Source organism: Gossypium raimondii, chromosome 7 (assembly GCF_025698545.1).
Source record: "Gossypium raimondii isolate GPD5lz chromosome 7, ASM2569854v1, whole genome shotgun sequence".
NCBI lineage: Eukaryota > Viridiplantae > Streptophyta > Magnoliopsida > Malvales > Malvaceae > Gossypium > Gossypium raimondii.
The window spans coordinates 9,779,642-9,851,730 of NC_068571.1; the positions used below are offsets into that span (position 1 = coordinate 9,779,642).

At 32.6% G+C, this 72,089-nt stretch overlaps 3 protein-coding genes, 1 non-coding gene and 4 pseudogenes across 4 annotated transcripts in view; 2 read left to right on the top strand and 6 right to left on the bottom strand.

The window, feature by feature from the left end:
- The window catches only part of LOC128042592 (receptor-like protein kinase FERONIA), a 2,736-nt gene extending 860 nt beyond the window's left edge, over nucleotides 1–1,876 (bottom strand). Inside the window, exon 1 of the mRNA XM_052633990.1 lies at nucleotides 1–1,876. This exon is cut by the window's left edge and continues 860 nt beyond it. Within this exon, the coding sequence (XP_052489950.1) occupies nucleotides 1–1,745 (1,745 nt within the window). The 5' untranslated portion in view covers nucleotides 1,746–1,876.
- LOC128042486 (photosystem I P700 chlorophyll a apoprotein A2-like) lies at nucleotides 1,821–5,562 on the top strand (annotated as a pseudogene).
- A 3,806-nt stretch (nucleotides 5,563–9,368) lies between these two features.
- On the bottom strand, nucleotides 9,369–10,181 carry LOC128042487 (receptor-like protein kinase FERONIA; annotated as a pseudogene).
- Nucleotides 10,182–12,058: 1,877 nt separating this feature from the next.
- Nucleotides 12,059–12,940, top strand: LOC128042488 (uncharacterized). The gene has a single exon (XM_052633835.1). The coding sequence runs from the start codon at nucleotides 12,059–12,061 to the stop codon at nucleotides 12,938–12,940; it is 882 nt and encodes a 293-aa protein (XP_052489795.1).
- Nucleotides 12,107–12,213, bottom strand: LOC128042641 (small nucleolar RNA R71). The gene has a single exon (XR_008198156.1). It is a non-coding gene; the product is annotated as a small nucleolar RNA R71 (small nucleolar RNA).
- A 3,919-nt stretch (nucleotides 12,941–16,859) lies between the features above and the next one.
- LOC105764249 (receptor-like protein kinase FERONIA) lies at nucleotides 16,860–44,351 on the bottom strand (annotated as a pseudogene).
- Nucleotides 44,352–45,375: 1,024 nt separating this feature from the next.
- On the bottom strand, nucleotides 45,376–48,140 carry LOC105802013 (receptor-like protein kinase FERONIA; annotated as a pseudogene).
- A 23,223-nt stretch (nucleotides 48,141–71,363) lies between these two features.
- LOC105801985 (cytochrome b561 domain-containing protein At2g30890) overlaps nucleotides 71,364–72,089 on the bottom strand; it is a 1,828-nt gene continuing 1,102 nt past the window's right edge. Inside the window, exons 3-4 of the mRNA XM_012633384.2 lie at nucleotides 71,805–71,953; nucleotides 71,364–71,727 (exon numbers count right to left, since the gene is read on the bottom strand). Of these exons, the coding sequence (XP_012488838.1) occupies nucleotides 71,418–71,727; nucleotides 71,805–71,953 (459 nt within the window). The 3' untranslated portion in view covers nucleotides 71,364–71,417. The remainder of the gene's footprint in view (nucleotides 71,728–71,804; nucleotides 71,954–72,089) is intronic.

Genomic DNA, 72,089 nt, shown 5'->3' on the forward strand with positions numbered 1-72,089 from the left:
TGGTGTCTAAGTTTGGAAAGCATCTCGATTTCAGTCCTAAACTCAAGCACCCCTTGTTGTGAGCTTGGATTCAAACGTTTGATCGCAACTGGGGAGGAGCTGGCATTATTAAATCCTTTGTAAACGTTGCCAAATCCTCCTCTTCCGATGATGAAACTTTCATCGAAGTTGTTGGTAGCTGTTTTGATCTCCCTTAGTGAGAAGCGGGGACAAATATCTGAAGGTGGAGTAGGGCTTCTGCTGTTGGCAAATTTATTGGAATGTATCCGGCAAATTAGAAAAAGTAAAAGAGAGACGGTAATAAAGCCTGAGATAGGAGAAACAACAGCAACAATTATTGTTCTCTTCTTTGTTATTTGCACAACCGGCGACTTCCTAGGATGGATGTTAGGTCCAGATGTATGATCAAAGCTAGGTCCGGAGAGAGAAAAACCGTTGTTCAATTTGAAGATTTCAAGCCCATTCAAGATGGCATCAGAATAAAGAGTTCTCGGAGCTCGCGAAGGATGCAAAGCAATAGTGAGATTTCGCTGCTTTTGATTTCCTTTCTTTCCTATTGACACCACATAATCCCAATATACTGGAATCCCATATCCTCTACTCCAGGATATAACATCTGCTGCAGTTTCTGCAATTGAATTAGCCAATAAGATCTCAAACACTCTATCACCTCCTTTGGTTATCTCTCTCTGGAACTCACAAAAATGTAACCTTACGAAGTAATTGAACCCAGAATCAACAGGAAACTCCCATGTCAATTGGTAGTTCTCATTCTGGGTCTTGTTCGTCCCCATGGTCCTTGCAGTCACATAAACCTCCCTTGGAGCAGAGTACGATGGTGCATCACTGCTGAAGGTGAGATTAATAGTTGTATTAACAGAAATAGCGCTTGGTTTGGCTATTGTCAAATAGGCGTCATCTTTTAACCAGCTCCGGAACATTTGAGTTTCGTCTTCTGGCGAGATTTCCCTCCCACCAACGTTGATTCGATACATCATCTCAAGGGCAGTGTTGTTTTTTAGGGTGTACAAGCTTCCTGGGGCCTGGCCAACAAAAGGTACGCCGTGATCATCAATCTTTGGTGTATAATATAGATTGATCGGCATAGAAACAACTTCGATGGCATTGATGAAAGCATAAGAATCAGTGATATCAAGACTAGGAGTGAAGGTTAAGTTTAACCTTTGACCTTCATCTACATTTATACAAAATTCTTTGATGATAAGTGGAACTTCGGGTACAACATGGAGTGAAGCACTGAAATTCCTGAGAAGGGTAAAACCCCCACCTTCAACAGAGAAGAAAGCTTTCTTAGAAGGGTCGTCAAAGTCTGGATATGAAGTTGGATAGAAGTGCAAGCGGATGAACTTTGGGCCAGAAGTGAGGGGAATAGAATAGGTGAACTGTGAGTAAGAAAGACGAGCTGTGGAGTAGGGGACATTATCAACTGGTGAGGGCGGTGGAGATACAGCTTTAGTCGCTGAGGATTTGTACTTGTTGTTTTGTGGCTCTATGGGGCTGAATTTTCCATTGCCATCTCCAACCCAAGAACGGCTATCGAGAGACGAGGCATTGGTGGAAGGAGAACCGCAGTCAATTGCGATGTTTTCTATGGGGTGGTAAGGGGTAACATTGAAATCTGCTGTAACAGGAACCACAATGTATTGACTGGAGAAGAAGAAGAAGAAGAGACAGGGGAACGAGTTTTGAAGGGAAAAAGTTGGTGTTTTGGTTGGAATCTCCATTGCAAGGGAAAAACAGAGAGGCAGAGAGAGAAGATAGATATGGAGAAAGGGATAAGAAATGAAGAAAGGTAGGAAATGAATAGTGAAGTGGAGATGGAGTGCAGGACAAGGTCAGTTACTGTACAATTGAATTTTCAAATTCTCATTTTCGTAATTTGATTAGTCAAAGTTAGTAGAGTTTAACATTTGTTTCTTATGTGTATTCCATAGAATGTCACTAAAAACCATTTGTTATTATCATCCGTCTCCTCTACTGCATATGGGTAACGGTGAACTTAGTCAAACAAGAATTGACTTTTTGGCAGTACCTTTTTGGTGCTATTTTTCAGCTATCCAAATATTAAGATGCACTGAGATTTTTTTTTTTTGTTCTTTAGCATTAAATTTCTGTTTGTTTTGGAAGAAAGTGGAAGAAAAGAGAGGAAGAAAACAGAAGTGGAATTGTATTGGTAGAATAATCAAATAGAGGGGACTATTCTCACCAATGACGAATTTGGAATTTTGGGAGTTTTAATTGAATGTTCATTCATGTCTTTATCTAAAGTATAGGAAACTATAGTGTTTGTTTCGATTGAGCCCCACTAAATATGAAAAGTAAAAAGAAAGAAAAAAATTGAAAACTATAAATATTCTTTTCATATGATGTTTAGTATAAAATATTAAAAAAAATGGAAATATACATTTTACTATTTGGTATTGTTCAGATTTCACTTGCAAATATGTCCATCTTCTTACGAATATAGGTGAATTAAAATTTGCAACTCAAGTTTATTTGAACTGATATTTGTAATTATATTTTAAGAATATAGGTAAACTTATAACTCAAGTTTTATGTGATTTGAACTTTGAATTTTGTTAAATTTTAGCCATCATCTTTGATTTTTAATTTAAATTTATAATTTAATTTTGATGGTTTAAAAGCAAGGTTTACCGAAAATTTATTTTTAGATATTTTATTTTAATAATTAATAATAAATTAATGAGTTAATATTCACTCCATTAATTTTAGTCCATTAATATATAATCAAACCATCATCACCTTAAAATGTGTAGGACCATGTGAGACTCATCTATTAAATGTGAAAATTAAGTTGTGAATGGTGATTAAAAATGAAAACAGCAAAATTACTTTCTTTTTTATAAATAAAAGTTTTATTAATACTTAACATTATATTAATTAATTCATTATTTTAATTTTAAAATAAAATATTAAAAATATTTTTATTAATTTTGTCTTGAATTATTTAAATTAAATCAAAAACCAATCAAGCAAAAGTGAACTTGTAAAATTCAATATAGAGTTAAAAGTTGAATGGTAAGTTTATCTTTAGTTCAAATGTACAAGGACAAAGATCAATAAAATTAAAATATGGTGACAAATTTCATTTTTACATAAAGTATAATGACAAATTTCAGAACTTTATAATTTGTAAGTAAGGTAAAAAGATTTGAATAATTAGATTACTTTTCATTCACTATTTTAGTGAAAATTAAATAAAAACATATAAAACCAATATTGTTACCCTCATTTCGAACCTTCTTGCCAAATCATCAAAACAGTATAAAGAACTTGTCAAAGCTCAATTTTGTGCACCACAAAGCTTGACCTCATAGGCTCGTTAGAGGAGCAATATCATTCACCCAAATACCTTGTCACACCGAGCGGGCTCACATAATCTTCAAAAGATAAATGATGAAGGGTTCTTAATGGCATTCGTTAATCCATCACATTTTAGTCTTACGAGAACCTTGCCCAGTCCATTTAACTCAACTCTAACAATACTCTAAATTGACATCTGTAACTCTACATGACACCCATAGAGTAGGAGACTCAGTAGCTAAGACCTATGCCCAACCACCCTCCTTCAATAAGTACCTATTTAGCAATGAGACAAAGACACATGTAAACCATATAGTCCACACACTACATAAACATAACCTCAAACCCTTTAGAAATTAATTTATTTAAGCCACTGAGTTGTTAAAATTGATGCTATATGGCTTTCTCTATTCACACTGATTGCACCAATTGAAAGCTCTCTTTCTCCTTATCATCTACAATTACGTTTTTTTTTAAACAGCCTTGGACGTCATGAATCTACAAACCAAATTCAAACAGTTTTTTTCTCCAATCTTTGACACTGATTGCCAAATTGATTTGGACCTAAGGTATGTTCTTCTACTTGCCGATGGATACTGACCCAACATACTGATCACCGAATCGTCGCTTGGAGATCGTTGGCGGAACTTTTAAAAAATAAAAACCTTAACAACCCAATGAATTAAATAAAAACTTTTGAATAGTTTAGTGACCAAATTGTAATTTTTTTTAGTTGAGTGACCAAAATGAAAATTTGTTCATAATTTAGTAACTAATGATATAGTTAAAAACAAGAAAAAAAAAAGGGAAAATTTGAAACTATGTGTGGCGTGGGTGTATATTATAATTAGTTTAATTAGATTAGGAGTTTTAATGTTTTTATTGTTTTCATTTAAATAAATTAAGATAAATTAAGAATTTATTTTTATTTTTCATGTTCGTTTTATAATCTATATTTGGAGTTGGTGCCTACCCCTTCTAATAACATAATCGCCAAATCTCGTCTCAATCATTATTTGTCAGGACTATTTGGAGTAATTTCCTTAGCTTGGGCAGGGCACTTAGTTCATGTTGCTATTCCTAGATCCCAGGGGTAATATGTTTGATGGAATAATTTCTTAGATGTATTATCGCATTCCCAAGGGTTAGGCCCATTTTTTTGGGTCAGTGGAATCTTTATGCTCAAAACCCCGATTCAAGTAGTCATTTATTTGGTACCTCCAAAGGATCAGGAATTGCCATTCTAATTCTCGGGGGATTCCATCCACAAATGCAAAGTTTATGGCTAATTGATATTGCACACCATCATTTAACTATTGCAATTTTTTTTTCCTAATAGCGGGTCACATGTATAGAACTAACTTTGGAATTGGTCATAGTATAAAAGATCTTTTAGAAGCACATATTCCTCTAGGAGGATGATTGGGGCAGGATTATAAGGGTCTTTATGGCACAATCAATAATTTGATTCATTTTCAATTAGGCCTTACTCTAGCTTCTTTAAGGATTATTACATCCTTGGTAGCTCAACACACTCCCGCTTATGCGTTCATAGCATAAGACTTTACTACTCAAGCTGTGTTATATACCCATCACCGATAAATCGCATGATTCATCATGACAGGAGCTTTTGCCCATAGAGCTATATTTTTTATTAGAGATTACAATCCGAAAAAAAATGAGGATAATGTATTGACAAGAATGTTAGACCATAAAAAAGCTAACGTATCCTATTTAAGTTAGGCCATCCTCTTTTTGGGATTCCATACTTTGGGACTTTATGTCCATAATGATGTCATGCTTGCTTTTGGGACTCCAGAGAAACAAATCTTGATCAAACCCATATTTGCCCAATGGATCCAATCTGTTCATGGTAAAACTTCATACGGGTTTGATGTGCTTTTATCTTCAATGAATGGCCCATCATTCAATGCGGGTCGAAGCATATGGTTGTCTGGCTGGTTAAATGTTGTTAATGAAAATAGTAATTCAGTATTCTTAAAAATAGGTCCTGGAGACTTCTTGGTTCAACGTGCTATTGCTCTAGGTTTACATACAACTATATTGATCTTAGTAAAGGGCACTTTAGATACGCGTAGTTCCAAGTTAATGCTGGATAAAAAGGATTTTGGTTATAGTTTTCCTTGTGATGGTCCAGGGTGAGGTGGTACTTGAGATATTTCGGCGTGGGACACATTTTATTTGGCAGTTTTCTAAATGTTAAATACCATTGGATGGGTTACTTTTTGTTGACATTGGAAACACATCACAGTATGGCAGGGTAACGTTTCACAGTTTAATGAATCTTCCACTTATTTGATGGGACGGTTAAGAGATTATCTATGGTTAAACTCTTCACAACTTATCAATGGGTATAACCCATTTGGTATGAATAGTTTATCAATCTGGGCATGGATATTCTTATTTAGACATCTTGTTTGGGTTACCGAATTTATGTGCTTAATTTCTTGGCGTGGATATTGGCAAGAATTGGTTGAAATTTTAGCATTGGCTCATGAACGCATACCTTTAGCTAATTTGATTCGATGGAGAGATAAACTAATGGCTCTTTCTATTGTGTAGGCAAGATTGGTTAGATGAGCCCGCTATTCTGTAGGTTATAGTTTACTTATGCGGCTTTCTTGATTGCCTCTACATTGGAAAAAAATTGGTTAACTCCTTATGTAATGTGTTGTATCTGCAATAATATCATCTCTTTTGATGGAGAAAGGGGGTATGCCCCTTTCTATTTCTACATCCAGGATTCAACTTGTATCATTGATAATATTAAGATTTATCTAAGATTCAATTAATTTTTAATTGATGAATTATTATTTTGTACCTATCATTTTCTATTTTTGGGCGGGAATAAGAGTGATAGGATTTGAATATGTGGCTATTTTTATACATGTATACCTATACGCAAGGATTGATTCTATTAATTTATTTAATTCAGTTCTAAATAGTATTTTTCTTTTTTACTTGAGTCACCATGAAATTTTTAAAATTTGTTCTAAAGCTGTTATAAAATTTTAAAATATAGTAAAATCAAATATTAAAAATATGAACAATTTTATTTTTAAGTCACAACTTTAAATTTCTAATCAATAGTTTTTAATATATATTTACAATTTTAAGCATCATTAAAAATTTAAACAAAAATTTACAATTAATTTTTTAACATTATATTTATTCTTTTAAAGTTTTCTTTTAAACTTTATTTAAAATTTTAACAATAAAAATAAAACAAACATCTGCTTGAAATAAACAAAAATTAATCACAACTAAAATTAAAAATAAAAGAAAATTAAATAAAAATAAGACTCAAGCTAACATCAAAATTAAATTAAAAACTATAATTATAATTACAAAATTTTAAAATATAAAATGAATAAAAATAGAAAAATGGCATAAATAAAAAGATTTAATTATAAAGAAAAGAAAACCTAAATGTAAAAACTTCAAATGTAAAAGGACTCAAAGGTTATTAAACCACAACATGGAATTGGGCAACTCCGTGAGAATCCAAAATTGAAATGAGTAGTCCCTTAAACATTTTATTTAAAAGAAAAATCATTTCTCCGATGCTCTAGAAAATTATTTTTTCTTCAAAACACCATTTATAATCTACCTTTCAAATAAAATGTCTCAAAACTTTGTTTTTTTTTTTAATTTCTCATATTTCCATATCCATTCTTCTAAACTTATATATCAATATCTGCACCCAGAACTTCATGCACCTTTGGATTTCAATCTCTCTCTATCTACTTTATTTTTGCGAAAATTCAAAAAATAAGTTTATTTTTCCTTTCAAAATAAATTAAACCAAAAATATTTTAAATAAAACCATTAACCTTTTCTGGTTTCTATGTCGTGGATATTTTGGACAGAAGGAATGATGAATTTAGATTTTGGGAAAAAATTGGATAAAGCTTTGTGTTTTGTTTAGGATTTTATGTGTTGTGATTCATGGGCTTATGGACACACTCGGTTAAATTCTGAATTAGGAAAACATCAACCTTAATCTAGACATTACCTCAATTTGAAGAAAATAACATGTTGTTGATCTAATTTGAAGTTGAACATGAGAAGAATAATTACGAATTTGATGAGGATTTAATGATTTTTCTTTAAAATTCGGAGGTGTTGAGGTGTTTGGATGGCTAGGAAATCAGGATGAGTTAATTTTAAGAGAAAATATGATATTTGAATTTAGAAAATTTTTTGAATGTGAAACTAAACATGAGGGAATGGGACGTGGGGGGATTTTAAAGAGGAAGAATATGAGCAATTTTTTAAATTAAGGGAAAATTGTCTTTTAAAACTCTCAATTTTCCCTTATTTTTCAAATTAGTCCTTAGTTTAATTAAAACACAATTTTCTCAATTACTTTCAAACCCGATTTTATTTTTAAATTTTTAAGTTATTTAATAACCAATCACCTAATCTAAATTTTCACCACCTAATTTTAGATCCAATAATCATTTTAATATTTTATTATTACCATTATTATTTAGTTAATTATTTTATCCTATTTTAATTTCTATGATATTAGACCCAATTTTTCCCTCGAGCCCACAATCTAATATTCAATTCTACTAATCCGATTTTTGCAATGTGACATTTGAGCTATATATTAACACACTTTTCTCACAACTAATCAAATTTTGAATTTTAGTTAGATTTAAGTTCCAGTTCAACAAATCATTTCTATTGTCAATTTATCCATCAAAATATATTAACTTAATAAAAGAAGACTTTGAATTATTAGATACCATTTACTTGTTTAAGTTGATTCTTAATATGAAAAAAATTATATTTTTATTAATGTATATATTTTTATTTATTTTTAATTATGTCTATCACATGTCATCATGTAATTGATAGTCAATGTTACGTTAACATAAAATAACGATATTAGTACGAAGGTATCAAAATATGTGATAGAATACAAGTTTAAATAACAATTAGATTCAAAAAAATTAAATACCAATTAATTACTTTTGAACAAATTTAGGTATAAATGATTATTTTATTAAGCCAACAACCAAGAGTGTCATTATAAAAAAAATTCCCTCCACAAATTTTCTTTACAAGACTTATCTGACCATGACAACTAATGAATATTAGAAATATAAATGATAAAATATTTTACTTGTGATAGATATTAAAATTTTAAAATACATTAAACTTGCTATTTAATGCACATTAAAAATGTAAATGATATAAAATTTATTAATATTAAAGTTTCAAAATATATTAAACTTTTTATTTTAATGAATATCTACTTTATAAAAATAAAATATTCATAACATTCATAACATTATCTAATTTAATATTTTCAAAATAAATAAAGTAGTCAACTTTTAGTAAGAAATGATTATATTGTTGAGTATACAGCCAAGAGCATCATTGTGCACAAACTCCACGAAATTTCTATGCAAGACTTGTCTACCCACGCCAACGATCCTGTGAAATATGTTAAGTTCACAAGTCAAGGTATTAACTCTAATCCTTGGAAGAAAGTTATGAAACTCTTTATATAAGTTGAAATAAAGTCTTTTTTTTTAAAACCGCTCAAGTGGTAATTAACTTAATATATTTTGATGCATAAGTTCGTAATATGAAATATTAATTCAAGAGAAATTAAAACTAAAAAATTTTTAATGGTGAGAAAAGTGTGTTAATATAAAAGTTTTTATTGGATTCGTTTGACTTATCAATGGACTCTAACTCACTTGTTTAATATTTCAACAGAAAAATTATTTGAATTTTATATATATTTCTAATAGCAATATTTATTACTTGTTTTACCCATAATCTAGTATTTTTTTTAAATAGGTAAAATATGAAAGAGTTGTTCATAGAAAGCTGGAATCAATATTACAATGGGCCAAAAGAAAATCTATTCTAGCGGCCAACTTTCATTGATTCACCGCTACTAAACAACACATGATAACCAACGGTGGATGAGTCATTTGCATGATTCTTATCGTTTCCATTCCTTTCACTTCCTTGCAGCTTCAATGTAAGCTCAAAGTCCATACACCACTTCGCTCATTGTCGGCCTTTTCATCCCTTGAAGCCAAACAAATTATAGCCACTTCACCAAATTTTAACAGACTTGCAAGCTTGATTCTACTCTGTAGATGAGTATCAATTACCTGATCGAGAGTTCCATTGTTGTAGCAATGTTGTGTCCACTCTGTTAAACTTATTCGCATATGATCCTCGGCAGTTCGATCTATCAGTGCTCTTGTGCATTGTACTTCACACAACACCACACCAAAAGAGTAGACATCAGATTTTTTAGTTATTTTCTGAAGACAGTAGCATTTGGGATCCAAGTGCCTGATGCTACCCTTGACGACAGTGCTAATATGAGTGTTGGATAAGTCATTCATTTTTAACAATCAAAAATCAAATACTTTGGCTATCCATTTTTCATTTATCAAAATATTTGTGGACTTCACATCTCGGTGAACGATGGTGTGACTGGGACCCCTATGGAGATAATGCAACTCTTGTGCAACACCAATACACATCTTGAGCCTTTGATCCCATTGTAAAGGGGGATTATTAGTGTTGTAGAGCCGATCTCTTAAGGCCCCGTGAACCATGTAGTCATACACATGGATCATTTCCTTCTTGTCTTCACAATATTCGATCAGAGAAACTAAATTTTGGTGTCTAAGATTGGTAAGCAGCTCAATTTCGGTCCTAAACTCAAGCACCCCTTGTTGTGAGCTTGGATTCAAGCATTTGATCACAACTGGGTTAGAGCTGGCATTAGTGAATCCTTTGTAGACGTCTTTGAATCCTCCTCTTCCGATGATGAAATTTTATCGAAGTTGTTGGTAGTTGTTTTGATCTCCTTCATAAACTATAAAGTAACATATTTTAATTTAATGTGTTTTTGGATGATTAATTATGAAATTTGGTGAATTTGATGCTACTAATCCTTTAAATTCATGTTTCTATACTTAGGAGAGAATTTAGGAGTGGAGGGAGCAAAAAACGAGCCAAAATCAAACAAACAAAGTTATTTTTAGGATCCACACAGCCTGGGCATTTCCACACAGGCTGGCCACATGCCCATGTGCCATCCCGTGTCGATTTCGCAACCTACTTTCTAGATATGCGAAAAAAAAACCCAATTTTTAGGCTTTCTGAGCATTCTATAGTCTATAAATACCAATTAGAAGAAGACCTAAGGGGGCAATCAGAAAAGACAAAAGAAAACACTCGAAAAACACCATCAGAATCAACTCGGAAGTGGATCTCCCTCAAGATCGAAGATCTCCATTTAATTTCTTTTGAAGTTTATTGAGTTTCTTTATGTCTTGTGGTTATCCTAACTTTGAGATGTTTCTATTTAGGATTATGAACTAAATTCCCTAGATATCTAGGGAGGATGAAACCTATGATGAATTTTATTATTTAATTTCTGTTTTTACGCGATAAATACCTGATTCTTATTCTCAATTATGTATGCTTATTTTGTGTTTTAATATTTTTGGGATATTAATTCATGTTTAATGCGATTATTTCAGTAGAGCAAAAGTCCCTGTTTAAGGGTAGATCTAGCATAATTGAGTGGAGTTGTATGCAATCCTAAAAATAGGACAACTTAAATCTACCGGATTAGAGTCAAATCTAATAGGGGAATCCATAGATCAAGTTAATGCGACGATAGGGTTTTAATTAGAAAAATATTTCAATTAATCAACCTAGAGTCAGTTGCTCTTACTCTCGAAAGAGATATTAACATAATTTAGGGATTTCTACAGATCAAGACACAAGTAAATAAATTGTTTAATTCAGATTCAGAATAATAGGTGAAGTCTAGGTGGATTCTTTCCTGGGTATTATCTTTCTCATTGGTTATCTTTGATTATTTTCCTATTTCATTCTCTGTTACGTTCTTAGTTAACTTAGATTAGTAAATTTAGATTAAAAACAATCATTTCAATTTTTCGACTAAATAATATAAAAACGATAATTACTAGTACTTTTAGTCCTCGTGGATACGACATTCCCTACTCAGCATAACTATACTATTGTTCGATAGGTGCGCTTACCTTAGTCATATTTATAGTTAGTTTAGTGACCATCAAGTTTTTGGCATCATTGCTGGAGACTAAAATATTAGAAACACTCAATTTTTATTAATTTAGCCATTTATTTTTATTGCATTTTATTTTTGTTAACCCATGAGGACCATTATTATTTGATAGTGAAATTGAAAGTACTGCTCATAGAAACCGTAGATAAGCAAGGCAAAGTCGACTGAATATAGTAGATGAACAAGACATTATCATTACTGAGGGGATGGGTAATAATCAGAATAATCAGCTACAACCTTGTAGTTGTTGCAAATCCAGATCCTGTTTCTTGTACTATGTACAATTATGCCAAGCCCACTCTAACTGGGGCTAAATCGAGTATTGTGTGACCCACCATTGTTGCAAATAATTTCGAACTGAAGCTGAACACTATTGAGATGGCACAACAATTTGTTTAGTTCGATGGTTTGCAAGATGAAGATCCAACTACTCATTTGGCTAATTTTCAGGAAGTCTGTGATACTTTCAAGATTAGTAGCGTTTCTGACAACACTATTCGCCTACGGTTATTCCCTTTCTCGCTGAGGAACAAAGCTAAATAGTGGTTGAATTCTTTACCACGAGGTTTTATCACTACATGAGATCAAATGATTGAGAAATTCCTACTGAAGTACTTCCCAACAGCTAAGACAGCCAAGTTAAGGAATGATATCTCTTCCTTTCTTCAGATTGATTTAAAGACCCTACATAATGCATGGGAGAGGTATAAAGACTTATTGAGACGGTGCCCTCACCATGGGTTACCTCTATGGCTACAGGTTCAAACCTTCTACAACGGTTTGAATCTCTCAACTAGGAAATTGATCGATGCAGCAGTCGATAGTACACTTAACAATAAAACACCCGAAGTGGCTTATGAGTTTATAGAGGAGATGGCACTGAATAATTATCAATGGCAAGTCATGATGATGAAGCCGATGAAAGCAGCCGGTGTTTTCAATTTAGATGCAGTCACCATGTTATCAAATCAGGTAGAACAATTAAATAAGAAAATTGATGGTTTATATGTTTCTACGCAGGTACATCCGATGATGCAATGCGATACGAATGAAAGAGTAATGAACAATCCAAAAAGTTTACCCTATGGTCCTATCACAGAGAATGAACAAATCGATTATATGAGAAATAATTTTAGGCCTCAAAATAACCCTTATAGTAACACATATAATGCAGGTTGGAGGAACCATCACAATTTCTATTGGGGTGGTCAAGGAAATCAGAGAGCACAACCCCCTCCAAGCTTCCAACAACAACCTTACCTGCAAGAGAAAAAGTCGAATCTCAAAGAGATGTTGATGAAGTTTATCTCGGTGTCAGAAACCCGCTTTCAAAACACTGAAGCAGCACTTAAAAATCAGCAAGCATCAACTCAAGGACTCGAGAATCAAATCGGTCAACTTGTTAAATTGATTTCGAAAAGACCACAAGGTAGTTTGCCTAGCAATACTGAAACTAACCCTAAGGAGTAGCTTCATGCAATTACTGTGCAAGATGAAGAAGGGTTAGTTGAATCTAAACTAGAACCAAGGCAGAAAATTGTGAGTGAGTAACGGTAAGGTCAAGGTAAGCCAGAATGAACAAAAACTGGTTGGTAAAGAATATAAACGTCGAGTGTTATATCCTAACGCGACGAAGAGAGACCACACGAACGAACAATTTGGTAAATTTATTAAACTTCTGAAAAAATTGCATCTCGTCCAAACATTCTACTAACACAATCTTCACTAAAATAGTCATACCTCGAGCTCTTGAAGTAGAAATCGAGTTCAAAGTGCATTGCGAAGTTAAAAGATAGACCTTCGAACACTATGTAGATATATCAACCTAGAAATGCATGAGTCCTATCCAAAAAGTTGTTGCAAGTTGGCTGATTTTCCAAACTTAAAAATTGGTATCTGCAGTGGATGGAATTTAATAAATTTCACCCCTCCTAAGCATGTATCAGGGGTGAATCCATAAAATTTTTTAGCAGGAGTTGGAGTTTAATTATAATTTTCCTATATATCAAAATATAACTTTATTATGTTTTAATTTATAATTTCATCAGTTTTGAAGGGGCTAAACATAATTTTTTTTCATTTTTAGTTGCTAAAGGGAAATTTTACTATATATTAATTTATAATTTCATTATTTACAAGAGGACTTAATTGCTTTTTTTTTCATTTTGGGAGGCAAAGTGCAATTTCACTATATATTAATTTATAGTTTATCTATTTATAAGAGGACTCAATTGAAATATAATTATTGGTTTTTTTTGGAGGGGCAAGGCCGTGTCCGCCCTCGTCAAATTTGTCCTTGGTCACAAGAACTAAAGATTGATGACAACACTAGGATAAATAATTATAGTGCAATTAGTGTTTTTAGTATAATGTATTTACGTATTTAAATTTTATTTTACTCACAATTTAATATATTCTTTTCAGTTTAATGTCAGATATATTTATGTGTTATTATTAATTAGTTTCAAACTATAAATTTTATTATTTAATATGTCATTTTTAAACAGGACTATTAGTCCATGTACTTTTACGGAAGTTGTGAATTTTGTTCCTATACTTTTCGATTTTTTAAATTTTAGTCCTGACTCAAACAATAGCAGTTAAATTGTTTTGGTTAAATTCAATTACTAGTCATATACTATGCGTATAGTTGTAGGTTTAATTCATATTCTCCAATTGAATCGTTCTAAAAGGCTAGTTCTCCATTGTTGTTGCAATCGAAATGGGTTTTTCAAAAGTATTTGAAAAGTGCTTTGTAAAAAAGTGTTGTGGAAAAGTGTGTTTGTTAGTTTTTTAGTATTCTCCATTGCTACAAAAAATTGCAGTTGAAAGTTAAAATATCCTTTTTAGACATAATAGAAGACAATAAAAGATTAGTTAAGTTGTATGATATTTAAATAATTTAATATAATGATACATGAAATATAAATTTTAAATACCTTTTAAGTAATTAATATAAATAATTTGTAAATTGATGATATATAAAATATTAAAAATTAAATATAATAATAAAGAATATTTAAATAATTTAATATAATGATAAATGATATATAAATAATTTAATATAATGATATGTTTAAATATAATCCGATTTGAAGTTTTGTAAAAGTTAGAGGATTTAGATAAAATTTAAACTTAGAAAATGGATTTTGACAAAAAATCGTTTTCTAAATGTGTCGGTCTCATCGAATTTGAAAAAAAATTGCTACTATTTTTTTACTATTTTTATTTTTAGCTATTATTTCGCTATTATATTACTACTATTTTTTTGGATATTGTATAAATCTTATTTTATTATTAATTTTGCTAATATTTTAAATATATTTGCTTGCTAAGTTGCACTTATCTTAGTGTTATAAACATTTATTTTAATATTTTTAATGTATTTAATGTATTATATTTTTAAATTTATTTTATATAAAAAAATTAATATGGGTAGGTGAACCAAACTTGGATTTTAACACTTTTATCTGAATCAAATTTAAACAAAATTTTAATTCTTCTTTTAAGTCAAACTGGACTTAAAAAAACAAACTTAAATTTTTTAATTGCCCGACCCGCCCATTAATAACACTAATGTAAACTTTTTTTTACCTTAAGTTTTAATAAACTGAACTGATTTTTTTTTCAAATTATCTTCGCAAACAACTAAACCTTACAAATTAAGGGGCAAAAAAGCTCAAGGATGGTTTCTCATCTCAATTCCAAAAAAATTTTAGACTGCAAGAAACTCATTTTATCTCAAGATAATTGATTCCATAAATGGAATGTTTATTTATTTTAAATAATTAGAACTGTTTCCATCCCTTTTACAATTTAAAATTAGTTACCGGAATGATATTTAAATAAATATTTTAATAATATTTTCTCTAGAATTAATTTAATTTATCCTATAAAATTATATTTTAAAAGAATTTTATTCTAATATAATTTGTTTTTGTAAAATTATTGAGCTGTTAAGGGAAGTTCTGTTTGATAAATTGTTAGAAAAATCCAGTCAACTAAAATTAATATTTTCAAGAACGTTTGATAACTCACAATGAAAGCTACTCAATAGAATTTTATATTTATTTTTACAAAAAGTATAAAAAGCGAGTAGTAGATAGAAATTTATCACTTAATAAAAATAAATTCAATAATTTTATTTTATTTTATTTCATCTAAGATTATATTATCTTTTATCGAATAATCTAATAATATTTATTAATTAATTTTTTTAAAATATCAAATATATTTTATAACTTAAATTCAACCCTTAATCATTCAATTTATTAAAAATATGTAGAAGTCGAATGACTCGAGTTTGGTTTCCGTCTTAATCTTGTGTCTTACTCAATCATTAATAATTCTACTGAAATTAAGTATTTTATAGATAATTTATTAAACTCTATGTTGGTATGCACTCCTATAATTTTATTTTTAAAGTGTTTCCGTTACTTTTTGACCTCACACTCTATTACTTAATTTTTTATTTATGAGGTAAAAATTATTATTTAATAAATATATTTATTAAGATTTCACATAAAAATTAATTAATGTTTTTATTACAATAATAAAATTAACTATTTATTATTCATAGTGTTCTAACTTTAAATCTCATTAGAATTAATTTTTATTAATTTATTATATAAAAAACAAAATACTATGATAAAAATATTTTTTTGCATATGAGAGGATATTTTAATAATTTCATAATTAAGTTGATGTCCAATTAACTCTGTAACATTAGCATCTCGTTTGGTTACTATTATAATACATGAGAAAATACTTATTTAATATATATGTTTTAACATGAGAAAAACTAGTGTACTAACAAGATGAATAAATAGTCCACCGCATCAAAACGTTTGGTAGGTAGATTGTTAATCATGTAATAAACATATATTATTTTGTTGGGTTAAAGTGTTAAAACAAGTAAACGTAAATGTTATTTTATAAAATATCATTTTGCCTATAAACCAATCACTTATTTAAAATTTACAATATAAAAATGAATTTGTACATCATAAATCTCAATCCAAGAATTCAATTGTACGCATAAAATATTTTCTCCAAAACATAATGAATGAATCCGTGACATAAGATTTATTGACTATTGTACTAATTTTTTCTTTAATTTATTTCTTTTCATATGAATATATCATCACAATTTCTAATCTTGAATTGTCGATATAATACTTAAAATTACCCATAACCTTTCTCAACCCCTTAAATAAAAGGATAATGCGCTTCATGTTTACATTCGAATAGCTTAGTGATTAACATAGTTACATGAAACTACTTTGAAATATCAAATATCACAATACAATTTTTTTTTAAATCAATCAAATATATATTTGGATCTTTCTCAAATGAACTCAAAAAACTACCAACAAGCTTCATGTTTGGATCATCGTCCTTGTGAGTTTCTAATCTCAGAAAAAACTACCTTAGACGAGTATTTATCAGAATCCTTGATACAAAAACTTTTTGTTCGTCGCTTGTTCTTAAATTGAAAGAAGTAGTACTCTTGGAGTTCATGACATGATCGCCAATGCTACTGAACACTTCCCCACTCTCATCTTCCATTTCATAGGTTTTAAACTCATCCATGTCTTCTTCAAACCCACCACTGGCATTTGGTTTAAGGGGCTCCTCTTCTGCACTTTCTTGCAATTGCAGTGCGAACTGTAACCCACACACCACAGCATCCAGCGATGGCCTTTTGATTCCATCATCATGCAAGCAACTCATTGCCAATTTAGTGATTTTTTTCAAACACTCAAATGAAATCTTTCCTTTCAAAAATGGATAAATGATATTGTAAAGTGATTCATTTCGATAGCATTCTTGAGCCCATGTTGCTAAGCTTACCTTATTCTTCTCGGTCGACCGACTAATCGGTGGCCTAGCACATAATATTTCACAAAGGACCACACCGAATGAATATACATTGGACTCTTTAGTCAATTGTCCATGACGATAATACTCTGGATCCAAGTACCCGAAGCTACCTTTCACAACCATGCTAACATAGGTTTGGGATATGTTAGTGGGGCCGACTCCAAAATCCAAAACTTTAGCCACCCAGTTCTCATCTAGCAAGATATTTGTTGTCTTAACGTCTTGATGAATGATGGTGTGTTTTGCACCTGAATGAAGATATTGCAACCCTTGAGCGGCACCAACACAAATCTCTAGCCTTTGTTTCTATGGAAGAATAGGGTTTTTGGTGTTGTAAAGATGATCATGAAATGCTCCATTAGCCATGTAATAGTAGACCAGAATCATCTCACCGTCATCGTTGCAATAGTCGATCAATGAGACCAAACGAAGGTAGTGTAGCTAGGAAAGCATCTCGGTCTCGGTCCTGAATTCGTGAGCACCTTGTTGAGACTCAGGGTTCAACCGTTTTATTGCAAGTTGGGTCTCCCCACCATTGATGAATCCTTTGTAAACGTTGTCGAAACCTCCAATACCAATAATGAAAACATTGTCGAAGTTGTCGGTTGCTCATTTGATCTCAGACAGTGAAAAGTAATGACAAAGATCAGAAGGCAGAGATGAGCTACCACACTTGGTTGACCCTTTTACTGGAACTCCTTTACCAGAAAACTGACTCCACTATGAAATTCCCTTACTGGAACTGGTATCTTTGACTCTCATCTTTTGAAAGTAAATGAAGAAATAAAGAAGAGAAAGAAGAACAAAGCCCGATATTATGCCTACCACAATTCCGAATACTACTTTATTATTGTTAGGCTTGGTTGAGGTGGGCAGTGAATTTTCTTTTTGATTTATTGGAACTAGATCTGGACTGGCAAGAAAAAAACCATTGCTCAATTTGAATATTTCAATCCCATTCAAGATTACATCAGAATATTTAGTTTTCCAAGCTGGCGAAGAATGCAAAGCAATAGAGAGATTTCGCTGCATTTGATTTCCTTTCTTTCCTATTTACACCACATAATCCTGATATACTGGAATCCCATTTCCACTACTCCAAGATATAACATCTGCTACAGTTTCTACAATTGAATTAGCCAATAAGATCTCAAACACTTTATCACCTTCTTTGGTTATATTTATCTAGAACTCACAAAAATGTAACCTTACGAAGTAATTGAACCAAAAATCAATAGGAAACTCCCATGTCAGTTGGTAGTTCTCATTCTGGGTCATGTTCGTCCCTATGGTCCTTTCAGTAACATAATCCTCCCTTGGAGCAGAGTACGATGGTGTATCACTGCTGAAGGAGAGATTAATACTTTCATTAACAAGAAGAGCACTTGGTTTGGCTATTGTCAAATAGGCGTCATCTGTTAACCAGCCCCAGAACATCCTAGTGTTTTCTACTGGCGGGATTTCGCTCCTACCAACTTCGACTCGATATATCATCTCAAGGGTAGTGTTGTTTCCTAGGGTGTACAAGCTTTCCTCGGCTTGGCCAACAAAAAGGACGCCGTCATCATCAATCTCTGGTGTATAATATAGATTGATCGGCATGGAAACAACTTCGATGGCATTGATGAAAGCATGAGAATCAGTGATATCAAGACTAGGAGTGACGGTTAAATTTAACCTTTGACCTTCATCTACATTTATACAAAATTCTTTGATGATAAGTGGAACTTCAAATACAGCATGGAGTGAAGCAATGAATGTAACACCCCTAACCCATATCCGTCGCTAGATTAGAGTTACAAGACATTACCGGACATAGCATAGATCAGAACAGACATTTACTACATTTCTTGTTTCGTAATTCAATCACATCAATACACATGCATTTTATATTTAATATCAATATCACACAACTTATAAATCAATATACATTCAAATAAAATTATTATACATATAGTTCACTTAACCAACTGAAACCCAATCATGCTTACTACTTAAGGTATATAAACAAGTCATGCTTTAAAAATTTAAAAATATCAATATTAATAATTTAATCACTTATTCGATCCAACTAATTTACATCAAATACATATATCATATAATCTCAATAACCGAACCTTATGACCAAAGTTCATGGCTTTCAAACTTCTAATTAATCATCAAACCTATTTTATTTCACATGTACTGCATACATATATCCATCTATTTATAAACGTCTGTTTCATTAGTTAATTATCAAACATAACAATTACGTACTTTTGCAAATTCACTCATTAAGTCAAAACAAAACGTATCATTTATCCTATTTAAAAACCATGTATGAAACATTAACAAACATTACAAACAATAGAATAGTATCTTGTTCCTTACCAATTCATATGCATTTTCAATAATAAAATTTATCATATTCAATCATAAATAGGTAAATAATATTACAACTCACATGCTTATCAAAATGAACCATTTACTAAGGCCGAATTTGCTACCACATATTTAACACATTTTGAAATCAATCATTCAACATTTAAATAACGAACCACAATTAAACATATCATAGGTATATGTATTTGTTTTACCCATCACTAGCCGAATATAACTACACATCATTAACCACTTTCAAGCCTATCCATAAATCAATTTAAACATTATAAATGAATCCATAATAAACCACAACTGAATCATATTCATTACATATCTTCTTGCCGAAACACATCACACTTATATGACATGCATAATACTTAATTCACATATTAAAATTATACATATCATTTCTCATTTACCAATCTCAAATTCATACATTCATTTATAACATAAAACACACTTCTAAAACAGATCTAAATCATGACCGAAATTACACATATTTTTCCATATCTTATAACCTGAACTTAACTATCATTTCATTTTAAATATACTTAGCATTTTAACCATTTACTCAATCCACATATCAAAACCTTATCAATAAACATACACGAATATATATATCACATACGTATGAAATACATATTACTTTTGATACAAGCTTAAACCATGACTTAATTCAATTGATCATTAACAAAACATATTAAACAAGCTATACATAATTATACCATGACCGAATCTAATTACTCAAGCATCAAATAAATCTATTATATTTAAAAGGGATAGAAACTAAGCTTAACCAAAAGAAATAAGCCATTTTCTCATGGCTCAATATTACATAACCCAAAATCAAGCATTTCAACTATGCCATACATGCCATAAGATCGAATTCAAACTTAACAAAATACCGAAAGGAGTCGATAGGGTGATAGTCTTCTCTGACGATCCCCGAGCTCGTAACCAACTTCCAAAATCTATAAAACGAAGAGCAAACATACACACAATAAGCTTTCGCAGCTTAGTAAGTCATAAGCAAACAATAATCATATGAACATTAACTCTAAGTCAATTAACCTAGTCAATCCGAACCTTAATGAAATATACATATATCACACTCACAAGTTTATATGTTTTCAAATATAAATTAGCATTTAACATCATATAGCTAAATGCACCAATACTCATAAACATATATAATTGTCACTCTTAAATATCACAAGTATATCAATAGGCCGAATCACTTATAATATCACAAGTACATCAATTCAAGTTTACAACTTACCTTAATTTCATATCATAGTATGAATACATACCTGAACCTTTTAATTCGATTTCACATTCGGTATTTACTTCACATTGCCCATTGAACCGTTCAGAATTAAAAAGGATACTAGGATAATCAGAAAGCTCGTACAACGCCAACGTCCCAGACGTGGTCTTACATGTAATCATATATCAATGCCATTGTCCCAGAGAGGGTCTTACTCGAATCAAATACGATGCCAATGTCCTAGACATGGTCTTACACGTAAACACAAATCGATGCCAACGTCCCATACGTGGTCTTACACGAAAACACATATCGAAAATCCTATGTCATGACATATGTATCCTATCTATTCCTAGGGTTCGTACAGGACTCTCGGACATTGAATCTCGATCGGATCGAACTCGATATATAGCTCCTTTGCTCAATACACATTCGGCCATACACATATATTCCTAAAAAATTCCATTCATCATGTAACATTTGTCTATTATCAAATTTAACGACATTTATATACTTATAGACTTACCTCAAGTCATAGATGATTATTCCACAACCGTATTTTTTCCCCGATTTATAATCGATCTATTTGTTTCACTATCAAAGCATAATAATAAATCAATATATTAACTAACTCAAATATCAAATCAAGTTCAAACTCAAATCATTCTATCATTTAATTACAATTAGTAAAAACATATTTATTCCTCACAAATGGTCAACACAAACACAAACATAAACACAACCATTATCCAATTCATTCCAATTTGGACAACATGAATACGGTAGGAATATATATTAGTTCATTAAACTTAAAGTCCAAATATTTACATATTTGGATGGCATTAAGATACTCTTTAATAAACTACATTAATATACAAAAAAACATGGCAAGATAATTAAGTACTTAATATCAATTCAAACAGATTCAAATCACGCATTACAATGACCAATTAATCCACTAAAACCAACTTTAATAATAATTAACAGTTAACTTATTGATGCAGTACATATTAATTACTAATTACACTTTTCAATAGCTTAAATTTAGACAACATTAATTAACATTAATTAATAGTCCACAAACCCCCCAAACGATATAAACATACGGCTATTTATCACCATATAACTAACTCATTAACTAACACTTAAGACATAAAATCTGTAGCATTATACTGGTCTTTTATTACCTTCTCAGCTACATTAAAGGCAGCATCAAACACTCCTTTTTCTCAAATTTCAGACATAATAAATACATCACTATTTATTCATTTGCAACTTCGACCATTATTAACATAATTTAAAGTCATTCAAACCACATTTATTGACATCTAAACAACAATTTACTGCTGCTTTAACACACCAAACAATAATCCTTAAAAAAACATAAATACAGTCACTTAGACAACATTAATTGACGACTAAACAAGAATTTTTCTGCTGCATTAATACACCAAACAATAGTCCTTAAAATAACATATTTTTCTGCTAAATTAATACACCAAATAGCAATCCTTAAAACAGCATAAATACACCACTCTCTGAACATCATTAACAATACAATAATCGAACAACATCAATACCACAATCGGACAGTATAAATAGAGCAACAATTAACAATATTAATGAGGTAAAATTCGAACAGCAATTTAACAATTTCAAAAATTATCAAACACTAAAGAATAAGAAAAATTCAAGGAAAGCTTGCTAATATTTCCCAACACCGATTATAACAATTCAATTTGTTCCTTCCCTCACACATTCGGTCAAAATTAAATCAATAATTTAACCATAATTTATCAATAAAAAGCTATAGCTAATGGAGAGTTTAGAAGAGTTACCCTGGCACTCCAAAATTTTAGCTTTTAAACAAACAATTTCATGGTTTTTCCACTGCATGCAGTCGTCCTCTTCTCTAGCTTCTATATTCTCCTTTTCTTACTTATTATCGGTTGAAAATAATGAAGATAAGATGAACACTAATGTGGCTTTGTTTTATTATAATTAATATTACTAAGCCAATTACCAAATTAACTTTTTTAATTTAATAACAAAACCTTTTAATGGTGGTCCATTACCGTCCACTTGCCTATATTATAGTGGCCAAATATCATTTTAAGGACTTATCAATTAATAAGCCATAGTAAATTAGTATTTTAACAAATAGAAAGTCACTTTTGTATTTTACGCTATTAAGTCCTTTTTATCAAATTAGACAACCAATCTGTAAAATTAATTCACGAAAATTTCACCAGTGCATTCTAACATGCTGTAAACACATAAAATAATATTAAAATAATCTTACGACCTCAAATTTGTGGTTTCAAAATCACTATTCTTACTAGGATCTAAATCGAGCTGTTACACTAAAATTCCTGAGAAGGGTAAAACCCCCACCTTCAACAGAGAAGAAAGCTTTTTTAGAAGGGTAGTCAAAGTCTGGATATGAAGTTGGATAGAAGTGCAAGCGGATGAACTTTGAGCTAGAAGTGAGGGGAATAGAATAGGTGAACTCTGAGTAAGAAAGACTAGTTGTGGAGTAGGGAACATTATCAACTAATGAGGGCGGTGGAGATACAGCTTTAGTCACTGATGATTTGTACTTGTTGTTTTGTAGCTCTATGGGGCTAAATTTTCCATTGCCATCTCTAACCCAAGAACGACCATCGGGAGACAAGGCATTGGTGGAAGGAGAACCACAGTCAATTGTGATGCTTTTTATGGGGTAGTAAGGGGTAAAATTGAAATCTGCTGTAACAGGAACCGCAATGTATTGACTGAAGAAGAAAAAGAAGAAGAAGAAAAAGAAAAAGAAGAGACAGGGGTCGAGTTTTGAAAGGAAAAAGTAGGTGTTTTGGTTAGAATCTCCATTTCAAGGGAAAAACAGAGAGGCAGAGAGAGAAGATGCATATGGAGAAAGGGATAAGAGATGAAGAAAGGTAGGAAATGGATAGTGAAGTGGAGATGGGGTGCAGGACAGGGTCAGTTACTGTACATTTGAATTTTCAAATTCCCATTTTTGTATTTTGATTAGTCAAGTTAGTAGAGTTTAACATTTGTTTCTTATGTGTACTCCATAGGATGTCACTAAAAACCATTTGTTATTATCATCGGTCTCCTCTACTGCATATGGGTAACAGAGGACTTAGGGCTCCTTTGGATTGAGGCAGTGAGGCACGTTTTGAAGGAAAAGATGGTGCCAAACTCACTGCTGTGTTGTTTGGTTGAGGTGTCAGATCAGTGAGGTTTCTTTTCAACCACACGATCACTAATTTTCACCGGAGCAAATAGCGTAGTTGGAGGCTAAACGAGCGATTGACATTATAATGCATAAAAATAGCCTTACTTTTATTTATTATTTTACCATTTTATCCTTAAAATTTAAGTTAATTTCATTTCCAAAATGCAAAAACCCCGCTCTTCAATTGACAAGAACAAAACTCCACCGTAATAAAGAGAGGACTCTCAAAGAAGTTATATTTTTCTACTCATCCTATCAATCTTGTTCTCAACTTTGATCTGGTAAGTGAAAACCCTTCTTTTTCTACTCTATATATGTGTTTGAATTGTATGAAAGTAGTTTCTGTTTTTCCTTTAAACACAAATCCATATGTTCTTTCTCCATTATTTTTTTACCTCTACTTACCGTTGAAGAGATTGAACATAATTGATGATTTCATTCAACATACCAGTTTTGTCTGTGATTTTGTTACATCCTGGTACTAAATCTTGCAGATACTTCATTCTTTCACTGATATTCTCCCTTCTAACCTATATAAATCAACATAATTAAAACATTATTATCTAATGAAAGAGACCTGATAAAATAAAAAAAACAAATCAATAATAATACCATCCATATTCATGTCTCCAGCAATGTTGTATTCATGTCTCAAACCCTCAAAAACTAAAACTATCAAAAACAAAACAAAGCACAACTAAACAAACGAAAAAACAAAATCTTATAGTAATATGAACAAGTTTAGCAGGTTTGCTATATGACTTCATGCCTAACACAAGTTCATCGTGAGGGGGTTAGTACCATATACCATATACCATATATCACAAGCATATATGATCTTATAATTCCTTCTTTTATCGAAGGGAATTTTTGGTACTTTGGGGAAGAAAGAAATCAAACAGTCATGGCCTGCATCACTTGATAAAAGGAATTTTTTCCCATTCCTCTTAGCATCAATCCAACCTACTAGGTGCAAGAATATATTATCATTAAAAAAAAATTGCACATTCATAATTAACTTGAACAAATGACTAAACAACTATATGCACAAATTCATTTTGGAATATTATCATTAATAAAATAAAATTTAATCAAAAAAATCTATGAAAATTATTAAAAATAAAATTATTAATGATTATTAATAATTTCTAAAATATATCAAAATATAAAAAAATGCTAAAACTATCCCAAAACGATTTCAATCGCATAGGTAGGTTACCAAATTCATCCATACCTGTTAAAAGATGACCTATGCTTTGTAAAATATAACAAAATTCTCTCATCACAAAATTACAGGAAAAATATGGGAATACAACCAAGCTGCTGAGACTTGCATTTAGTCATTTCGAACTTACACTCACTTAATCTAGAGCCTTATAAATTGTTTTGAGGAGTGAACTGCCCCCATATGCCTCGATCCATTCCTCAAATGATGTAAAGCAGAAACTTAAATGCCGAGCACGTTGACTTATTTAAGGATAAAACAAACCACAATTGAATGAAAACTAGTTATCACTCTTCTCACATACTACAAACCACCATCAACAGCATCAACATCTTCCCCCAAATCCATCTCTTTCACCCCGAATGACATGAACACAACACACCATTGGCCCAAAGTTTCATGAGTTTGATTAACTCCCAAACAAACTGATGAACATGCAAAATTTATACTAAAATCACTTAACTTATATTCATAACCAGAAAACTTGCACTAAACAATAATATAAGAAGACTTGATTATTGAATCACTTACAAATGTAGATGTCATGCCAGCACAAGATCCAGCAGCAAGTCTTTTGAGAACAGATAGCTCGCCATCTTTCGCTGTGAAAAGTTTCTAGAATTCAATAGGAACTAGAAATCAAATGACTAACTCCATCAAGGGACACACAATAAGCATCAATACAATTCTAAGATTACATTATGCATATTATTTTATTACCTTATAAGTTTCATAAGCAAAGAGTGGATCACCTTGTAAGGTACAACTCTTATCACTGAACCATTTAGTACTAAATCAATGTCAACAACATTCAAGAAACCATCACAATTACATTATCGAAATCTAATCCCAAAATAAAGAGTGGAAGTAAAACTACAAAGAACACGAGGAAGATTGCCCTTCCAAGACCTTTAATTCCATCATCCTTCCCAATCGATACAAGCGCCGCAATTTACTCCCAAATAGTCACCAACATTTAAAATACAATCCAATAAAACTACCTTAATCAATGAATTTCAACAAACATATAATTACCAATTCCAAGAAAGATAGAACATGCAGAAATATAACCAAAGATACTTGAGAATTAGAAAAATGAACCCAAAAAAATTTGCTGCAAACTGAGTAGCGTGAAGGTAGAACATATGAGGAATTGAATATAACCAATGCCTCATACTTTTTTTAGCAAAGCTAGGAAAGATCCGTGCCTACATATCTTTTTATAAAAACTCCATTAATTAATCCACAAAAATTTACATAAAAACTGAATATGATTAAATCTAACAAATTACAACAGAGATCAAAACATATTCACCAAATATTATTCACAAAAATATAACAGAAAAAGAAGAAGAAATGAAAAACTGCCTTGCTCCTATATTAAAATCACATTGAATTTCAAATAATCAGAAAAAAAGTATCAGAAAAAAAAAGAAGAGAGAATTAAACAAAGAAAGAAGCGAACTGACCTACATAATCTCCAAGGAAGCCATAATCGGTTAGTTTCAATCTTTGAAGCATAATGGATTTATTTTGCCTACGCCAATATTACAAAGAACGAAAGAGCTTTTATTTCTTTTTTTTCTCCCCTCGGTGGCTCCGCCGAGTCAAATTCCTATGAATTACACGTATTAATTTTATGCTTCTTTCAACATTTTATCTGTTTTATTATTATTCATTTTCGGCATAATAACCTTTTTAGTCCTCCAACTTTAGAAGAAAATTTATTTGAGTATTTTAATTTATAGTTTTTGTCAAATCATTCTAAAATAGATAAAAAAAATAGCATTTGTTAATTTTATTTGACAGAAACATGAGGAAATTGTATTGTAGATAGATTTTTAAGCAATAAACGTGAACCAATGGTTCTTGCAGATTTTTTCTTTAATTTTATTAGTTTGCCCTAGAGACTTAAATCTGATATCGATATAAATATGTCTTGTGTCCAAGAGAATCAGAAATGGAGTAAATATGAGACTTGAAAATTATATTTTTGTTGCATTCATTTTCCCTTTTTCCATTAAGTTGAAGCTTCAATTAAGGTGCCAGTTTTTTTTTGGTGTGGCTAGATAAAGATTAGCATTAGGAGACGTCTAAAATAACTTATAGACTATATATGTTCTCTATGCTTCTTGGTGGATGCTAGCACATTGACTGAATTATATCAATGACAATAGATGGTAAAGACACGAAATTTTATGGACGGAGATAGTAGCTTAGCAACAAAAGCTGTTTGGGATGATGAGCTGACGTTGATATTTTGTGAACTTTACGTGAATGAAGTCAATGCTGGTAATAGACCGACAACTCATCTAAACTCAAAAGGATGGGAAAATGTCATTGCTCTTTTTTAAGCAAAACACAAAAAAATTATGGAAAACCTCAATTGAAAAATAAGTGGGATACATTAAAAAAGGAATGGAGGTTATGGAGGGTGTTGCTTAAGGAATCTACAGGTATTGGATGGTGTCCATCTAAAAAGACGGTCGATGCTACGGAAGAATGGTGGGCTGCAAAAATACAGGTTAGTGTTAACTTTATCATTATTTTAATGCATAAAGTTTATTGAAATTAATAATTTACAATTATAAAAATCTTAGTATAACATTTAAATTTAACATGTTATGTAGGAAAATCCTGATTTTAAAGGATTTAAGAAGAAAGGAATTGAGCCACGATTGAATGAGTTAATGTGGCAAATGTTTGGTGGCATTGTAGCCACTAGAGAGAACGCATGGGCACCTTCGTGCAGTGTTCTTCCAAGTGGGGTTCCTATGGGAGATGATGCACCTAATGAGGATTTGGTGATTCAGATGAACATAGTAACGAGAATGAAGGTATTCCTCCGATGAGGTACCATCAAACCCTTTTCATGAAATCCTCGATCAAGAAAGCAAACACTTGGGGTTGTACACTAAAGGAAAAAAATCAAGTTCAAGTAGAAAATCATCAAGAAATACATTAACTACCCAGATTGAGAAATTGTGTGAGAGCATGTCTAGTCCAAGGAAGCCAGTGAATGAAATTATTTTTCCACACTTTCAATATACTAATTCAAATGCAATGGATGCTTTGCGTGCTTTGGGAGATGAAATTCCAAAAAAAGATGAACTGTACTATTTTTCCACCAAAATGTTCCAAATACCGGTGAAACGAGAAGTGTTTTTAAACTTAGATCCAGATGATAGGGTTTGGTGGCTTCGACGCGAGTATGCTGAACAAAATCCAATTGCATCATTTTCGTCCTTGGTAGCAACATCCTCATTTCCCTTCCAACCATACCATCAACCACCTCCACCATAAGCTCTATAGAATTATTATTGTAATATAACTATACTACTTTTTTATATGTAAAACTAATGTATGATACTTTTTATGTTTGGTATTTTTATGCTATGCTTTTAATCAAGTTTCTGTGTTGTATAGAATGTCACGAAATATTAATTTACTTTCATTTGATTACTTTTTCAGGTTATGGATGAATTTAACAATATGTATAATAGTTTTGATATGAATTATGATACATCTGAATTAAGTGAAGAAGCTCAACGAAGAATAGCCACAATTGTTACCCAAGTTGAGCACAACAATTATCATAAAGAGGAAGAATATGTGTTAAGCAGTGTATTGGTACACCATGAAACTTATTTCACTATGCAACCGCGTATGGATTCAAATTATACTGGTCAAATGTGGGTGGACGAAGTATTAAATGGGCACGATGATCATTGCATGATTAGTTTTAGGATGCCAAAAAATATATTTCACAGATTGTTGCATGATCTGCAAACAAATTATGGCTTAAAGAATGGGAAAGTATCAGTGATGGAGAAGTTAGCATTATCATTGTACATTCTTGGAAATAGAGAATCAAATTCAAATGCAACAGAGCGATTTCAACGATCTGGGGAAACTGTTAGTCAAATTTTTACTGATATGTTGCATATATTTGCTCGAATGGGAATAGACACTATTAAACCCATTGAAGGTCAATTCGAGGAAGTACCGAACCATATTCGACATGATACAAGATATTGGCCTCACTTTAAGGTAAAATTTACACAATCTTTATATTTTTAAAACATAAATTATTTCTAACTTTTATCTCATTACTTGTATTTATTTTAAAGGATTGTATTGGGGCCATAGATGGAACACACATAAAAGCATGCATTTCACCTTCTTCTCAAATACCTTATATCGGACGGAAAGGTGAACCAACTCAAAATATTATGGCAGCTTGTGACTTCAACATGTGCGTTATTTTTGCATTTCCTGGTTGGGAAGGAACAGCACATGATAGTAGAATTTTTTTTGCAAGCACTTAGAAAGCAAGAGTTGAAGTTTCCACACCCTCCACCAGGTCGAACTTTAATTTTTTAATTACTTTTTAAATAAAAAATATTAAAATTTTTAATTTATTTTTGAACTTGATATTATGTTTTACTTTTTTTGCAGGAAAATATTATCTTGTGGATTCCAGATATCCACAAATGGTAGGTTTTCTAGGTCCATATAGGGGGAACGATACCATTTACCTGATTTTCGTCGAGGTAATCATCAAGTATCTGGAAAAAAAGAAATCTTTAATCATGTCCATTCTTCGTTACGCTCTGTGATTGAACGAACATTTGGAGTGTGGAAAAAAAATGGCCAATATTAAGAGATATTCCAAGTTATTCATTCGACAAGCAAGTTTTAATAGTTATTGCAACAATGCTTTTGCATAATTACATTCGAAGACATGCTTGGTCAAATGATAAGGATTTTCGAGAATTTGAGAATATACGGACATGCCGGTCTCTTCAAGCCGCTTTGATGAGGTGAATCGAGTTCTTCTAACGAGAAAGTGACCTTGAAATCACAATGTTAAGGAAACCATTGCAACTAGTTTAATGAATCAATATTTGTAAACACATTTTGTATCATAACCTAATTTCTAGTAATAATGAAACTTGTTATGTCTTATGTTACTATATTTTTTTTATTAAAAATCATCCGTTTAGATACTTCAAAATTTGATCCAAGTATAATGTTATTATTTGTGAAAATAATATTTATCATTGTTATAAAAATATTTAATTATAACTATAAAAAATTAAAAATAATTATCATTTTATCTAATAAATAATTTAAATTAATTATATAATTCATTAAAATATTGGAAGATACATTTTAATATTTTATTAAATGAATTTGCATATTTTAATAATTTTAAAAAAGTAAATTAATTTACATAATTTCTATTATATATCAATTCTAATATGATGTCTTTAATAGTCATTTTTCATTCTCACCTCACCGCTACAGCTGCGTTTGAATCCAAACACACACTCCACATTGTTTCTAATCTCACCGCTACAGTACCCAATCTCAACGCTACAGTAACTAATCTCACCGCCACCGCTGTTTTTAACCTCACCGGAGGTAAACACACCGCCCATCCAAACTAGCCCTTAGTCAAACAACAATTTACAGCACATTTTTGGTGCTATTTGTTTTCTATTTCAAACAACCATTTGTTTCTATTTGTTTTTTTTAGTTTTGTTGCTGTTTCTTTAGCATTAAATACCAAGAGTGTCATTATAAAACAGAATTTACACTCCACAAATTTTCTCTACAAGACTTGTATCCAAATGCCAGACCATGAAAACTAATGGACATTGGACGTATAAATGATATAAATTCTCTTTTAATGAATATTAGAATCCTAAATTATATTAAACTTGTTATCTAATGTATATCTACTTTATAATAATAATTTTATAAATTACTAAGATTATCTAATTTAATATTTTAAAAAATATAATTGTATATGTAAAAATAAAACTTTGATAATGACAATATATCGCAAATAAAATAAAAATAAAAATAAAGAACACACAGATTTTTACGTGGAAACTCTTTCGGGGAAAAACCACGGGCAAAGAAGAAGAAAATTCACTATATCGAATTCAAATTAATTACAAGAGGAGTAGACTCTGTCTATTTATGGGCTTGTAAAACCATATTCTAATAGTAGTGTAGTAAGATTGAAACACCTTATTCTAATCAATATCAAATAGATGGAGTTTAATAAGGTTTAAAAACCTTATTCTGAAATAAAATAAAATAAGTATAATTCTATAGGGATTTTACTTTTATTTTATTTTACCACTTTATTTTATTTAAACAATTATTCAGATTACTTAATTCTAACAATCTCCACCTTGACACGAATTCTCAATGAACAAGTTCTTCATCGTGAACTCTCAACGAACAAGTTCTCCACCTCTTCCATAAAACTCCTTAAGGGTTTAACTTCAACAATGAACACCAATCAAGTCTAAGCAATGCTCAAACTTGGTTATATAGGAAGTAACTTAGTCATCATATCTGTAGAATTTTCATGAGTACTAATTTTCTCACAACAATATCACCACGAATAATAATATCACGAACAAAATGATACCGAACATCAATGTGTTTTGTTCTCTCATGAAACATTTGATCTTTTGTAAGGAAAATGACACTCTAACTGTCACAAAATACTGTATTGATTTGATGGTCTTTGTAATACCCAATTTGCTTGGGCCCGATTAAAACCCAATAAAAATAAAACCCAGTTCAAAGTCCATTTACATAACTAAAGCCCATGTCCAGATTACAGCAAAATTAACATAGCCCAAATCATTTTAACCTAAACTAGACTAACCCAAAAGACCCAACTAAAACCCAAACCTACTAGCCTAAAAACCTTTAGCCCAATGAGCCCAAAACGCAAAACAGGAGCAAGGAACCCTAGCAACATTCGGCTCCCAGCGCCGCAGCAACCGTACCACACCTCCACGCGTTGCGCCATGTCCACCCTTCGTACACCGTACCTGCAAAAAGGACACGCAAACAAAAAGAGCATAAATCAACAGCAAATAAAAAATAGCAGTAAATAAGGATAAATGTAAAAAATATTCTTGGGTTATTTCATTTTCTCACTGATTTCGGCTATAAAGAGAGCCAACAAAAATCTGTAAACGGTTACGAATATTGAATGAAAAAAAAAAGAGAAAAAGAAATCAAATATCAGTTTTTTTAAGGTGATTCTCATAATTTTTTTATTTTATTTTCCTTTTTCGTTTCGTTTTTATGCGAAAATAATAAAGAGAAAAGGGTTCAAAAGCCTTACCTGGATCGGTGCATCGCCGAATCCCTCCTCCGTTCAGGCTAAAATTGAATGGGTGAGGGGGCTTTCGATGCTGAAGTGGCGCAAAGGGATAGAAAGTGGTGTCTGTTTGTTAACAAACTGATTTTAGGGTTCTGATTTTAGGGTTATGAGGGAGTTTTATATAGTACGTAAAACGGCACCGTTTAGGGCCTGTTTCAGTGGCTCTAAAATGGTGCTGTATTGGTCGATTAATCCCAGCAACCTGCGCGGTGACCTGACCCGGGGAAGGATCCGCGCCTTTTTCAGTACTTGGGTATATTGCGCAAAAGGTCCTTCTACTCTTACAGGGTTTTTAAATCGGTCCTTTTTATTTTTATTTTTTTTAAATTTTGCTCTGCACTTTCGTTGTTGTTTCATTTCAACCTAGATTGCAACGCTGCGTTTTGGGGAAGTGACATATTTCCCAATCGCCCCCATGTAATTCGCTCATTGCAGTATAGTCCTCCACTTTATTTTAATTCTATTATTTTCTTGTTAATTTAGTTTTAATTGCGATTTAATCCTTTTTTTAAATTTATTTTTTAATTTATTAATTAATTTATTATTATTATTGGTATATTTGGTCATATTTTCACTTATGTTTTTGTACATTATCTTATTATATATTATCATTTTGAGCTTTATTTATATTATTATTATAATTTTATAATGTGTTATTTTATTCTATAATATATTCTCTCTAAATTCACTCATTACATATTTTTAGATCTGTAGATATACCTTTTTATATTATGCTATTATATAATACTATTATATGTATACATATTTCATATTAAATTATTTTCATTATACATACATACATACATACATACATACATACATAATCTATTGTTAATTTCATATTATTATATAGATATTTTATTTCTTTCAAATATTTTAACATCTTTAATTTATTTCAACTTATTTCAATATTGTTAATTTATTCAAATTTATTTTAACTTTTTAATTTATATATTTTATATCTATTTCTTAAATTATGTTTAAATTTGTATATTTCATTAGTGTTATGTAAATTTGCTTGACTTTTAATTAGTTTCCTCTTATTAGCTAATGTTGATATTTACATAATGTATGATTGAAATTATTATTGTCATGCTTGTTTGTATTTGTTTATTAATTGTTTATTGTTCATTGGTGTACATTTTATTTTCGAATTGTCCTTTTCGCATTGTACGAAAAAATTCAATCACATTACATTGCTTAAAAGACTGTATTTTATTAAAATATCGAAATTATTTTATTTTCAAAATACCCGGTGTCCAAAGACTCTCGAGAAAATTGTGCCCTAACTTACTGGGCTTCGATTTTTTTCGTTGGATTTAGGTGGCAGAGTATCTCTTTTCCAATAAAATTATACACATTTCATAAATAAAAAGTCCATTCTCAGGAATTCGATATGCTGTGTCCTAATGCATTGGATATGACACGTTGTTTTCTCAAGATGAGGATTTTTTTAAAAAATAATAAAGGCAATATTCGGCATTTAGGAATTTCGAGAAATTGAACCCTAACTTATTGGGTTTTGATTTTTCATTCAACCCAAATAACCAAATATCCTTCTCAAAATGCATGGGTTTTAAAAAGATAAACTTAATTTTGAAGATTAAAAACAGTGTGCCCTAAATCACTGGGTGTGACACTTTCTTTCTTTGAAATAAGAGTGTCTTATTATTCAATTCAATTTATTCAAGTTAAAAGGATCGTATTTTAAAATCTTTCAGAATTTTTGACACTAAGACATTAAACAATCGATTCGGTACCAATTTTGGGTGTCACGAGGGTGCTAACCCTTCCTCGTGCGTAACTGACTCCCAAACCTATTTTCTCAAAATTCGTAGACCTAAAATTGTTTTCAAGGTGATCCGATCACACCCTAATAAAAGATCAGTGGCGACTCCCATTTTCATTTTCAACATCGATCCCTATTTTTTCAAATAAAAAAAGTGGTTTCAACAGTCTTCATTGAGTTCACTAAAGAGTCCCTTCAACCAAATAGCTTCGTTACAAGCCTCAGTAATCGTCATGTACTCAGCTTCAATGGTAGACAAAGCAACAGTGGCTTGCAAAGTGGCTTTCCAACTGATTGCATAACCTCTGATTGTAAAGACATAACCTGTGAGAGATATTCTTCTATCAAGGTCTCTAGCCAACTTAGCTTCAACATATCCAATGACTCCATCTCTGGTTCTTCCAAGCTGTAAGCAAACATCAGTAGTACCTCGTAAGTATCTTAAAATCCACTAAACTGTTTTCCAATGTTCTTTACCTGGATTCAACATGTATCTACTAATTGCACTGATTGCATACGATAAATCTGGATGTGAACAAACCATAGCATACATAAGAGATCCCACTGCACTAGAATATGGAACATGTGACATGTACTCAATCTCATCATCTAATTGTGGAGACAAAGCTGATGAAAGTCTGAAATGGGCTGCTAAAGGAGTATTAACGGGCATAGCATTCTACTTATTGAATCTGCAAATAACTTTCTCTATGTACCCATTCTGACTTAGGTACAATTTACTTATTTTTCTATCTCTAAGAATCTCCATACCAAGTATCTTCTTTGTTGGTCCTAAATCTTTCATCTTAAATTCTTCACTTAGTTGGGATTTGACCTTTCTTATCTCTCCTTTATCTTTCGCTGCTATGAACATGTCATCAACATAAAGGAGTAGATACACAAAAGAACCATCACTGTTTTTCTTAAAGTAAACATAACTATCAAAGCTACTTCTTTTAAAATCATGACAAGTCATAAAAGAATCAAACCTATTGTACCATTGTCTTGGTGAGTGTTTCAAACCGTAAATGAACTTTTTCAGCAAGCAAACATAATTCTCTTTTTCTGAGACTGTAAAACCCTCTGGTTGTTCCATGTAAATATCCTTCTCAAGTTCTCCATGCAAAAATACAATTTTTACATCTAACTGCTCAAGCTCCAAATCATACATACCACAATACCAAGCAAAGCTCGAATCGAACTATGCTTCACAACTGGGGAGAACACACCTGTAAAGTCCACTCTTAGAATTTGACTATAACCTTTTGTAACAAACCTTGCTTTATATCTGGGTTCTTCAACTCCTAGAGTCCCCTCTTCCTGTTTAAACACATATTTACAATGAACAACCTTTTAACCTTCAAGAAGTTTCACAAGATCCCATGTTTTATTTTTATGGATTGATTCCATCTCCTCTTGCATAGCAAACATCCACTTTTCTGAGTCTTCACAGCTAACTGCATCAAAAAAATTAGATGGCTCTTGGTTTGCATCTATATCTTTAGCCACATTTAAAGCATAAGTAGCTAGATCAGCCTCGGCATACTTCTTTGGAGGTTTAATTTCTCATCTAGTTCTGTTTTTGGCAATAAAGTATTGTGGTGAAGAAACAACTTTATTTTGAATTTTTGTACTGGCTTGAGAAGTCAACTCTGTTGTAGATTCTGGATTAATCTGATGCTCCACCTGCTTTTGATTTTCTTTATTGGAAGAGTCTTTAAGAGAAAATTTAGGTAGCATAGCAGTTTCATCAAAAACAACATCTCTGCTAATCACAACTTTTTTATTTTCAAGACACCATAACTTATACCATTTTACACCAGTTTTATAACCAAGAAAAAAACATTTAATGGATCTCGATTCTAATTTTCCATTATCAACATGAGCATACGCGGGACACCCAAAGATTTTTAAATCAAAATAGTCAGTAGGATTACCAGACCATACCTCTTGTGGAGTCCTTTTTCTCAATGGCAACAGATGGAGATCGATTGATCAAAAAAATGCAGTAGAGGCTACTTCGGCCCAAAATGAATTTGGTAAGTTGGCATTTGAAAACATACATCAAACCTTTTCCATGATCATTTTGTTCATTCGTTCTGCAATGTGTTTTGCTGAAAGTATGACGAACTGTCAAGTGTCTTACGATCCCTTCTGACTTGTACAATTTATTAAACTCATCAAAACAGAACTCTAAGTCATTGTCTATGCAGAGGTATTTTATTTGTTTTCCCGTCTGTTTTTCAATCACATTTTTCCAAGACTTAAATGTGGAAAACACATCGCTTTTCTGCTTCAGGAAGAACGTCCACACAATTCTGGAAAAATCATCAATAAAAGTTAGCATATAATTAGCTCCACCTCTCGAAGGTATTTTGGATGGCCCTCACAGGTCAGAATGAATATACTCCAATGTTTCCTTCGTGTTATGGATTTCTTTGGTGAATCAAACTCTCTTTTGCTTCCCAAAAATGCAGTGCTCACAGAACTTCAGTTTGCAATTTCCTTACCCATCAAGAAGTCCTCTTTTGCTCAATTCTGTCATGTCATTCTCACTCATATGCCCTAGGCGCATATGCCAAAGTTTAGTAATATCATCATCTCACAAGGAAGAGGAGGAGATAGTTGCATCACCAGTAACAGTAGAACCCTGCAAAACATATAACTTGGCAGTCTTTCTCTACCCTTTCATTACAACGAGGGAACCTTTGGAAATCTTCAAAATCCCACTTTCAGCTGTGTATTTGTACCATTTTGAATCAAGATTACTCAATGAAATTAAATTTTTCTTCAGTTTTGGATCATGTCGTACGTCACTAAGTGTTTTAAAAACTTCATCAAACATCTTAAATTTAATTGTTCCAACACCTACAATTCTACATGAAGCATTATTTCCCATCAAAACAATAACTTCAGACACTGTTTGGTAAGTTGTAAACCAATCCTAATTGAGACTCATGTGGAAGGTGCAACCTGAATCAAGGATCCACTCCTCGTTCACTTTAGAATTGTTGACAGAAGCGACTAGAAGTTCATCATCACTGTAGTCTTCTACAACATCAGCTTTACCAGAATTTTCTAGTTGTTTTATATTTTGATTCATAGCCTCCCTTTTAATCTTGTTCTGTAGCTTATAGCACTCAGATTTAATGTGCCCTTTCTTCTTGCAGAAGTTACAAGTTTTACCTTTGTTTGAAGACTTCGATCTACCCTTAGATTTATTGTGAGGACTCCATTCCTGTTTCCTTCTATGATCATCATCAGCATTCTGATATTATTCCCACGAACAATAACACCCTCTTTCTGAGAGACAATTTTAACCACGAGATGTTTCATCTTATCATACGAGGTTAAAGAATCATAAACCTCATCAACTGTGAGAGACTCGCAGCTATATAAAATTGTATCTCTAAAGGTTGAATAAGACGGGGGAAATGAACAAAGTAGAATTAACCCTAGATCTTCCTTATCATACTGAACCTCTATGTCCTCCAAGTTTGAGAGAATTTCTTTAAATATTGTTAGGTGTTCGTGCACAGAAGCACCTGCGTCCAAACGATGAGCATAAAGGCGCTGCTTCATATGCAGCTTGCTAGTTAGAATTTTCGACATACATATTTGTTCCAACCTTTTTCATAATCTAGCAGTGGTCTTCTCATTCATCACATCTTGCAAAATTTCGTTAGATAAATGCAGATGTAATTGTGTTAGCGCCTTTCGATTCTTGCACTTCTCTTCCTCCGTAAATGTTGATGGCATCTTATCTACCCCTAGCAGGGCTTCCTCTAAGTCCATCTGTGCAAGAACTGCCTGCATCTTTATCTGCCACAACACAAATTTGGTGTTGCGATCCAACAGCGAAATTTCACTGCCTGTATCTTTATCTGCCACAACACAAATTTGGTGTTGCGATCCAACAGCGAAATTTCATACTTCAAAGACGTCATTACCGTAATTGAGATGAACAACCCGGAAGCTTTGATACCAATTTGTAAAAATAGAACTTTGGTGATGACAATATATCGCAAAGAAAATAGAAATAAAAATAAATAACACACAAAGTTTTACGTGGAAACCTTTTCAGGAAAAAATCACAGGTAGAGGAGAAGAAAATTCACTATGTCGAATTCAAATTAATTACAAGAGGAGTAGACTATGTCTATTTATATGCTTGTAAAACCATATTCTAATAGTGGTGTAGTAAGATTGAAACACCTTATTCTAATCAATATCGAATAGATGGAGTTTAATAAGGTTTAAAACCTTATTCTAAAATAAAATAAAAGAAGTATAATTCTATAGGGATTTTACTTTTATTTTATTTTACCACTATATTTTATTTAAATAAGAATTCGGGCCACTTAATTCTAACAAGATAATATTTTCTCATCATCAAGAATTTTCTCTGCAAGACTTGCCTATGGATGTTGATTACCAAGACTAATCCCTATTAAAAGTATAAATGATATAAAATTTTATTCTTAGTAAATATTAGAGTTTTAAAATATATTAAATTTTTATTTTAATAGATATCTATTTTATAATAATAAAATATTTATAATATTCACAATATTATCTAATTTAATATTTCAAAATAATTAAAGTTGTCTAATATTAAAAGTAAACTTTTGGTAAGAAATAATTATATTGTTGAGCATAGTCGATAGTGTTGTCCAAAACAATTCCACAAACTCCACGAATTTTTTATGCAAGACTTGGAAAAGTCTTATACCAAAAACAACTAACTTCTCTTCTTTTTTTTCCTTTTACAATAATAATTATATAATCCTGTGAAATATATTAAGTTCACAAGTCGAGGTATTAGCTCTAATCCTTGGAAGAAAGTTTATGATGATCATAAAGATGTTGGAGAAAATGACAATGGATGAGAGAGACGAGTTAATTCAATTAAGTGAACTTAGTTGTGTTAATGTAGTTGTTTTCACCACTACCATTTCTCTTACCATCTTAAATTTCACATGTATTCATCTTTGTCTCCTCTTCCTCATCTTTAAAGCTATAAGTTCAAAACCTCCTATACTTTCCATTAAGTAGAGAAGGAAGTTTTTTTATTATTATTCTTATCTATTTTTTTTCTTAAAAATTGAAAATAGTTAGCTTTGACTCGATTTATTATTTATGATTTATGGGAAAATTTTGTTGTATTTTGAAATTCCATAAGATATATTTGGGGAACATTTTTCTTTTACTTGGAGCCTTTACCTCTAAACCTCTATTATTAGACTTGAAAGAATAAAATTGTAATAATAATTCTACAACATTACTCAAGCAATGAACCAAAGGAATGAATTATTGTAACGTGTAAAATGGTGACAAAATGGAATCGTCATTCCAATGAACCAAACATCGCATAAATCTAAGCAAAAGGATGACCAAAGATAACCATTGAAGTATAGGCTAAAAAAACAACTGGATAGGTCGGGTCACAATGTTTCTCAAGAGTTAATCCTAGTTCACTTTTCGGAGATAAACTTTCTTAACTATTAAAAAGTGTCTTAGATTTCGCTATTACGAGAATGATCATGTTACAATTTCATGATTTCGAGTTCATTAGTCACACAACAAATCATAGCGCTGGACTATTAGAAGTGGTTGATGTTCATAAAAATGTTGGAGAAAATGACGATGGAATTTTCTAAATGAAGTTTTGTACTATTATAAACTTACTAAACCTTTTTCTGGTTCAATAAATAAAAAAATTTCCCGTGCACCCCACTGCAAGACTCATCTACAGAGATTGACCATGAAGACTTGGAAAAGTCTTACACCAAAAACAACTCGATTTTTCTACGTTCTTTTTCCGTTAAAAAAGTTTAATTATAAAATCTTGTGAAATATATTATTTATGTTGCAACACAAGATTTTAACTTTTATGTCTAAATGTTGAAAGAAATTTATGAAGTTTTTGATAATAAGTTATTGAAATAAAGTCTTTTACAAAAGAAAGTCGAGTGGTATATTTTAACTAAATATATATTAACAATGTTTTAGAAAGATTTCACATGCATGATAGAACTTGTAGCCAATTTAACAACCGTTGTTCATAAAAAGCTGGAATTAATTTCACAATTAATGGGAAAATAATTAAAGCATCTAATCTAGCGACCAACTCTTATTGATCCACTATCACTAGTAAGCAATACATGATAATCTATGGAAGATGAGTCATTTGCATGATTTGCATCGTTTTTATTTATTTCACTTTCCTGCAGCTGCAATGCAAGCTCAAGTCCATACACCACTTCACCCATTACGGGCCTTTTTCATCCATTCCGAAGCCAAACAACTTATAGCTACTTCACCATATTTTAATAGACTTGGAAGCTTGATCTAACCCTGTAAATAAGGATCAATTATCTCATCAAGGCTTCCATTTTTGTACCAATGTTGTGCCCACTTTGCCAAACTTATTTGCATGTGGTCCTCAGCATTTCGATCTATCGATGCTCTTGTGTTACGGGGTTAGATCTTTTGTCTCGTGATCCGTGCAGCCTTAGGCGATTCGTTCGTCTAAACTCGCCTAAGTCAGCCTTTACTCAAGTGAGGATTCCTTTAGAACTACTCCAAGGCACCAATTTGTATAGCGGAAGCAATTTATGCCAAAAGAAGCCACAAAAGAACAACAGAAAGCCACAGAAAAGAATGCACAAGAGGTATTTGAGTAAATGCTCTCAATATTCTCTTATTCACAAATAATAATGAACAATGAATGGAGTGAGTACAAATGAGGGGAATGTTTTCTATCAATATTCTAAGATTAGTTACCAAAATAGCCTAAGTTGTCATATCTTCATTATTGGGCCAACCAGGCTTCAATCTGACAGGCTTCTCCAACAGCTTACCGAATCGGGCTAGTTCTTGGGAGCCAAATGACCCCCATCTAAACTCGATGGGCACTAACTTGATTTGTCCCGGTTTCGTCTCGACGCCTTAGCTTTTCCCTTTGTTCGGGACTTTTGCCTCGGCTTACGTCTCTTCTTAACTAGAACTGTCCTACTCTTTTGTACATCTCAGCGACAAGAAGTTATGTCACTCTCTTGCCAACATTCTAACTTGCCTCGAATAGAATCCTCTTGATTCACATTACTTGGCTTCGCTTTGCCCACAGTCTCTCGGTCCCCTTACTCAAGAACTTCGAAAGGGCCCCTACGTTCTTGCCAAGTCAACAAGTTAAAATGAAAAACACTATCAGAGTGTTGAGAATGTATCTTTCTTGTTGCATTTACTCAGGTCAACTGTCCAACTTGCATCAGAACTTTCCCAAAGCTTAATGTACACCCTACCCCTCTCATGGGTGGTAGTCCCTCCGATGTGTCAACAGAAATGAGCCTCATTGATCCTAGCTTTATGGTTTGTATTGCGGTTTCTTCCTCTAAGTCTGATGCCAAACTCACCTCTTCCATGGGTGAAAGCCTCATCGACGACTCGGCCAACTCCGTCGCTTTACTCGAATTGAGCCTCATTAGTTCCAGCTTCAGTGTTTTCATCGCAACTTTTTCCCCTGAGTTCGACGACAAACCCACATCTTCCTCGTGTGGAAGCCCCTCCGATGACTCAACAAGCTACAATGTTGCCTTTTTTTTTGCTTTGGACAGTTCCGCAACCGATGCAGACCATGACACAATAAGCACTTTACTCGCTTTTTTTTCTCCTCTTTGCCCTATTGGTTTCGGCTTCTTCCTTTGGCAATGGTTCAATTTAAAATGGAAGTGGTTCTTTAATGAATTAAAAACAATTGTGGAGCATATATTTTGATAATAAACGAGCGTTAATACCTATTATTCATTTATCAAGATATATCTTAATTCATATTTCACTTTGGTTAGATTTGTTCTTCCATGTATTAAACTTAAAACTCATTATATATGTGATTTAGTTTAATTTTAAAAGCATAATAAATTTGATTATTTTAGACACATGATTATTTATCTGTTTATTTTAATTAAATTATTGTCTTGATTATTAACTGGAATTTAATTTTATACATTGTTACGAATTATCTTGAAGGGTTGATTGCTTCTAAAGAACGAAATTCGGTTTATGATCTTTATATTTTAAAATATTTTAATGTTATAGTTAAATTATTAGCTTAGTGATTGTGATGTTGTAATTCTTGCATTTGAAATTTTACTTGGTAGTTTATTAAATTGAATTTAATGATGGCTACTTGCTATTTTTATTAATTGATTATTTTCTGAAAAACCATTGTTAAAATGATTATTTTAATAATTGATTAAATGCCTTAGTTGAAAATTCTTTGAATATAGTCGGCATGCTATAGAGTGTAGGGGTCTCCCATCATCGCTTATTGTTCCTTGTGTAGACTGCCTTGAGCGCTTGGGAATATTGTCATTGTTGTGCTTTGTACATTTGATGTTTGGTCGGTCATTGATTAAGTCACATTTATCGCGCAGTAGAGTACTGTCATTGTTGGAGCTTGCGCAATTTTCATCTATCGTTTGATGTTCAATTAGACACTCGTGTGTCTGGTTGTCTTTTCTTCTTGTGTGACTTGGGCAAAACTATTAAATCAACTTAAACATTGAATCGAAATGCAATTGTTATTTATTGAATGCTTCATTGTTATTCTAAATTGTTATCTTGTGACTGATTTGTAACTGTATCGTGTCTTGGAAAAATTGTTATTAGAGTGACTTTCAATTGAATTAGCCAATAAGATCTCAAACACTCTATCACCTTCTTTGGTTATCTCTATCTGAAACTCACAAAAATGTAACCTTACGAAGTAATTGAACCCAGAATCAACGGGAAACTCCCATGTCGGCTGGTAGTTCTCATTCTGGGTCTTATTCATCCCTATGGTCCTTGCAGTCACATAAACCTTCCTTGGAGCAGAGTACGATGGTGTATCACTGCTGAAGGTGAGATTAATACTTTCATTAATAGGAAGAGCACTTGGTTTGGCTATTGTCAAATAGGCGTCATCTATTAACCAGCCCCGGAACATCCCAGTGTCCTCTCCTGGCGGGATTTCGCTCCTACCAACTTTGACTCGATACATCATTTCAAGGGCAGTATTGTTTCCTAGGGTGTAAAAGCTTCCCTGGACCTGGCCAGCAAAAGGTACGCCGTTATTATCAATCTCTGGTGTATAATATAGATTGATCGGCATGGAAACAACTTCGATGGCATTGATGAAAGCATGAGAATCAGTGATATCAAAACTAGGAGTGAAGGTTAAGTTTAACCTTTGACCTTCATCTACATTTATACAAAATTCTTTGATGATAGGTGGAACTTCCGGTACAGCATGGAGTGAAGCACTAAAATTCCTGAGAAGGGTAAAACCCCCCACCTTTAATAGAGAAGAAAGCTTTCTTAGAAGGGTCGTCAAAGTCTGGATATGAAGTTGGATAGAAGTGCAAGTGGATGAACTTTGGGCCAGTAGTGAGGGGAATAGAATAGGTGAACTGTGAGTAAGAAAGACGAGCTGTGGAGTAGGGGACATTATCATCTGATGAGGGCGGTGGAGATACAGCTTTAGTCAGTGATGATTTGTACTTGTTGTTTTGTGGCTCTATGGGGCTAAATTTTCCATTGCCATCCCCAACCCAAGAACGGCTATCGGGGGACAAGGCATTGGTGGAAGGAGAAACGCAGTCAATTGCGATGTTTTTTATGGGGTGGTAAGGGGTAACATTGAAATCTGCTGTAACAGGAACCACAATGTATTGACTGAAGAAGAAGAAGAAGAAGAAGAAGAAGGAGAGGAGACAGGGGAACGAGTTTTGAAAGGAAAAAGTTGGTGTTTTGGTTGGAATCTCCATTGCGAGGGAAAAACAGAGAGGCAGAGAGAGAAGATGCATATGGAGAAAGGGATAAGAGATGAAGAAAGGTAGGAAATGAATAGTGAAGTGGAGATGGAGTGCAGGACAGGGTCAATGAGTGTACATTTGAACTTTCAAATTCTCATTTTCGTAATTTGATTAGTCAAGTTAGTAGAGTTTAACATTTGTTTCTTATGGGTATTCCTTAGAATGTCACTAAAAACCATTTGTTATTATCATCAGTCTCCTCTACAGCATATGGGTAACAGAGGATTTAGTCAAACAACAATTGACAGCACCTTTTTGGTGCTATTTGTTTTCTATTTCAAACAACCATTTGTTTCTATTTGTTTTTTTGTTTTAATGCTGTTTCTTTAGCATTAAATACCAAGAGTGCCATTATAAAAGAGAATTTACACTCCACAAATTTTCTCTGCAAGACTTGTATCCACTATGAAAACTGATGGACATTGGAAGTATAAATGATATAAATTCTCTCTTAATGAATATTAGAATCTTAAATTATATTAAACTTGTTGTCTAATGTATATCTACTTTATAATCATAATAATAAGATTATCTAATTTAATATTTTAAAATATATAATCGTATAAAATTTTCCGCCATCAAGAATTTTCTCTGCAAGACTTCCCTATGGAGGTTGGTTACCAAGACTAATCCGCATTAAAAATATAAATGATATAAAATTTTATTTTTAGTAAATATTAGAGTTTTAAAATATATTAATTTTTTATTTTAATAGATATCTATTTTATAATAATAATAAATTTATATTATCTAATTTAATATTTTCAAAATAAATAAAGTTGTCTAATATTAAAAAAAAACTTTTGGTAAGAAATAATTATATTGTTGAGCATAGCCGAGAGTGTTGTCCAGAACAATTCCACAAACTCCACGAATTTTTTATGCAAGACTTGGAAAAGTCTTATACCAAAAACAACTCAACTTTTCTTCTTTTTTTTTCCTTTTACAATAATAATTATATAATCCTGTGAAATATATTAAGTTCACAAGTCGAGGTATTAGCTCTAATCCTTGGAAGAAAGTTTATGAAGCTCTTTATAAAAATAAGTTTAAATAAAGTTAAAAAAAAAAACTCAAGTGATAATTAAGTTAATATCTTTTGATGCATAAATTGGTAATATATAAAGTGATAATTAAGATTACAATGGGCCAAAAGAAAATCTATTTTAGCGGCCAACTTTCATTGATTCACCGCTACTAAACAACACATGATAATCAATGGTGGATGAGTCATTTGCATAATTCTCATCGTTTCCATTCATTTCACTTCCCTGCAGCTTCAATGCAAGCTCAAGTCCATACACCACTTCGCTCATGGTTGGCCTTTTAATGCCTTCTGAAGCCAAACAACTTATAGCCACTTCACCAAATTTTAACAGACTTGCAAGCTTGATCTTACCCTGTAGATGAGTATCAATTACCTGATCCAGAGTTCCGTTGATGTAGCAATGTTGTACCCACTCCGCTAAACTTATTTGCATATGATCCTCGGCAGTTCGATCTATTGGCGCTCTTGCACATAGTACTTCACACAACACCACACCGAAAGAGTAGACATCGGATTTCTCAGTTATTTTCTGAAGACGGTAGTATTCAGGATCCAAGTACCCGATGCTGCCCTTGACGGCGGTGCTAATATGAGTATTGGATAAGTCATTCATTTTAGACAATCCAAAATCAGATACTTTGGCTATCCATTTCTCATTTATCAAAATATTTGTGGTCTTCACATCTCGGTGAATGATGGTGTGATTAGGACCCGTGTGGAGATAATGCAGCCCTTGTGCAGCACCAATACACATCTTGAGCCTTTGCTCCCATTGTAAAGGGGGGTTATTAGTGTTGTAGAGGTGATCTCTCAAGGTCCCATGAACCATGTAGTCATACACAAGGATCATTTCCATCTTGTCTTCACAATATCCGATCAGAGAAACTAAATTTTGGTGTCTAAGTTTGGAAAGCATCTCGATTTCAGTCCTAAACTCAAGCACCCCTTGTTGTGAGCTTGGATTCAAACGTTTGATCGCAACTGGGGTGGAGCTGGCATTATTAAATCCTTTGTAGACGTTGCCAAATCCTCCTCTTCCGATTATGAAACTTTTATCGAAATTGTTGGTAGCTGTTTTGATCTCCCTTAGTGAGATGCGGGGACAAATATCTGAAGATGGAGTAGAGCTTCTGCTGTTGGCAAATTTATTGGAATGTATCCGGTAAATTAGAAAAAGTAAAAAAGAGACGGTAATAAAGCCTGAGATAGGAGCAACAACAGCAACAATTATTGCTCTCTTCTTTGTAATTTGCACAACCGGCGACTTCCTAGGATGGATGTTAGGTCCAGATGTAAGATCAAAGCTAGGTTCGGAGAGAGAAAAACCGTTGCTCAATTTGAAGATTTCAAGCCCATTCAAGATGGCATCAGAATAACGAGTTCTCAAGCTGGCGAAGGATGCAAAGCAATAGTGAGATTTCGCTGCTTTTCATTTCCTTTCTTCCTATTGACACCACATAATCCCGATATACTGGAATCCCATTTCCACTACTCCAGGATATAACATCTGCTGCAGTTTCTGCAATTGAATTAGCCAATAAGATCTCAAACACTCTATCACCTTCTTTGGTTATCTCTATCTGGAGCTCACAAAAATGTAACCTTACAAAGTAATTGAACCCAGAATCAACAGGAAACTCCCATGTCAGCTGGTAGTTCTCATTCTGGGTCTTGTTCGTCCCCGTGGTCATTGCAATCAAATAAACCTCCCTTGGAGCAGAGTACGATGCTGTATAACTGCTGAAGTTGAGATCAGTCCTTACATAAACAGGAATAGCACTTGGTTTGGCTATTGTCAAATAAGCGACATCTGATAACCAGCTCCGGAACATCTCATCGTCGTCTCCTGGGATTTCCCTCCCACCAACGTTGATTCGATACATCTTCTCAAGGGCAGCGTTGTTTCCTAGGGTGTACAATCTTCCCTGTGCCTGGCCTAGAAAAGGTACTTCTTCATCACTCTCTGGTTTATAATATAGATTGGTTGGCATGGAAACAACTTCGATGCCATTTATGAAAGCATAAGAATCAGTGATTTCCGGAGTAGGAGTGAAGGTTAAGTTGAACCTTGGACCTTGATCAACGTTTACACAAAATTCTTTGACAACTGTAACTTCACCTCGAGCATGAAACAAAGCACTGAAATTCCGGAGAAGGGTAAAAGTACCAGCTTGAACAGAGAAGATAGCTTTCTTAGAAGGGTCGTCAAAGCCTGTATATGAAATTGGATAGAAGTGCAAGCGAATGAATTTCGGACCAGGACTGAGGGGAATAGAATAGGTGAACTGTGAGTAAGAAAGACGAGCTGTGGAGTAGGGGACCTGATTAATTTGTTCAGATGCAGCTTTAATCACTGATGATTTGTTTTCTTGCTCTATGGGGCTGAATTTTCCATTGCCATTGCCTATCCAATAACGGTTATTAAAAGACTCTCCATCGACGGAAGAACCACAATCAATTGCGTAGTTTTCTGTGGGGTAGTAAGGGTTAACATTGAAATCTGCTGTAACAGGAACCACAAGGTATTGACTGAAGAAGAAGAGGAGACAGGGAAGCAGCAGAAACAAGAGGTTTTGAAGGGAAAAAGTTGCTGTTTTGCTTGGATTCTCCATTGGTGAGGAAAAACAGATAGATAACCAGGAAGAAAGATCGAAATATTCCAAGCATCATACTAAGTGTGACAACATCTTATGAGAACTGCTAATACAAAAGCATTTAAAATTAATTTTTTTATTTATAAAATTTAAAATGGAATTTAATATTTGAAATATCACACTATTAAAAATAAACTAGTATAGTTGTATGGTAAAATTTTGAATATTAAATATATTCTAAGCAAAGTTTTTAGAACCAAAATTATGTTTAAATTGGTCAGATCATTTATTCTTAGGTTTTAATTAAATAAATTATTAAAATATAAAAATAAAAATATTTTAAAAATAAAAAAATAATTTAATCGGTTTTTTAGACTTGTTCTACCAGCTCGTAGTGGTACGTAGGTTAACTAGTATGATGCTTCTTTCCGAACTAGTACCTTGACCAATTCAATTGGTTTAAACAACTATGGTTCTATGTTTTTACACATCGTATATTTGGAATTTAGTCATCTAACTTTCATTTTCAAGAATTTAATCTTTTAAGTTTATGGAGTTAAAAAAATCGCTTTCAAATTATATATAACTACGTAATATTTTAATTGAGAAGCTAATGATATTAACGATTTAAACTAATTAATAAAATTATAAAATACGGAGACTAAATTATATTAAAAATTAAAATATAAGAATTAAATATGAATTTTGAACGTATTTAAAAACCAAATGAGTGTGTGCCACAAAAGGAGGGACGCCCTTTTACCTTTAATACATAGTTGTAGATTAAACCGTTAAAATGATACTCTATATTAAATTGGGATAAATCTTAAAATTATACATGAATTTTAATTTGGTGCAATTATACATATGAAATTCTAGTTATAGTTTAAATGTATACTTGAAACTTTAATTTTAATTTAATCACATATATTTATAAAAATAAATACATCAATTTATTTTTATATTGAATAAATATAATTATTTATTATTGCAAAATATAAACATAAAAAGATGTTATATCGATAATTGTGTTAATAATTCATAAGAACTGGTCAAATCAAAATTTCATATATAAAATTGCATAAATCAAAATTCATGTGTACAATTGCACATTAAACCATAGTTCATGTATAGTTTTGAGATTTATCCTATTAAATATAAACGAAACTTATGATATTAGTACAATCGCTTTTCCAATTCAGGATTTAAAATATGGCTTAATCCCTAATGAGGACTTGACTCATTTGGTAGAAGTAGAGATTTTGAATCTTGAATATTCAAGTTTGAAATTTACCATGTATAATTATATATATATATATAGGTTTTTGTGTCCGTTATGTGTTGGAGTTTTAGCTTAGTTAATTCTAATTTATTAATTTTAATCTAGATTGTGTCAATTCTTAGTTCGTTTGTATTGTAATAATAGTTTGATTCTACTTTGTGGTTATTTGAACAATCTGTTTGCAATAGCTTTATGCTTATAGTTACTTGGACTTATATTTGTAATTGTACTATACGTGTTGCACTTCAAAAATATGACTTAATTAAATTGCATTAAATCAAATATTAAATTAAGGTATTGTTTGATAAATTGAAAAATTAAGTTAAGTTATAAATTTGTTTAATATACTACTTAAAATTAATTAAGGAATATAAGTAGATTGTTTGATAAATATAAATTAATTACAATATTTTTCTACAAGACTTGTCTCCAAACGTCAACCATGAAAATTAATGGAAAGTATAAATGATATAAAATTCTACTTCTAATGGATATTAAAATCCTAAAACATCAAACTTATTATCTAATGCATATCTATTTTATAAAATAAAAATTTATAACATTAATAATATTATCTAATTCAATAGTTTAGAAAATATAATCGTATAAAAATTCCAGCCATCAAGAATTTTCTCTGCAAGTTTTGCCTATGGTGTTGACCTTGAAAACTATTGGAAATTAAAAGTGTAATTGATATAAAATTTTATTTTTATTAATATTAAAGTTATAAAATAAATTAAAATTTTTATTTTAATAGATATCTATTTTATAATAATAAAATATTTATAATATTCATAATATTATTTAATTTAATATTTTGAAAATAAACACAGTGATGTAAGAAATGATCATCTTGTGGAGCACACAATCCATGAACTTTCTCTACAAGACTTGTCTACCAACATTGACCATGAAGACTTAAAGTCTTATAAAAAAACAACTCAATTTTTTTCCTGTTTTTCCTTTTAAAATGTGAAATATATTAAGTTAACAACTCAATTTCCTTCCTTTTAAATATCTATTATTCAAGTAAAATTGTAATAACAATTCTACAAAATCACGCAATAAATGAACTAAACAAATGAATTATTGTAACATGTAAAATAGAGATAGTCATTTCGTTAAACCAAACATTGCAGAAGTGTCTTTACATTTCGCTACTATGGGAATAACCATGTTGCAATTCCATAGTTTCGAGTTCATTAGTCATACACCAAGACTTGGTATTAGAGTGTTGGAAATGGTTGATGATCATAAAGATGTTGGAGAAAATGACAATGGATGAGAGAGACGAGTTAATTCAATTAAGTGAACTTAGTTGTGTTAATATAGTTGTTTTCACCACTACCATTCCTCTTACCATCTTCAATTTCACATGTATTCATCTTTGTCTCCTTTTTCTCGTCTTTAAAGCTATAAGTTCAAAACCTCCTATACTTCCCTTTAAGTAGAGAATGAAGTTTTTTTTTTCTTATCTATTTTTTTCTTAAAAATCGAAAATAGTTAACTTTGACTCTGATTTATTGTTTATGATTTATGGGAAAATTTTGTTGTATTTTGAAATTCCATAAGATATATTTGGGGAACATTTTTTCTTCTACTTGGAGCCTTTACCTCTAAATCTCTATTATTAGACTTGAAAGAATAAAATTGTAATAATAATTCTACAACATTACTCAAGCAATGAACCAAAGGAATGAATTATTGTAACGTGTAAAATGGTGACAAAATGGAATCGTCATTCCAATAAACCAAACATCGCATAAATCTAAGCAAAAGGATGACCAAAGATAACCATTGAAGCATAGGCTAAGAAAACAACTGGATAGGTCGGGTCACAATGTTTCTTAAGAGTTAATCCTAGTTCACTTTTCGGAGATAAACTTTCTCAACTATTAAAAAGTGTCTTTAAATTTCGCTATTACGAGAATGATCATGTTACAATTTCATGATTTCGAGTTCATTAGTCATACAACAAATCTTAGCACTGGACTATTAAAAGTGGTTGATGTTCGTTAAGATGTTGGAGAAAATGACGATGGAATTTTCTAAATGAAGTTTTGTATTGTTATAAACTTACTAACTTGTAGTGAAAAAGGATTATGGTTAAATAAATAAATAAAATTTCCGTACACCCCACTGCAAGACTCATATACAGAGATTGACCATGAAGACTTGGAAAAGTCTTACACCAAAAACAACTCGATTTTTCTACGTTTTTTTTCCATTAAAAAAGTTTAATTATAAAATCTTGTGAAATATATTATTTATGTTGCAACACAAGATTTTAACTTTTATGTCTAAATCTTGAAAGAAATTTATGAAGTTTTTGATAATAAGTTATTGAAATAAAGTCTTTTACAAAAGAAAGTCGAGTGGTATATTTTAACTAAATATATATTAACAATGTTTTAGAAAGATTTCACATGCATGATAGAACTTGTAGCTAATTTAACAACTATTGTTCATGAAAAGCTAGAATTAATATCACAATTAATGGGAAAATAATTAAAGCATCTAATCTAGCGACCTACTCTCATTAATCCACTATCACTAGTAAACAATACATGATAATCTAGGGAAGATGAGTCATTTGCATGATTTGCATCATTTCTATTTATTTCATTTTCTTGCAGCTGCAATGCAAGCTCAAGTCCATACACCACTTCACTCATTGCCGGCCTTTTCATCCATTTCGAAGCCAAACAACTTATAGCTACTTCACCAAATTTTAGTAGACTTGGAAGCTTGATCTGACCCTGTAAATAAGGACCAATTATCTCATCAAGGCTTCCATTATTGTACCAATGTTGTGCCCACTCTGCTAAACTTATTTGCATGTGGTCTTCAACATTTCGATCCATCGGTGCTCTTGTGTCACGGGGCTAGATCTTTTGTCTTGCGACCAGTGCGGCCTTAGGCGATCCATTCGTCTAAACTTGCCTAAGTCAGCCTTTACTCAAGTGAGGATTCCTTTAGAACTCTTCCAAAGCACCAATTTGTATAGCGAAAGCAATTTATGCCAAAAGAAGCCACAAAAGAACAACAGAAAGCCACAGAAAAGAATGCACGAGAGGTGTTTGAGTAAATGCTCTCAGTATTCTCTTATTCACAAAGAATAATGAAACAATGAATGGAATGAGTACAAATGAGGGAATGCTCTCTATTTATAGTTGAGCTCCCCTAAAATCGATGGTCAAGATTACATTACATCGACACACAAAATTAACCATATCCCTTGATTTTAAGGATTTACAAGATATGTCATATCAAACCTAATCTAATCTTTACAATATATGATTCTATCAATATTCTAAGATTAGTTACCAAAATAGCTCAAGTTGTCATATTTTCATTATTGGGCCAACTAGGCTTCAATCTGACAGGCTTCTCCAACAGCATACCAAATCGGGCCAGTTCTTACGGGCCAAATGATCCCCATCTAAACAATGACCTCAATCGAATGCATTTGGTGTGATAGTCACGGGCTTTGAACTACTGCCCGTGACATTCTCCCCTACCCGTTCTCACAACGCTCTCATTGCGACTTTCGAATAGCACTAACTTGATTCGCCTCGGTCTCGTCTCGACGCCTTAACTTTTCCCTTCATTCGAGACTTTTGCCTCAGCTTACGTCTCTTCTTAACTCAAACCGTCCTACTCATTTGTACTTCTCGACGACAAGAAGTTATGTTACTCTCTTACCCATATTCTAACTTGCCTCGAACAGAATCCTCTTGATTCACAATACTTGGCTTCGCTTTGCCTACAGTCTCTCGGTCTCCTTGCTTAAGAACTTCGAAAGGACCCCTACGTTCTTGCCAAGTCAACAAGTTAGAATGCAAAACACTATTAGAGTGTTGAGAATGTACATTTCTCGTTGCATTTACTCAAGTCAATTGTCTAACTTGTATCAGAACTTTCCCAAAGCTTGATGCACACCCCACCCCTCTCATGGGTGGTAGTCCCTCCGATGTATCAACAGAAATGAGCCTCATTGATCCTAGCTTTACAGTTTGCATCGCGACTTCTTCCTCTAAGTTCGATGCCAAACTCACCTCTTCCATGGGTGAAAGCCTCGCCGACGACTCCGCCAACTCCGTCGCTTTACTCGAATTGAGCCTCATTGGTCCCAGCTTTAGTGTTTTCATCGCAACTTTTTCCCCTAAGTTCGATGGCAAACCCACATCTTCCTTGTGTGGAAGCCCTTCTGATGACTCAACAAGCTACAATGTTGCCTTTTTTTACCACAACTGACTTGGATTGCTTTGGACAGTTCCGCAACTCATGCGGACCACGACACAAGAAGCACTTTACTCGCTTCTTTTTGCTCATCTTTTCCCTCTTGGTTTCGGCTTCTTCCTTTGGCAGTGGTTCAATTTAAAATGGCAATGGTTCTTTAATGAATTAAAAACAATTGTGGAGTATATATTTTGATAATAAACTAGTGTTAATACTTATTATTCATTTATCAAGATATATCTTAATTCATATTTCAATTGGTTAGGTTTGCTCTTCCATGTATTAAACTTAAAACTCATTATATATGTGATTTAGTTTAATTTTTAAAAACATAATAAATTTGATTATTTTAGACACATGATTATTTATCTGTTTATTTTAATTAAATTATTTTCTTGATTATTAACTGGAATTTAATTTTATACATTGTTACTTAATTATCTTGAAGATTTGATTGCTTCTAAAGAACGAAATTGTTAATGATCTTTATATTTTAAAATATTTTATTGTTATAGTTAAATTATTAGCTTAGTGATTGTGATGTTGTAATTCCTTGCATTTGAAATTTTACTTGTGTGGTAGTTTATTAAATTGAATTTAATGATGGCTACTATTATTAGTTGCTATTTTTATTAATTGATTATTTTCTGAAAACCATTGATAAAATTATTATTTTAATAATTGATTAAATGCCTGGTAAAGTTAGTTGAAAATTCTTTAGATATAGTCGGCATGCTATAGAGTGTAGAGGTCCCCCATCATCGCTTATTGTTCACTGTGTAGGCTGCCTTGAGCGCTTGGGAATATTGTCATTGTTGTGCTTTGTACATTTGATGTTTAGTCGGTCATTGATTAAGTCACGTTTATCGCGCAGTAGAGTATTGTCATTGTTGGAGCTTGCGCAATTTTCATCTATCGTTTGATGTTCAATTAGACACTCGTGTGTCCGAATGTCTTTTCTTCTTGTGTGACTTGGGCTAAACTATTAAATGAACTTGAACATTGAATCGAAATGCAATTGTTATTTATTGAATGTCTTGATAATACTTCATCGTTATTCTAAATTGTTATCTTGTGACTGATTTGTAATTGTATCGTGTCTCCGAAAAATTGTTATTAGATGTGACTTTCAATTCTCTTGCCTAATTATATATTTTTGTAGTTCATTAGAATGGTTTTATTCCAATTTTGTGCATTGATTATTTAATTAAGATATGTTAAATGGTTAATTATGTATGTCTAATTTTTATGTTAATTAATAATAGTAATTTAATTTTTAATTATTTTTAAATGTGTAATTATCATAATTTTTATAAAATTATAATTATTTTAAATATATAATTATTACAATTTTTTATGTGTAATCATCACAACTTTTATTAAATTATAATTATTTTTAATGTGAATTTGGTGATATGATGGAAAATAAAATATATTCTCATCAATAAATTTTTTTCTAAAATCGTGTTTTATATAGACTATAGATATAGATTGTAGATATATGAATCTGTACAATTATTAAATTATATTTTTTATATTATTTATTAAGCCTTTTACTAAGCTGGTGTCACCCATCAATCGTGTCCCAACTCGCCATTCGGAAATTACGTAAATATTAATATTTTTTGTTAGAATAAAAGGCTAAAGTACCTCAAATGGTATAACTTATTTTAATTGAACCCACATCAATTGTATTAATAAAACCTTAAATTTATCATTCAACCAAGAGAAATTATGAAAGTGTTATTCCGTAATTAAAATAAGTTATATTATTTGAGGTCATTTTAGTCTTTTCATTTTAATAAAATCAATAAAAATATGCATATTGTGAGATTTGAACTCATTGCAATTATATTAGTAAACCTTAACATCATGTTTGGTTCTCTGGAATGGAAAAGCTACTCGGTGAGTATGGAATAAAGATGTAATAAGTATTATATAATTTGGTTGATTGAATAGAATAGATAAATAATAATATCACGTTATTTGGTTTACGGTAATGTAACACCCCAAACTCAGCCTAGAAGTTTAAGTCAAATTTGGACGAGTTACACCAACGTATTGAAAATTGATTTCTTTTCGGAGTTTTAACTTTGAAAACCAGAAATTCATTTTCGTCGATTTAGGTGTTAGAAATTGATAGTTATTGACGATATTATAAAAAAAACAAGGGAAGTCTAAAAACATATTACAAACCCAAGAGATCAAATCATAGTTTTATCAGTACAAAACAATCTGAGCTCCTGTACGCCTTCTGATCCAAAGTCAGATGTCTACCTAAACGAATAAAGGTAAGACAAAGAGTGAACTACCAAGCACCGTGTATAACCAAACTCAAATACAAATAAACAGATCATAATATATGTAAATCAAAATAACGCAAGGAACTTAATAACAGTTATATAACCAATACGGAATAGATCCAGAGTATCACAAAGATTTCAACAACGATAGTACAACAGAACCGAACAAAATAGAACAGAGAAGAACAAAACAAAACAAGTAGAACAGAACTGAATAGAGTAGAGCAGAACAGAGCAGAACATAATAGAATTATGCAGAGGATGCGTGCTGTGCATATGCTGTATTTTTCAAACAGATCAGAATATAGATTTACCAAAAAACATCCTACCAAAATTTGTTATACACCAAATAGAGTTTCCCAAGAACTTATTTAACCAAATCACACTAACAGATAATTGTGGACGGTGCCACCAGAATTTTGTAATTAAAACTGCTAGATCGGGTACATGTAGTTAAGCCACTATAGTATAAACAAACTGTCGGAACACAATTGTAGATAAACTACCAAATAATGCAGATCATTAAACTGCCAGAAACTTTCTCCTTTCACATCAACCTAAATCTCATGCAATGTTTCATGGCATGCATATGCAAAATTAGAGTGATGAGCATGTAAATCATGCTATCTTTTGATAACAGGATCAGTAGACATGGGAGTCCATGTTTTGTAAAAAAGACTTATCAAACCTTAATAGATCATATCAGATTTACCATGAAGTCATATGCACGGTTATAAACCAAAATCAGTAACAATCAATCTAACATGTTTAGATATCATATATTCTTCATCAAAAAAGTAATGTAGAGGATCATAAATCAAAATTAGTAACAATCAATCTAACATATTCAGATATCGAATATTCTTCATTAATAGAGTAATGCAGAGGCGTACTAACAAACTTAACAAAATACAGATCGTACCTGGATAATTCGCACACAATAGACAATAGCACATTACGTTTTGACAGATCCTACTCACTCAGGTTCAAACATAGCAGACATACGTACAGATCACAAGTTGTTCATCATCAGATCATCGGAAATCAAGTTATAAAGCCTAATTCAGATCGTACGGACCCTATAGTAGTCATATGTTCATTTCAAATGACACTTGTGGCCCAAGGGAAAAGTTCCAAATATTTCTTCACACGCCAGTGTGGTTTTACAAGGCCTGAAGAACTTGTCCGTATGACTCCACACAGGATAGAACACGTCTGTATGCTTGTTCGTGTGTTTCACACGGCCTGACACACGCCCATGTCACAGGCCCATGTGAACCCTGCATAATTCATAACCATACATGGTTTAGGCATACTCCCGTGTGCCTCCAACTTTGTGAACAGTAAGTTACACAGCCATGTGGCGTCGACAGTCCCATTTTTTTACGACTAAAATTCGAAAAAGAAGGGGTTTCCAATACCCACTTGATACGGATTCGATGCAGAAGTAACAAAGATGAATTCTCGTCTCTAAAATGACTTTATATCAATATATCAAACGACTTATTCAAAACAATCATTAAGATTAACATCCAAACCTGAAATAATGTCGAAGAACTTCGACACAAGATTTCAAAATGAAAACTAACACTTACCCTTGCACGAAATCACAATACAAACTTAGAACGTTGGAAGAACGTTATTCTTGTGAACTTCGTCTGACAAAGCCTTACACAAATCAAAATCCACTCCAAGCGAAAAGAACGTAACTTCGACCATCATTAAACTCAAGCAAATCAAACTTGACAAAGGACACTTACAGTTCGATTGAAGATAAATCGCACAAAGGAACTTGGCATAACGAATACAAAATGATTCAACGATAGAGTAACAGAGCAGAAGAAAATAAAAAGTATAATTGAACGGAAGAGGGGCAAAAACAAAAGAAAGAGCAATAGAAGGGGAAAAGGACGTTCTGTGAAGATGAGAATATGCTTACGCAAAGACTCAAATACAAGACTAAAGGATATACAGAAGCTTAACCATTGAACCAACAGGCTCATTTTTGTCATTAGTAGATCGAAAATAGAACTTATGCCAAACGATCAAGAGTAATAGTTTCATAAAAATAACAAAATTTCAAGGGACAAGATTCGAACCTAGAACCTTACACACGTGACAAAAACACCTAACCACTAAACTAAATTAATTAACTTGTTAAAATTTCCAAGATCCTAACTCATAAATTGAGAGATGACCACTCTTGGTTTCAAAACCCATTTTCTTCTAACTTGATTTTTGGGATGTTACAAATAAAGGTACTAGGGAAGTCCCTATATTTAGGGACAGATTGTATTCCGACCCCTCAATTAAAAAAATAGACAAATTAGTTCTTATACATTTTGAAACGTACAAATTAGCTCATCCGTTAAATTTTTCTGTTAAATAATGACATTTCCATGTTGAAATTTGTTTTTTTATAGGTAAACTATAAAATGGTCACCCAACTATACTTTTCATTCTATTTTGATTACTCAACTATTAATTTTTTTTCTATTTAGGCACTAAATTTTTCAAAATTAAATATTTCAGTTACTCGAAATGATATGGGCTTTATTTTATTGGTCTAGTAACAAAATTAGAACTCTAATGCCTATATATTCTATCAATTTGGTCCTAAATATAAAAATAAATAAATTTAGCTCTCAAGCTTTGCAAATTTGTCATTTTAGTTCTAATTCTAAAAAATTAATAAATTTGATCATCAACATTTACAAAATTTCTCAATTTAGTCTTAACTCTAAAAATTTTAAAAATATTTATTTAAAAAAATCAATTTTAACCTTTTATGACTTATTGACTAAGGGCCCGTTCTTCTGCACGTTTTAGAAGGACTTTTTCAATAAAAAGTCATTTTCTCTTAAAAGGAATGAAGAACGCCCTCCTTTCACGTAAAAATTTCACCATCAGAAAAGGGCTTTTCTCCAGATGAAGAAGCTAAAAATTTCTCCTTTTCTTCAGCTTGAAGTGCTTTTGGCTGAAAATTGACCAAATTAACCTGTCTTCTCCCACAAACGTTCTTTCCCCTCTGCTGGTTCTTTCCACAAACATTTTTTTTCACATTTTCGGCTTTCAAAGCTCTTTCATGTTCTTTGTTCCTCTTCCGCAGGTGAGAGTTTCTTTTCTTCTTTTTCTCTTTAATTAGTTCCTCTTCCGTAGGTAAGTAAAAAAAATAACTTTGAAAGAGGGAAATTTCTGGCTTTTGTGCCTCTTTTGCTTTACTGCTTTGCTCTGCTTTGTTTTCTTCTGCTGCTTTGCTCTGCTTTACTTTTGTTTTTCTATCTTATCAAAATGGTTTGAGCTCTGGAAAGTCTAATTTGATTTTTTATTCAGGATAGCTGCTACTGCTTTGAGGCAACCCTCCAGTGCTTAAAAGCTTAAAAGGCACCCAGGAGAAGGTACCTTGGTTTGTTTATTTGGAGCTATTTTTGATGCCTTAAAAACTGATTATATTGATTCTTTGGTTTTGTTAGAGAGATGTATTTTGGTCATTACTATTTTATACTCTGCTTCCAGCCAACCTTTTTGTATCCTATGTATGCTTTTTGTATCTCTATTTTGTTCTTAGGGTGTAAAACCTGTGCTCCCCAATTCTTGTAAGTATTTTTCAATATCATTATATATCAGCATCATCTATTTTTGCGTTTTCTTGAGAACTCCAGTAGCTTTCTTTTCTTAAAATGTTTTGGAGCTCTAGAATCTGTCTTATCAAATCTCAAAGTCCTTCTCCTCTGTATCTTCATTTGTTACCCTTGAATTTTAATGACTTGCTGAAGAAATAAATCTTGTGCAATAGGAGTGTTTCCTTTGTTAAAAAATTTCATGTACTTCCTTCTGTTATCTTGTTATTTCATTTTGTTGCTTGGTGTCTGGTACCCTTCAGTAAGTTATCATATTGAAAATATTTTGCTGCAATATTCACTGTTATTGTGGTAAAATGTTTTGTTATTAGTATGATGGTATTTGTCCTGAAATAATACCACAGGACTTGGTAACTGCATTTGGTCATTCAAATTCTTGCAAGAGCTCCATAGCTTTTAAATATGATTTATTTGCTCTATTGTTCATCTGAATTATAAAACTGCTTGGTAACTATTAATAAAATTGTCATGTTGAATATGTCATTTGTTATTATTGCCCCATGCTTCAGCTTTAATGTGGCATGTTGTTTTAAGTAATCAATAGATAGAAATGGTTGTAATAAGCCTGGATAGCACCAGATTTATATATTGATTATCAAAAAATTATTCTATGAGCCCAGAGTCATAAGTTATGCAAATGTTCAAGCAAGCAAAATAATCATGTTGCTTACCTCAAGATCTCTTTGTTTCATATTTCATTTATGGTGCTTTCCACCACCATATAGTTGCTAAGAAGTAGGCTCTGATTATTTTTTGAATTTGTTTAAATGTAGCGTTACATTTCAGCATGAAAAAGAGTCAAACATAGAGCAGGTGGAGCAAATGTAAGCTATGGAGAATAATCTAATCCGAATGGCAAAAGAAGTTGAAAAGCTACGCGCTGAAGTCTTGAGAGCTGAGAAGAAAATGCATGGTAACTTTCTTTTCCTATATAAATGGTACTTGGGACACAATCTGGTTGCTTCTTTTCTTTTTCTCCCACCTTTTCCCTCTACTAACACTTGTACTGATGTTGTGTCCTTTAACAAAAATAGGAACGGTACCATATGCTGGTGGCTACATGAATCCTGATCCTTCATATGCACCACCTTTTCAAGGTGGCACCACCTATTCTGATGGCTACAATCGGCTCAGAATGCGACGGGTCTTGAGCCAAGAGAGGGCTTAATCCTTTTGGTAATAGTACCAATGTTCCAAATTGCTATTGCTGCAACCGTAGTCGAACTGTCCCTAGCTCGGTTTGGAGAGCACCCTACAATCCATCACTTGCTCGAGAGGTAAACTAGGAGAAGCGCCTTGAAAGCCTCGCCTTGACCTGGATTGTTAGCTTTATGTCATTAAAGATATCAACAGCTAATAAAGCACCACAGATTACAATATGGGCATTCCATATTTTACCCTCAAATTAGCATATTAGTATCCATTGCACGCTAAACTGTTCAATTGAAAATATGTTTGCTTTTAGAATAGGAGAAAGGTGAAAGAATTAGGTCTTCCTCGCGTTTGAAGCAATTACAAGATGAATGGCATAGTAGTCTCCAACCTTTGCTTTGATATATGATTTCGGATATAATATTTAATAATTCTAAGTATTTTGTTTTATATTCTCAAACATTTAATCTAAGGGGTGATGAAATAGTTAGTTCGATCCATTGTTAATTGAACTATAATTAACTAAACCGTTAGTTGAATTGAGCTTTTTTCTGTTAAAATAATTAACCGAATCGAACCAACTTCAATTAATTTTTTCGACTTTCTATTTAATTGTTGTTTATATAACTTTTTTTTTTCTTTTGGTCCAAATTTCATACCATTTTGAAACAATTATTGCCAAACATTACACTAAAATGGTAGTGTGCATTAAATCGGAACAGAAATATGACAAACAATGTGCATTGTCATATATTAGAACAAAAACATTATAACATTACATTACAGTGATAGTTGGAACGAAATTGATAGGTGTTTAATTAATATATGTTTTAGGGTTAAATTCACACTTAGTTTTAGGCTCTTTTTAAGTGAATTACTAAGTTTAATATTGGGTTTTAGTAGTTAGATTTTATATTTTAGTTAGATAGTATTATGTTTGTTTAATTTTAGTGTTAAAGTAGCCCATCAAATATTCAAAACCTGGTTTTTCTTCTTTGCTCATTGATTGGATCAGTCCTGTCACATGCGGTAACCTATATTATTGATTCAGAAAATGTGCATGGTCGAGAAAGTGATGATGACTACGACGATGATGGTGATGGTGATGATGACGGTGAATCAAACAATTCAAGTGGTTTTGAAATAGAATTAACAAGAGATGTTATAGCTTTTAGTTTAATGAATTCACTTTAAATTGTAAATGCTATTGTAAAATTTTTAGTATTTATATTTGGTATATAAATATTATCCCTTTTAAAACTTTAATTCAAATATATGTAATATTTTAATTTGTTAGGTTTATATTTTCTATGTTATGTTTATATATAATATGAGTTATATATTCAAATACATTTTAAAATAAAATAATACAAATGTGTTAAAAGCATCAATTGAAAATAAAAATAATTTTTATAATAATACAATTGTGTCAATATCTAATTACAAATATTTAATTTTTATATTTAAATATTTAAATATAGTTTATATATTATAATTAAATTTTATAAATAATTAATATTAATTACTTAGAAATATTTAAAATTAATATTATATATTAAAATATTAACAATAAGTTATAATAAATTATTTTTATATTTTTGCTAAAATATCATAATATTAACTAATTTGAACATTATTTAAATACATATTTGTTATTTTATAATATCATGTCTAAAATGGACATTTTATTCTTCAAAAGCACTTTTTGACAGCAGTACCAAACACTTAAATTTTTCAAAAATACTTCTAAAAAGCAGTTCTTAAAAGCACTTCTCAAAAACACTTTTCAAAAGCAATGAAGAACTGGCCCTAAAATTATGTAAAATATTAAAATAAGAAAAAGAGAACATCTTTCAAAGGCTTTTTTGCTGTTCCGAAGGGTTGCAATTATTGTGCTTATCCTCAAGGTGTTCAATCCGATGTGTTACAGCGGCTTTATCTCCTCAACTCGGTCTATCCTTTATGCAGCATAGAGTCGTATGAAGCAGAAGTACGAGGTTTTCAAAATGGCAATGCGAATTTTCATCAGAATTGTATGTCGTATCTGATTCTTGGGCTGTAATTTCTTGTTGAATTATCCCAGATTTCAGAACTTGGCCATTATGGGATATTTTTAAATCTTTTGATAACCTTATTGTTAGGTGGTTTGTGGTGTCATCTGCTGATGTTTTCGTGAAGGGAATAGTTTAGCTGATGCTTTAGTTAAAGGGGGATTGGTATGGGGGGATATTAGTTACGTCGGTCTAATTTACTGGTCAATAATGATTTAATGGAATCTGCAGTATTATTTAAAAAAAAAATAAGGAAGTACCCAATTGAATACAAATTAAATTGAAGATTTTAATTGTTTTTTTTAGTACTCAATTGAAATCAATTTAAGTATAGAAACTATAAAATTCAAAATATCAAAAGAAATAGCATAATCATTTGTAAGTCCCTCAGACCAGTTAGGATTCTTGGCAACAGTATCTGCGAAACAATTTCCTTCACGCAGAAGTCATCGATTCTAAAAGATTGTCAAGAAAGTCCTACTATCATTAAGCAAGGGATTTTTAGAAGAATGATTTTTTAATAAACTGATCATAGAGGTAGCATCGACTTCAATGGGGGAAATATTCAACTTAATAGCAAGCGAAAGATCATCACACAAACCCCACAGTTGCTCAACCTTATTAGCAGAAAGCCCAAGAAATCTATGAGAACAGGCAATCCAATTGCCTTCATGGTCACATATGAAAACCGGGCTTCTGATCATAGTTGAGTTTGTATCATGAGGCTGCTATTTGACTTGCATAACCCTAGTATGATCAACAAACCTGAGTTTGTTTAATAGGGCAAAAATTTCTGCAACATTTGCAAGTGTTTTTGGTACGATAGAAGCAATCAAAGAAGGACCCAAGTTGAGGCCTCGTAGGGGTGGATCTTCCTTGAAGATATTTGGCATTAAGAATGAGAGCCATAGAGAATGCTTATTTTGAAGGAGTCTCCATCAAAGTTTGACAGGTTGAGCTTGGTCTTTGTTATTCATCAATATTTAAATATTGATACCAATAGGTGGCTGATGAGTATGAAGACGGGATATCACAGGTTAAAGGATCATAATAGCAGGTATGCTATGCCAAAACACAGGCCTTTCCTCATCACGGCCATTCAACAGGCACTGTCTTTTAGCTGTTAATACCTTTAAACTGGACTACTTCTTCGAACTCACCAGATTCTAATAGTATCTTTTTCCCAAGTTTAATTTCTGTTATGCAGGATCTATATGATAATGGCAAGCACAGAGCATACTTTTAAACTCATGAGAGACTTCCTTACATAGATAGATCATTTTCAGTCAGGAAGAGAAGATGAGAAATTTAGAGAGACATAGTTTATAAACACCCTCGTATTTTATTTCAACTGATTCTGCCCCTCCATTGAGAGACTCTCATCCTTATATAAGGAAAAATCCTTCCTATGCAGATAAGAAGGAATCTTCTTTTACATAGACTCATTATTAGACATGACTAATAGGTAGTGACTCAGTAGTCTTTTAAAAGTAAAAGGACAACAATAATTTACATAAGGACAAAGCAGATGAGAGGGAATCTGCTTTATTCTAATGACTCATCATCATAATCAGTATCTACGTCGGACGTGATATTCAATTCTTCAATCTTTATCCTTTTCTTTTCACGTGCTCTGTAACATCTGAGATACATCTGTTCAACACGTCTTTCAAGGTCGTCAGGTGGGATCACATCACTTGTGTCTGTTTGTTGAGGTGGATCTATCTGGGATGATTCTTGAATATCTTTCCATCTTGAGTTGTCTTCTTGCACATCTTTCCATGCTGGTGTGTCTTGTACTGCTTGGCTGCAAAACATTGGATACTCTTGTGACCATTCCTTTGGATCAGGTATATTGGACTGGTATTCCATTAAAGCATCTTTCAACTGTTGTTGATAAGGTGTCGGTGGATTTTTCTGAACATCCCATGGTGCTTGTGAATTTCCTGAGGGCCATATTTCTGAAGGTATGAATCTGTTGAGTTGGCATAAATATTTCTGTAAGTCCTTGACATCAAATGGATTTTCATAAACCTCATCAAAGTATGTCCTGTGGATCCATGCACTGGGGAGAGAAGCTAATTGTGTAGCTGGTCCATTTTGCATGAAGTATTGAGGCTTATAGAAAATAATCACAACATACTAGACTCAAGTATTTTTTAAGAACTCAAACATGATCATGTTAGCCCAATGTTCTAAAGGATAGAACCATTTTAAGAACTTGGCTAAGTTCGTCATTTTTGGGGCTTCTTCATTGTTGATGGCATCTGTCAGGAAATGCTGAAGATCTGGAATAAAAAACTCAATTCCTATATGAAAGAGATGAGTTAAATACCAGAGCATCCATTTTAATTCTTCTGGGAATTCTCCAAATTGAAACCTGATCGGGTTTATAAACGGGTATTTTGGATGAAGTCCTAAAGGTCTTAAGAATAATCCTCCAAAATTCCTAAAGATATCTAACTGATAAGAAAGCATCATGTCCATAGCTTCTTTATGGAATCTTTTTTCAAGGATTAGACTTAGTACTTCCGGAGGATGTTCAAGAGGATTAGGTTGACAAGGGATTGAAAAAGGTGAAGGTGGTTGTCGAGTGTCTTTTTTCTTTCCTTTTTCTTTTGAGGAAGAGGGTTGAAACATGAACACTTCAATGGGTTTGATTATGGAGGTTTCGGGTTTTTCAGGAGGTCTTGTAAGCATATCAGCAAGGACATTATTTTTTCCTTTTATGTGAATCACATCAAAGAGAAATCTTGAAAACCATTCTGCCCACCGGAGAAGTTGAGGATGAGGAACTTCTTTTTGTTTGAATTTCAGCATCTTTGGAAATGAGGACATATCCATTTCTACAAGAAAATGATAGCCTGTTAGATGAAATTGGAATTTAGAAATTCCATACTTGACTGCTAAAATTTCCTTGAAGGTGGAGTGATAATGGATTTCAGCATCAATGAATCTTCCACTTTTGTATCCACAAAGACGACTTTTTTTTCATCCTCTTCTTCGAACAGTATTGCACCCCAATATTTGTCACTTGCATCTGTCTGTAAAATTCTTCTTCCTTCAGAAGGAATCTGCAAGGGTGGTAAATTGGTGGTTTTCTCTTTCAATTGCTGGACTGCTTTGGTTTGCTTTGGACCCCATGGTGGTGGATCTTTTTTCAGCATTTTTCTCAAAGGATTTATCAATTTTGCAATCTTGGAGACAAAGTCTCTGAGATAATTAACAATCCCTAAGAATTGCTGGACTTGTTTCTGAGAGAAGTTACTGTCTGGGAATCTCTTCAATTCTTCTGCAATGTGAGGAAGCGGTTGATATTTTCCATCCTTGATAGTCATACCAAGAAACTCAATGTCTTTCTTATTTGTCTGCATCTTCCTTGCAGAGAGCATAATTCCCTTTTCTTCAATAATTCTTGTAAACTTTTCAAGAAGCATTACATGGCTTTCTTCATCTGGACTGTAAAGCAGAATATCATCGATATAAATCAGGGCTTGGTCCATTATGGGCTGGAAAATCTTTATCATCGCCTTTTGGAACAGTGATGGGGCAGTTTTCAGATCAAACGGCATGACTTTCCATTGAAAATGCTTATTTGGAATACAGAACCCTGTTTTGGGCCTGTCTTCTGGGCTTATTCCAAGTTGCCAAAAGCCTACTTTTAGATCAAACTTGGAAAAGATTTGGGCTTTCGCTAGACTTGAAAACAAATAGTTTTTATTCGGTAGAGGAAACTTGTCATCTTGAAGGAAATCATTAAGAGGTTGGTAATTTATTACCAATCTTAATTTTCCTCGTGTTTGCTCAGATCTCTTGTTAACATAAAATGCTTCACATGCCCATTGAGAATCTGATGCTTCAATCAAGCCTTCTTGCTGCAACTGTTGACATTCTTGTTCAGCAAGTTTTTGATGTTCTGGATTCATTCCTACATGACTGGCTTTTGTAGGATTGATATCTTTATTCTTCTTGAAAGGCAATTTGATAAAAAACTCAGAGTTTTTCCATAAAGGATGATTGCATTTCTGGAGAAACTCTGAATGAGATTCTGCACATGTCTTTTGTTTTAATTCTTCAACAATCTCTTGGATTTTTTCAGCACAAATCAAGAATAACCGAGGAATAGGTACATATGGCTTGAACATCTGTTTATACCTTATTCCATCAGGTAAAATTCTTAATTGTTTGGCTTTGGTGTAAAGATCAAAACCAACAATCAGATCTTTTCCTGGGAGCTTGGACCCAAGAACTGTTGTTGTGATTGAACAAGTAGGGAAAAATCAGATTTTAATCGGTTTGCTTTTTAACTCTGTGGAAAAAAATTTTCCTGATGCAGAGCTAAAATGTCTTTTGTGTGGTACCCACCATTCTGCTGGCAAAACGTCTGGATTCATGATCGACTCAGCAGCTCCAGTATCAATAAAAGCAATTACTGTAATGGGCTTACTGTATTTGCTCAAGTAAATGGAGACTGGAATGTGTGGGGCTATGGTTTCAGTGGTTGAAAGAATTTCTGGATTTAATAGAAAATGATTGTGATCTGGGGGTTTTAATGGTAGAGGTTTGAAATTCATCTGTGGTTGAGCCATAAAGATTTCACTGGATGAAGATTCTGAATCACTAGATTCAATTGCTTGAATTGCACATATTGATCGTTCATTTGGCTCATCATCAATGGAGAATAGAGACTCAATGTCATCATCTTCTGCAATTTTGATTCCTGCCTTTTGCTGGATCTGCTGGATCATCTTTGCATTCTTCTTGTTGTTTGGACATGATTTTGCATAATGACCTTTTTTGTTGCAGATGTAACATCGAGTGGATTTTGTTCCTTTGGAGAATTTCTTCTTTTTTCTGAGATATCTCCATTTGTACTTCTTTTTAGAAGTTTTTGGAACAAATTGCTTCAGCTTTCGGAAATGTTTCTTCTTTCTTGTGGGACAATAGCATGACTTATCTTTTCCACATTTAATCTTTAAATGGGAATCATCACAGGCTTTGTCTAACCTTCGATCACCATGAAGATAATCCTTGAAGACCTTCTTCCTGTTGCATAAGTCTTCTAGGGCTATAAAAACTTCTTGTTGGATCTATCCCATAGTCAGATTGAGAACATTTTTATTCTGCCTGTGTAAATTCTGGTTGATTGCCACCTGAAGAGGATCTGAAATAGATGCAATAACGGCTTGTTTTAAGCTTGGATCAGCACCAAGAGCATAAAACAGCTTCATCGTAGCATATAAATGCTTAGATAGATCCTTCTTCTGATAAGAACAGCATTTGCGCTTAAAAAAATCTCTTCTTTTTAAAGTTAACTGATCATCAGGATCTCCAATGAAGAAACTGTGGATAATTCTGATTGCTTGAGAAAAATCTGTTAAAACAAGAAACTGTAACTGATCACCTTGAGGAACGGAATTCCACCAGTCTTTTAACATTCCTATGAATCTTGAAACAAATTCTACCAGGATGTTATAATGGCTTTCTTCTGTCAATTTTCTGGTGTCAAGCCATGAGTGGAATTCTTGTAATCTTTCTGGCCATCTGGTTATAGGAATATCATCAAGAGTGAAAACCATTTTCCCCGTAGAAACATGGGGTGTTGTTCTTACATTGGCATTTGATGGTTCTCCTGCCTCTGTCATTTCTTCTTCTAATACTTCTTCTACTTTTATACTAGAGGATGTGGCCATAATTTCTGGGGGAGAATCTGAGACTTCTTCAGAAAAATTATGATTTTCTGATGTCTCTGAATCTTCTGAGACAGATTCTGTTTCTGATGAATTTGCTGGGGTGTCTGAAGGTATTTCAGGCTCATGAAGGACAGATATTTTGGGAAGAACTTCTTTACTGTAATCCTTTAAGAACGTTGTTAAAGGATTAGAGGGTTGAGATTGTTCTTCTTGTTGCATCATCAAAGATTTTGATATCTGCCTGGGTGGAGATGAAGATGGTGAGGAGTATGGGCTTTCCTGTTCATCTTCTTGTTTTTCTACTGGTCTTTTTCCCAGAGCCTTTTCCTTCTTTTTCTTTTCTTCTACTGCTTTTCGCTTCTCTTCCTCCTTTTGAGCTTTGATTTGTGCATACAAATCATGAATAGTAGGCTTCTTGTTGGGTTCTGGTGGAGGAATGTTTAATCGAGTTGTTCCAGAGGTCGTCGATTTATCTAGTTGCCTGATTGATGGAAATAACTCAATTCCATTTCTTGCTGTCGATTGTGGTGGTGGTATTTTACCATTTTCTTTCAGGAATCTGATTTGATCTTTCAAGTTTTGTATTTCTTTCTCTCTTTGTGCAATATGAGAGAAGAAATCTTGTCCTGGTGCAGCTGGTTCATGGGCAACTTCTTTCAGTCTTTTCTGGAACAGCTTGATCAAATTCTTGATCATTTCTGAATTTTCATCAGTCGACTTCTCAATTTTTGACACATTGGTGTCAATTTGATCAACTTTGTGGTCAATCTTTTTTAATGCAGAATTTTGGGCCAAAGCATTCTCTGTTTGCCAATTGAGAGTAGCCTCAGCAGCTGCTATTTTGACTTGTCAGCCTTCTGCATCTGCTTGTAATTTTGACGAAATTTTTGGAGCATGAAGATACTCCTTTCTTGAAAATTCTTCAAGAGGTGGAAATTCTTGATCATAAGAAGAACTAGTTGTCTCATACATCTGTACTTCAGGAATTCTCTGAACAGGGACAACTGTCTTTCGTTCTTCTTGAGCACATATCTGGAACTGGTTGCGTTTTTTAACCCATTTGTTAATCTTTTTGTAGCATGGCTGCTGTAAGGGCTTGGTTAGCCATTGATCTGGGTTTTTTCTTGGTGGAGACGGTGGTGGTGATGGAGGTTGATCTTGAAATTTAGGGAGTTGTGGCCTTTTGGCTGAATAGTCCACAAGATAGACAAATTTTCCATTATCCTCCCTTAAAGGGCCAATATCCGGATCTCCATTCATCCATCTTTCGTAAAACTCTGACTGAGTTGATTTTTCCTTATTTTTCTTCCTACGGGATCGTCTGATTTGTTCATCAAGATCTTCAAAAGCATCATTTTGACATCCTTGACAGGAACAATTAATATCCCAGGGACAATGTCTTGTGGGATCTTTAAAAAGATACAAAGGCTTTCCGTTGGGCTGGAAGCTTTGTATGAGCGGTGTTTCTGGACCTGGATCTGGTGCTTCAAAGGGTACCGGTTGTAACATCATTTGTGTGGAGAAAATCGGAGGAGTTGGTAACTGCTTTAGATGACTATGATCAAACCTGATCTTACTAGTGCCATCTGCCTTGGTAATTATCTGGCTTTTAGTGGATCTAATTGGCTGATCATGTTGATGGATCTGTTCATAATTTGTCACCCACTTTTCAGGTAGAAGCTTCAGAAGCTCCTGTTTAGGGATTTGCTTTGGGACATGTACACAGTGGGGTTCCTCCCTTGTATTGACCGAAATAAGGAGGGAATCTTCTGATCCTTGGCTTGTCAACTTGAAAGCATGGTCTTGAACTCTATACACTATTTGGTAGTGTAGAGTGGCTGTAACAGCAGATTCGACCATTTCTGCACCAATTGTCTGGATCTGAACTTTAAGGGTATCCAGAAGATTGGGATCTTGGAGAGACATCGTAAAATTTGGAAACAAAGTTACCATAGCCATTCCTGAACTTAATGTGGCTTCAACAGTTCCAATACAAGCATCCTGGTATCTCTTATACCTGGAATCTAGTAAAGCAATTCTGGAGACTACAGTTTTCCCTGAAGTTCCGTGATAGTTTAACGCAAGTCTGACTGCTCCAAAGTGGATATGTGAGTATCCATGTTGGATCCAGTCCTGTGGAAAGTTGGAGGGGATTTCCAGCGTTATAAATTGCTCTTCTTGGCCGCCATAGATGAGATGTTTATCGAATTTAGACGACTGTACATATTCTTTGACATTTTTCCTACTAGTAGTAATGAGAGCTTTGATACTTCTAAGAGGAGAAAAAGAGGGTCTTTGATAAGTAGAATAGAGATTTACAAGAGGCAGATCCGTAGCTTGGACCTTTTCCTCTTCAATGAAATACTCTATTTCATATAGAGAGGAAATCGTTTTTGCAGAGTAGGATCGTAAAGGAAAACTAGGTAAGGAAACTGGTGCTTTAGAAGTAGATAGTCTGGAACTTGAACTCATGATTTTAAATATTTAAAATGAATTCTGGGTAACAAGGATGAAAAAAAGAAAGTAATAGCAATGTTGTTCCAAAGTGGCCATCCATCTATTAGCAAACCTAATTTGCACAACTATAAGCTCTTACAAAATTACGAATTTATTAAGACTGCGAGGTCACCAAAATTGCTAATTCATATATGCGAGCTCACTAAGACTGCGAGCTCATCAAAAGTGCAAACTCATCAAAACTGCGAGCTTACCAAAACTGCAAACTCATATGTGCGAGTTCACAAAAAAATTATGAGCTAATCGATAATGCGAGCTCATCAAAGATGCGAAGTCACCAAAGCTGCGAACTATGTTAAGCGAATAAACTAAAATCAGTCAATAAAAAGACCAGTATTTTTCAAGACTTGTCAAGATGTAATTATTTAATATTACTTTCAGCATTGAGGCCAGCTAATGAAATTGAAGTTCATAACTTGATTGCTTCATTCTTAAGCTGTTTTTGCTTTCTGTCCCAATACTTTCTTTCATCAAATATCCAACAAATATCATCAAATAAGCCAACCAATAATGTGTCTTGTGTATAAGATTATCGTAAAAGGAAAAAGATGGACGAAAAATACTAACTTTAATTAACTCACAGATTAAAATGTTTTATTTTCTTCAATATTTCTCACTACTTGATTCCTTTTGCTTCTCAGTGGATGAACTATCTTGTGGTTTAGGTGTTACTGATTCATCTCCCAAAATAAGTCCTTGCTTTTGAATATACAACCATTTGTCTTGAAACAAGTAAACGAAAGCAATCAAAGATATTTCTGCAGTCAAAACTATGGTCCAAGGCTTTATGATTCTTAATGTCTTTTCATGATATGCCCTCAATCCAGTGTAAATGTTGATTATACCTAAAATGGAAATTGCAGTTCCCAGTAACCAATGTGCAAAAAACCATCCACTTCTTCCCTTGGATCCCCTGCAGTGAATGTTTTATGCACAATATGTGTTAGAATGTCATGAAATTCTCCGAAATAGGAGGATATGGTGGCTTACCTGCATGGACGAAGAACCCCAGTCAATGCTTGTAACCATATGATTCCATATAAAGCTAACCCTAGTCTTTGGTGATGATTGTTGAAGGAATTATTGAAGTTTTTCAGAGACATGACTGCCCCAGCTGTTGAAATAAGTAGAGAAAGGATCTGCTGAACCAAAAATGAACTGCTCAATGCATGAATATAAGATACTTTTAAGAATCATGTCTTGTAGTAAAAATCACTATTAATCATCCTCAAACTATTTGTTTAATGTGCCTTCTTCACTTAAGTCTTAAGATAT

What these genes read in the sequence shown, in the direction of transcription:
- LOC128042488 (XM_052633835.1), top strand. Translation starts at nt 12,059, where the DNA reads ATGATTGAGAAATTCCTACTGAAGTACTTCCCAACAGCTAAGACAGCC.